The sequence below is a fragment of the Eurosta solidaginis genome, chromosome 3 (genome assembly GCF_040869045.1).
Source record: "Eurosta solidaginis isolate ZX-2024a chromosome 3, ASM4086904v1, whole genome shotgun sequence".
NCBI classification, from domain to species: domain Eukaryota; kingdom Metazoa; phylum Arthropoda; class Insecta; order Diptera; family Tephritidae; genus Eurosta; species Eurosta solidaginis.
In genome coordinates this window covers 105591875-105663963 of record NC_090321.1, presented here as the reverse complement: position 1 = coordinate 105663963, position 72089 = coordinate 105591875, and the positions used below count along the sequence as shown (strand labels likewise).

The following is a 72089-nucleotide window of genomic DNA, read 5'->3' as shown; positions in this document are numbered from 1 at the left end:
TTTCAAAAAATTAGTAATGAACAATGAATTCAAATAAAATGACCTAAGGCGTTTCAAATTATTTTCAAATTGCCCTCAAGTTGTTAAAAAAGCAAAAAAGGTGCCGATTTTTAAAAAAAAATTTATATTGCGATTGGCTGAAAGAATAAGCCAAATCAGTGATGCAAAATCCTTTAGTAGGTTCTAGGGGCATAAACACTCCTTTGAACTGATTCTTACCTCATACTTAAGTTGAGGATATATGTACGAATGAGAAGGTTTTGAAAAATCATTTGGGCTTACATTCAAAAATCTATTGTTAATTTGCGAAACTATAAAATAGCGTCTGAAATGTTAATTTAAATTTTCACACTTCATCCTTCAACACCCAAGTCTCCCGGTTTAACATAAAGTTGGCGGCCCTATCCAAAACTAGTCCCTTGGAGTGAATCACATTGATTATAGCCTATCAACCAAGTTTAAATATCACCTACACTTTACGGCTCCTTTTACAAATGAGAATACGTAGGCACATATATTTACCAAGTCAGGCTTTGTCCTTCGCAAGAACACTCATAGTGGTGAAGCAAAAGCTTTCCCAAGACAGTCGAACTAATGACTGTGTGTGCTATTACCCTAACGTAGTGGACCGTCGAACTAGTCTGAAAACTGAAGCTACGCGGTCATCCATAATGAGCTCTTATATCATAAGGCCGGAAAACAGCAGTAAACATCTTTCAACTTAAAATCGGTCGACTTTCATTCTAAAATATCGTTTTGATTTAACGAAGACTATTGAAATAAATGATGTGAACACAAACGTCTGCAAACTTTGGTCTACATTTTAAAAATTTTATCCAGGGTCCTTGTAAAATTTTAATTATGTAGATGCGCCGAGTATTTTACGATTTTCACCGATTACGCAATGACTTCCACTTAGATTGCTTATGATTTCGAAGGCGGCGTCCTTGGCCGAATGGTCGCTCCCTAATGTTTCAAGGTTTTTCTCTGGTGTAGCTTGGCAGCATAGCGCGACAAAAGCATCCGTTGGAAAGTCTTCGGTGCTACACCTAGAGCTTCTAGGAAAGTGACGTCGACGAAGGTATGAGTTCGAAGTCGCAGTCCTATAGCTGGCATATGATGTGAGGGTCAGGAGGCGTGGTAGCGACTGGTGATCGGGATTGCTATTGTTCGCACATCGGGAATTGTAGCTCTTAAGAACAGCCGAAAAACTGGAGGCGCCCTGTGCCACGAGAGTCATGAGTATTAATAGACCATTAATAGCAACCGTAAGTCGCCTTTGTGCGTGACCGCAAAGGAGCCACAAATGATTTTAAGAAATAGTGTTCGCGACGATTATTAGGAGTTAACCCTAGGCGAAACTACGCCGTCCACGCCGCCGCCACCGCCGATAAAGTGATCGGCGTAAACCTCTACTCTCGAGATATAGCCCAAAACGTGGACCCGGGTACCCCTAGAATGTTTTTATACAATATGGATATCAAATGAAAGCTGTTGATGAGTGCTATAGTACAGGGTAATTTTCATACAACTGGAAGGCTAGGGTCTCGAGATATAGGCCAAACGTGGGCCCGTGAACGCCTAGACAATGTTTTTACATTGTGGTTATCAAATTGAAGCTGTTGATGAGTGCTTTAGTACAGGGTAGTTTTCATACCTATTGGTGACTAGGGTCTCGAAATATAGGCCAAAACGTGGATCAGGGTAACACTAGGATGTGTTTTTAAATTATGGGTATCAAATTGGAGCTGTTGATGTGTGCTTTAGTACAGAGTAAGTTTTATGCCGCTGGGTGACTAGGGTCTCGAGATGTAGGCCAAAACGTGGACCAGGATACACCTAGAATATGTTTTTACATTATGGGTATCAAATTGAAGCTGTTGATGTATGGTTTAGACAGAGTAAGTTTTAAACCGCTGGGTGACTACGGTCTCGAGATATAGGCCAAAACAAGGACCCGGATACACCTAGAATGTGTTTTTATATTATGGGTATCAAATTGAAGCTGTTGATGTGTGCTATAATACAGAGTAAGTTTTACACCGCTGAGTGACTAGGGTCTCGAGATATAGGCCAAGATTTTGCATTTGCCAATTGACACGAAAAAAAATTCTTAAAAAACCATTTGGAGCCTTGAAAATGAAAAAAAAATCATAAAAAATCGATGAAATTTCGCAGGCTCGAAAATTATTTTTTTGGGTAGCTTAGTGGAACTTTTTTTCCTGGTTTAACACTATTTTCCCTGTCGAATTAACACGATGTGTAACTTTAAATTAACACTATCATTCTTTTTAAATTAACACGATGTGTCACGTTAAATTAACACTATCATTCTTGTTAGTTAACACGATTTGTCATGTTAAATGAACACTATCTTCCATGTTAAAATTGAACACATGCTTTTTGGTTTTAAAAATTTATTTAATTCATTAATTCACAGGTACAAAAATCGTTTTCTTATACTTATAATAAAAATCGCATGTAAGATAAATATATATTTACATACATGCATATTTCAAATAAGGCACAAAACTTAACTTTTATAAAAGAAAATAATATAATAAGGGGTTTCTTTACGCAAACATACATGTATGTATTAATTTTTCATGAGAGAAATCACAAAACCCAAAGTTTCAAATCTTGCACAAATTTTCTATTCGTATAACAAACATAAAAATATTTACTTTTGTGCGTGACTATATATTAAATAGAATTTTTTCCTAAATGCTTATACATATACATATATACATATTTTTTTTTATTTCGAATGGTGTGTATAAGCAGAGGAGGTGAAGATATTTTATGCGCATTTATAAATTTATAACTACATAACTGACTCGGTATGTGAATCAAAATTTAAAAGTTTATGCTCCGAACATATAAAATATAATTGTTTATATGAGCATACGGCAATATCTTCAACCTCAAATAAGGAAATAATATCTTCTTTTGTAACGAAGAAGAAACTTTTTTTGAAAACTAATCCTTTAAATGTTACTTCTGAATAAAAGTTGTAGTTTGAAATGTTATATTTTTGTTGAAGATCGGAACCGTATTTGAATCCTGTACTGCCGTGAAGTAAGAACTTTATATATATGCTTAAATCATTCTGGAAAAAAGTTTCATTTGTGAGATTATATGAGAATTTCAGAGCAGCTTTTATTGAAAGACTCCATGGAATATTTACGCGAAATGTTATTGAATTAGAGTACGTTTGAAATACTTTATGAACGGCTTCAACTTTCATGCACCATATATTTTTGAAGGTCCAAATTTTTTTATTGAAAAAAATTTTATGTACTAGGAAATGGAACTTTGGTTTTAATGGTTTTTTGAACAATGACTTATATAAATAATGGTGCTTTTCAATGAGTGACTTTAAGGTATCTAAGATACAAAAGTATTAAATAAAATGCCACACTTCTTCTTCTTCCGGTATTAGGTCACTTATTATCAATTGTAAATGATGGACAAAACACATAATTTCTCTTGCTGACATTCTATACTTTGAAGTTTTCAAGTTAATCAAAGTTATGGTGGAGAACTGTTTCCGATTTCGCTTTGTCCATATGAAAAAATTTGTAGTTAAAACACTACCCTCCTTTTCTAAATGTTGAATAACTTCTATCAGTGCACAGTGGCTTAAATGACCATGTTCTGCGGCCAAAAGTCAATTTTTTTAGTTTCGAATTTTTGGAATATTATGTTTTCTCTGAATAGGGAATAAACCTTATATTGCGAATACATACTTTTTTTGCTCTCTGGCAACTCTAGTACAAGATGTAACCAGCTGAAGTTCACCGTTATTTGAACGTCAATTTTCCGATTTTTATTGTGCGAAAATTAGTTAAGCTTAAAATTGTGCGAACGGAAAAGTTTTACAGATAAATCTGTTTTTTAAAATGGAAAATAATCGTGCAGGTGTGGGTAACAATGTGTATAAGTGCAAAAACAATACAAGCAACATATATTTAAAACTTCGCAGTAGTTATATGCTAGTTAAAATTATGTGGATTTAAAAATGTTGCTCGGATTTCGTAAAGTAGACGTTGTGGGGTCCGACTGGGTCCGATATGAAATTATTTGAGAGAAAAGTGTGTTGTTTTTCCTTTAATTTGGTGTATATATCGTTTGCAAGAGTTTGCTAATCGCTGACTTATCACACATTTTCAAAGCATATCAAGATCAAAAACGGAGATATGTTTAATGTGTGGGTGGAAAATAATAAGCCACAAAAAGCTGTTTTCGATTGGATTATGCGAAAATTCAATAGTCGACTTAACGAGGAGGAGGTGAAAGAAATAAATTTAAACATTAAGAGTTTCTGCTCACATGCAACCCAAAAATGGAAGAAAAATGGATGGAGTTTACATAATGTGATCACGTACGAAAGTCACTGGCTAGGAATGGATATTGTATTTGCATTGTCCAATGTTTCGCATAAAGGTCGACCTACAATGAGTTATTCTGAAGGAAGTAAGCGGCAAAATCGGAGATTAGCATCAGAAGTTTGCTCTCAGCAATCAGGTAACACATCTCTTCTGTTACATGCGGCATCAATTTCTACACGTGCATCGAAGGAGAATAACTTAAAATATGTTTTGACTGAGGCAGTTAAATCTCCGACGCAACGACAAAAAATCAAAAACTAATTGCTTCCAATAATGAAATTTTACCCCTCTCACCTGGAGAAGCTTTAGTATACTTGTTGGAAAATTACTTGACAAAGCAACAGTACAATAACACACGAGAACTAAACAAATCCCGAAATTGTGATATTTACCCTCCTTATTATAAAGTTACTGAGTGTAACTTACTGTGTCGGCCTGAAGGTATAATATATACTAAAACAATGGTGATGGTGCCGTTGCAAAATTTGGTAGAGCATACAGCAAAAATAATATTATGTCTGCAAAAAGATGATGCAACTACCAAACATAAAAGATGCAACGTTGATACCGTTGAAGTTGATAATACTATACCAAATACAGTTATTTGGTTGAATGGGACCCATCAGTCGATACGATTTTGCAGACCCAAAAAAGTTGAGTTTTTTAAGGAAAGTAGAGAAGTCATTTTAGCTAAGAAAGCTTATTTAAACGTGTTAACAAATACAAAATCTTCCCAGTCGTGTCCAATTTGTGGTGCGAATCCAAAACAATTCATGTCTGTTAAATACATTGATTCGGCAATATTTCAGGCAAACGAAACATCTCTGAAGTATGGTATAAGTAAGTCCCCTGCATACATGGTTTAGGTGCCGGGAATTTATTTTACAAATTTCCTACCGTATGGACTTAAAAAAATGGCAGATGAAGAAGTCAAGAGGATAAAGAAGTGTTAAAGCTAAAGAAATCTGAAATACAAGAAAAGTTCTGGAAACACATGGGCTTACGCGTCGATAAGCCGAAAGCGAACGGTAGCGGAAACACCAATGATGGCAACTCGGCCCGTCGAGCTATCTCTTATCCAGAAATACTTGCATCGATTACTTCTATCAACAAAACGTTTTTGAAAAATTTTTAAATTATTTTAATTTGTATATCTTGTGAGTTCCAAATTGATGTGGACAACTTTTTTGCTTTTGTAAGAGAACATTCGAAATTTATATGGAAAAATACGACTGGTATCCTATGTCAGCCACGTAACACAAAATTTTCGTTCACTCCGTTCAAATTATGCAATCATCTAGTGTAACACTAGGCTGTCTAGAAGAAAATGCTTCAGAAAGCCGTAACAAATGCTATAAAAGACATCGCATGTCGCATGGCAGAAAAAATAGTAGGGAGAATTATATAAAAGATATCTTTCATAGAGCTATGGATTCATCTGATCCCCTTTTATCTAGTATGCACTTGTTAAAGAGGATTTATTCAACAAAAAAAAAAAATTTTCCACCTGAAGAAGTTGCACTTTTGAAATCTCCTCCTAATGAGTTTGACGATGATAAGCCTACAACATCACGTCAGGCATTAGCAGAATTAGATGAAATATGTTCCGACGATAATGAAGATATGGACAACAATACTTGCTTCTCGATTGAACTAGAGGAAGAAGAAGAATCTTGGGATTAGATCAAGGTGGGCCTCTACCTGACACACAAAAAACAACAATTTGCTATGCTTTTAGTACTCACTCAAAAATGGAGCACCAAAAATAAACTCCACTAATACTTTTAAATATAATATCAATCTTTTTGAATAAATTGTTTTTGATTAGCCTTAAGTGTTTCATTTTATTTTACATACAACTCAATTAGCGATATCTCGAAAAATAACAGATTCATGGAAAGATTTTAAGAAGAAATATGAGTTCCAAAAACTTCTTAAATAATATACCTACTCGTAAAAAAAGGCCTGGCAGTGATAAAATCCCGCCCATTTTTTTTGACAGAGTTTTAGGGGGCGCCAGATTTGTGTGTGCAAATTTTCTATCTCCTTTGGTTGATTTTTAGCCTCAGAACATGCTCATTTAAACCATAGTGCACTGGTTCAAATGAATAAATATTGCCATATTCTTTTCGGTGGCATGATTTAAAAAACCTGCTACAAATATGTTCTCTAACGTTGATAAATGATGGCTTGGAATAGTTGGAAAATTATAGTAAATACCACACACTGATTGATTAGAAGCATTGGATCCCAATGGATTACCAACTACAAACGCATCGAAATATAAAACGTATGGAGTAACCAATTTATTTTTAAAATTTTAAATTCTTTCTTCCAGGTTTCTCCATGAATTAAATTTGCATATACATTCTGCTTTAACTCAAGAACTTTAATATTATTTAGAGCTAAATTGAAATTCTTTTTAGTTTCTAAATATTTTTAGATTTGAAATTTAATTGGCATTAAAACACCTACTACCTTGTTTGAATGTAGTCCATGATTGTTATTTACTATTATTTCTGAGATTTCTTCGTTTACTACATGTGCAGTCGGTATAAAAATATTTTCACGTTCAAGTAGTTTGAAAAAAAACGGTATTCGTTAGACATATTTTCAAAATGAGAGAAAATGTTGCGGAAACTATTTTCTGCATATATTTTATTCGGTGGTGTGATGGTAGCGTGTTCCGCCTACCACACCGTATGCCCTTGGTTCACACCCCGGGCAAAGCAACATCAAAATTTTAGAAATAAGGTTTTTCAATTCGAAGACATTTTTTCTAAGCGGGGTCGCCCCTCGGCAGTGTTTGGCAAGCGCTCCGGGTGTATTTCTGCCATGAAAAGCTCTCAGTGAAAACTCATCTGCCTTGCAGATGCCGTTCGGAGTCGGTATAAAACATGTAGGTCCCGTCCGGCCAATTTTTAGGGCAAATCAAGAGGAGCACGACGCAAATTGGCAGAGAAACTCGGCCTTAGATCTCTTCGGAGGTTATCGCGCCTTACATTTATTTATTTATTCTATTTTTATCATCTTCGCCTGCATGGCCAGCGACCGACGGGAAAGTCAAATAACCTGGGCTATAAGTTCGTTCAAGCCCTATAAGTCACCCGGCCCGGATGGCATCATTCCTGCGCAACTTCAAAAGTCTTTAGGGATTTCCTGCCGCTGGTTGGCCATCATCTACACTAACTGCCTCATGCTTAACTATATCCCGAAGTCGTGACACACGGTTAGGGTCATCTTCATTCCGAAGGCCGGCAGAAGCTCTCATGTATCACCTAAGGATTTCAGGCCAATCAGTCTGTCGTCGTTTCTTCTTAAGACGTTTGAGCGGTTGATTCACCTGTATCTAAGGGAAAGGATTCCTCGCGGGTTACTGTCGGCTTCACAGCATGCCTACTGTAAGGGCAGATCGACGAAGATAGCTCTCCATTCGATTGTAAAGCAAATAGAGGGGTCCCTGTAACACAAAGAGTTTGCTCTGGGTGCCTTTCTAGATATCGAGGGGGCTTTTAACAATGTCTTACCGGGGGCAAGCGAAAGAGCTCTGGTGGGTTTAGGAGTAGAGGCGGCTCTGGTGAATTATTAGCAAATTTCTATGCAGCATGATTTGGGAGAGGCCATAACTGAGAGGAAGGTGTGCAGGGGCACGCCACAGGGGGGTGTCCTATCTCCTCTGCTCGGGGTTGTGGTAGCTTCTTGTGAAGCTGGAAGCCAATGGTTGTAGGGTGGTTGCCTTTGCAGATGACCTCGCTATCCTAGTCAGAGGCAAGTTTCTGGACACCCTGCGCGATGTTCTGCAGGGCTGCCTGGATACTGTGGCTAGGTGGGCTGAATCATGTGGATTGGCGGTCAACTCGGGAAAACAGAATTGGTTCTTTTTACAATGAGATATAAGATACCCGACTTCAGAACTCCCTCGATTGGAGGGGTACCGTTGGTACTTTCTGACAAGGTTAACTATTTGGGGATTGTTATGGACAAGAAGCTGTCCATGAGACCCAATGTGGAAGATAGGGCCAGGAAGGCTGCGGTTGCCTTGTACTGCTGCAGGAGTGCTATCGGAAAGAGATGGGGGCTCTCGCCAGGAGTAGTACACTGGCTTTATGAGATGGTGGTCAAACCGGTTCTGCTATATGGGGTGCGGTCTGGTGAAAAGTACTGGACAAGGCGAGCACCTCCAAAATGTTAGTGTCAGTGCAACGGACCGGGCTGATTGGTATCAGTTGCGCTCTGAGAACAACACCTACCTTGTCACTGAATGTCATGCTGAAGATATTGCGGGAAAGGCAGCCGCGGCCCGGTCGTTGGTCGGGCTTCGTGATATGGGTTATGGGCTTTCTGACTTCGGACACTCTAGCCTTCTTACCAGTTTCGAATTTATCCCGGACAGGACGGACTATTGAATGCCGATAACCGCTCCCTATGCAACCTTCACCCCAGTCATTCCCCCGAGGGAGGAGTTGGGAAGAGGAATTATCTGGGACATGGGACCGGTTAACTTGTTCACGGATGGGTCGAAGTTGGAAGGAAAGGTTGGCGGGGGGTCTTTTGTCAAGTGCTAAATGTAAGCCGCAAGTTTAAGTTGGCTGATTACTGCAGTGTATTCCAAGCGGAAGTTGCTGCGATTAAGGATGCGGTGGATGGAATGCTCTCCGGTGCTACTACGGTTAGGGAATTTAACATCTACTCTGATAGCCAAGCGGCTATAAAGGCATTGAGCTCAACTACAGTGTGATCGAGGGTGGTCTGGGAGTGCCTGACCTCAACCATTGCATCGAATTATTTTACAATTAAGATTATCTGGGTCCCGGGCCATAGTGATATTCCGGGTAACTGCCAAGCGGATCTCTTAGCCCGAATCGGTACAACTGAACCGGATGAAGATGGCTGTAGGGATTTCGGGATTCCACTAGCCACCTGTGGATTGCTCCTCCATAGCTGGGCCTTGAGTCAGCTCAGCAAACGTTGGGCGGACACTACGTCTTGATGGGTAGCAAGATCTTTCTGGCCGAAGGTGGATGGCAGGAGGCCTGCTGAAATAATTGGGTTCACTAAGACTCACCTATCAATGGTCATTGGGGTTTTGACAGGGCACTGTCCATGCGGTACGTCTCAATATATTGGAAACTCCATCCTGCTGCAGCTGTATGGAGTAATCACTTTACTTGTTTAATTATGTTGTGATCGACTATAGGACTTAGCTTAGGAATATATGTCACACTGTGGTATTTCTTAGTGTCTTATGTTGCTGCGTCTGGTAATTTTTTGAGGTGGTTACTGGTTTTCATGATCGCCTGGTTGATCAATTCGCGTATTAGGTGGTTGGGGTAGTTATTATTTCTTAAAATGGAATGTATCTTCTCTTTGTTGGCGTCATGGAAATCTTGATGGCTTATGGTTAGTATTTTATTTATCAGATTCTTCGCTGTGTTGATTTTGTATTTGGTTGGTTGGGAGGAGAAAAAGTTAATTAGGCGACCAGAGGACGTTGGTTTTGAGTACCAATCTAATTTAATAATATTGTTTCCTCTGTGTATACGAACATCAAGGAAAGGAATGTTCGCGTTTTCCTAAATCTCCATGGTGAACTGGATTTTATGGTGGTATTTGTTTACCGTCTCTAGAATTATATTCACGTCACTGCGTTTTGCTATTGCGAAAACATCATCTACATATTTAATAATAAATGTCAAGTCAATATTATGTTGTTGTTTGAGCTTCGAAATGGTGTTGTCAAAAAGGTCGTCCATAACAATATCAGCGATTGTCGGTGCAAAAAAAGATACATTTCATTTTAAGAAATAATAATTACCCCAACCACCTAATACGCGAATTGATCAACCAGGCGATCATGAAAACCAGTAACCACCTCAAAAAGTTACCAGACACAGCAGCATCAGACACTAAGAAATACCACAGTGTGACATACATTAAGTTAAGGCCTATAGTCGATCACAACATAATTGAACAACAAAACATCACTCTTGCTTACAAGTCCAACAATGCATTGTCCAAATTCTACGCAAAAACAAAGACTCGAATAGACAAGCAACAACAAAACAACCTGATATACAAAATAGAATATAAAGGAAAGGAGAATGAGAACTGTGATAAGACATATATTGGGACGACAAAGCGGGCGCTAGGTGTTCGCATTGCCGAACACGCAACTGATATTAAAAAACAAAAACACAGCACGGCACTCTCACAGCACATACTCAACTGTGGCCATACAGCAGATTTCACGAACACTAAAATTATTGATAAAGAAAAAAGGGAGATGGTGAGATACACACTTGAAAGCTTACACATTATAAACAACAGACAAAAGACGATGAACAGAAAGGAGGAGAGCGACAATATCGCCGCTGCATATATGCTATGCCTGATTAAATAAATTAGTAATGACAAGACTACTACGCAGGGTGGTACCGATTTTTTACCTTTATATGTATGTTCATATTGTCCTATATTGTTGTAAGTGTAATTTAATGTTTTCATGTTAACTTCTTTGTGTTGTGACATTTCATTTCTTTATTTATTTGAAAATAAAAATAGTGTAGCCCCTGAAGAGGGTGAAATATTCAGCGAAACGTCGGGCGAAAGGTAAAATATCTCTTTATTTGTACCAGGAAATATTAGATCAGACTAGCCTACCCAAAAAATACAAGTAAAAAATATTACCATTTGTGCATGACGGCAAATCTTTCTTTTTTGAAACTTCAGTAGTTCCTATAATTAGAGCTTCACGTTGCTTTTTAACTTTTCTACGAACATTCGTTCCTTTATCGTACAGCTTCCCTGTAGGAGGTAAGGCTACTATTTGCTGCGAAATATTCATAATATCTTTCATTGTCATAGATACTGGCCTATCGGTGAAGTAATTTGAAATAATGCCGACTAAAGCTTCTCGGTGAATATCTAACAGAATAAGATTTTCTTTGTAGTATTGAAGAATGCTTTTTCCCTTAGGTGAGAAATTCAGAAGAGCTTCTAAATTTACTTGCGCGATTTCTGTGGAGCTTTGAGAATCCTGACTGGAAGTTAAGCCGCTCCTATACGAACTAAGAGGCGACAAAGTACGCGCCTGAAAAAAGACCATTAATCAAAATATTTGAGTAGAGCTCATTCCCATAATTAGCTTTTTGATTAAGACTTTGATTTTGACAGCTGATTCTTTCAAAACTTAACACTTTTCTTTATTTTGATATAGATGGATTTCGGTATTTGCTACCTTTGATTTACAACTGCTAAAAAAATAGCTAAAATAATGGGAGTGGTACCCAGAGACGCATTTTGGCTCCATGATCCTGCATCCAAAGTCGTAAACCCGACATCTCTGATAGTTATCGAGATATTTGCTTGTGTTTAACCGGATTAGGGTTATTTTATAAGTGTTCCACGCAGAAATACTAGGGATCCGGCCGCCGGTTTTGGATAGACCCGGGGTCAGGCCGTAGAGAGAAAATCCGGGCCCAGGACTAAACATTTACGGGCCCCCTATAAAATATCAACTAATACATTTGATTAACTTGAATTAATGACGTCTCATTCATGAATCATTATTGATGGATTACAAAAAAAATGTGTTTGCCACATCTACTAAATGATTTTTCGACTAAGAGCTGACAATAAAATTAACACAGAATATTTACTATTTATACAATTTTATTGTAACGTAGAAATAAAATTCTCTTTTAATAGCCACATATTGTTTCAAATAATCTTTCCTTGTTATTTGGTAACATTTTAATACATTTCTGATAATTATAAATTTTAATTATTCAATATAGAAAGTTCGGATATCAAGGTGTGGCTTTACTTGCTTTTTTCGCTGCAAAATTTTTATAATATGTAATATCAAAATTTAACTGTCTTGCCAAAGCGGATTCAACACAAAGCGTGGCAAGTCTTGAAACTCGCTCTTGAGATGAACACGATCTATGAAAGTTTTTGATTCTTGAAAGGACGCTGAAGGAACGTTTTGCACTACCTACAGTGACAGGTATAGTGCAAAAGATACGTAAAGCAACACAAATATTGGGGCAAATCGTATACAGATTTTGAACATATGTAGATGGCAGCCACCATCGTGTGATGTTAGCGTGATCCGCCTACCACACCGTATACCCTGGGTTCACACCCGGGGAAAATCAACATCAACATTTTAGAAATAAGGTTTTTTCAGTTAAAAGAAAATTTTTCTAAGCGGGGTAGCCCCTCTACAGTGTTTGGCAAGCGCTCCGTGTTTATTGCTGCCATGAAAAGCTCTCTGTAGGTCCCGTCCGGTCAATTTGTAGGGAAAATCAAGAGGAGCACGACGCAAATTGGAGAGAAGCTCGGCCTTAGATCTCTTCGGAGGTTATCGCGCCTTACATTTATTTTTATTTAATTAGATGGCATTTAGCAATTCCAATGGTGACAGACCTTTATCAAAATTTGCTTCATAAATGTGTTTCAAGTGAATTATTTCTCATTCTAAGCTTTGAGAAATGTCCGACATGTATTTTTTGACAAATTTTGCTACGCTCGCCCGAACCGTAGTTTCATCCATGTCTTCAAATTGCCACAAAAAGGAAAACGTCTCGCTCAAATTTCTCGTAGCTGCAAATCGTTCAGTAATGCCAGTGATTACGGAATCAACGATCAGAAATGTATTGTTCTTAAAATCAGACTCTGAATCATCCGTAATCATCTCATTTAAATTATCTTCAGAACGCCTTTTGGGGTTTCCCTTTCGAATGTCCGGAAACTTTGGCGAGATACTCAATTGAATAGCAACTGTTTTGCGTTCGTTTAAAATTTTTTCCCATTGGTTCCTGATCAACTTCAAATCAGCTAATAAGGCATCTAGATGTCGGACCTCAACATCTATGGAGGCGTCTCTAGCTTGGAGGACCACGTTTCTTTCATTAATGGTAGTCAGTATTTTGAGCCAAGTTGAGATCAGCGATTTTCTGGCCAGTTTTTTTGGTTACAATTCACGAAAGCCAAAAACCGTTCTTGAATTGTAAAATTTGTTGCTTTCGAATTGAAATGGATTTAGCTCAAAATGAACGTAGTCAACGTGACTAGCATCAGGAATAGCATCAACGATAATAGCAATATACTTGGCTTTCTTGCCTTGATCTAATACAGTTTCCCTCACGTGCTTTGCACAAATTTCTATAAACTCGTTCTGAATGTCTGGGGAAGGATAGTGAACTTGTAAACGTTTGTGCTGCTGTTGTGAAATCCTAACTTTCTTTTAGATGCCCAAAAAATGTCCATTGTTTCGTTCACCAAGATATCTACTTTCACCTTTGAAAGCTAGGCCCCTTTCACCCAAAAATAAAATAGTGTCCAAAATTCTATATAAAATTTCTTTCCACTTTTGAGTTTCAGTGATTAGCTGTTCATTGATAAGTGTATCAATTGTAGCCTCCTTTTGAATTAGATTTTGTAAAGATCGCAATTGAATATAACATTTAATGTGATCTTGAGTATTATGATATTGAGTATTAGCTTCTTCCATACCTGGAATTTCGAATATGCGCAGAACAAATTTTAGGTCGATTTAAAGTATTGATGCTTAACAGACGACATGTTAGGCAATAAAAAGCATTGCTACTGGCACTCCACACTAACTAGTCACGCTCCACTTTCTCTCCATTTGGCAAGATTCTGTTTAACAACGAGGTACGAAATGCCTCGTCATGACAATCACGTGGAAAAATAACAGGACACTTTTGATGACCTCGACGAATTATTTCATTGACTTCTTCAAAACGCAAAAACTCATTATTCACGGTACCGGTATCGAAGTCGTTTAAATAATCTGGACTTTGATACAGAGTTGGTGGTATTGTTGGAAGAATTTTTGAAGACGAACCTTCATCAGTGTCACCACGAAAACTTTACGATTTCGGATTCATGTAAACATACATTTTTGTTTGATGTTTTTCTTATCTCCTCAGGCCCAGGCAAAAAATCTTTATCAATATTCGTTGCTTTTAAAATCCTGTTTAAATTTTGCAACTGGAATCCTGAATTAAAAAAAAAAATGCCTTAGTACCTCTAAATCACGGGCCCCTGAGGAACACATTTTTGTTTGATGTTTTTATTGTCTCCTCAAGCCCAGGCAAAAAATCATTATCAATATTCGTTGCTTTTGAAATCCGGCTTAAAATTTGCACATGGAACAACTAAAGACTCTCCTGAGTAAAAAAAAAAGTCTTAGTACCTCTAAATCGCGGGCCCCCTGAGAAACTCCGGGCCCGGGGGAATCCCCCATTTCCCCCTCCCCCTTCGTCGGGCTTGCCGGGGTCATGTTTGGGCTTTTTCCGAATATATTGAAAAGTATCAAAGATATCGGTTTTCCGCCTCTCGGTACCACTCCCGGATTTTTAGCTATCTTTTTAGCAGTTGTAAGCTAAAGAAAACAAATGCCTAATTTCAAAGTAAAAGTCTAATTTTATAGAATCATGTAAATCATTACTTACATCGTTTTGTATCCAATGCGAAATTCTATCCCTGAACTTAATTTTCATACCAAGCATTGTATGAGGAAAAATTTCACTCAAATCTTCATCCTTAATCAAGTATAAGCTTTCTACATCAAGGCCAAAATCTAAAAATACAAACAGTATTTTGTGATAATAAGTTTTCCACTTTTCTCTGTAAAGCACTTGGGTTCAAGGTGGGAGCACGGGACAGCTGATTATAAACTTTTTTTATTTGATTTGATACATCAACTTCCGGCGCAGTACGATTTTGACATTTGTCCATCGAATTTACAAAAACAAAGTACATGGAACTTTTATTTATGTTTGTAGGTATGTCACCATGCTGCCACCTTATATCGTTCCGCCATGCTTGGGTTAAAGCAGAAACTACAACTCGACTTTCCCATTTCATTTTTTATTAAATATGGAACTTATGAAACGAAAAAGTAAACACTCACACAAAATCTCATAACTTACCCAATATTCTTTGAAAAATGTTTTCGCCAAGTTCCATTGTGCCGCAAATAACTTGGTGCAGATCTTCCCTGTTTTTTTTTTCAGCACAATCATTTTGTTCACCACTTTCATTTTGCGATGTAATTTCGCCACTAGCCTCGATATACAATACATTCGACTCCTGGCCGAAATTCGTTTTTTCGAAATCCATTTTAATAGGATCCACTTAAACCACAATAATAGCCATGTTTTTTTACACGCGTATACGTTTATGTTTGCGCGTAAAAAAACGCTTATCCTCGTTTAGATAATGCTTAGGAGACCCCTCTAGCGGCATTGGTTAAACAACTAGCTACAGCGCAGGCTGTACCGAAAAGCGGCAACCTTCTGTTGTATGGCTGTGTATAACATATTGCTGAATTGTGGACACGCACTATTTCATGAGGTGATACATAGAATTAGTGTAGAGGTGAAACATAGACACATATTTCAGTTACATCTGAGTATAATGCATATTAAAAATTAGTAGTACTAATTTTATGCGCAATAATTTCAGAGGTGTATTTAAAGTTTGCCTCTTAGTAGTCCATATAAAGTTTAAGCGTAAACGTATGCGCGTGTAAAAAAAAACACTGCTAATATTAATAATTCTTTCAGAAACAAAACAGCGCGTTTTTTATAAAATACAATAAATTTTTTTTTCTAAATAAATTTATTAGAAGCACGAAAGAAAATCTACTTCAAGGCTCGGTTTTTGAGTGCGGGCTTAAACTACAGTTAAAGTTAACTAGAGTTTTGCCTTGCCACTTTGTCAGTTTCTATAAAATTTTACTGCTCATCTTAGCTTAAGCGGCCAAAGTAGCAGGTTCAAACTCTAGTTAACTTTAACTCTAGTATTAACTCGCACTGAAAAACCGGACCAAGTCGATTTGTTGTTCGTACGATTTTAAAAAATTTAAGCGAAAATGTTTCGAAAAAGTCATGAAGACCTTGTGTCGTATAATATTCGTCTGGTCAAAGATCTCCAAAAAAATTTAAGAATAATCTTTCCTCCGAGAAAACTGTTGCCATGAAATCTTCAAAATCCATTGAAGGCTACCATCACTGGCAACTCTGCTTACGATTAAACTTCTGTTCTTGTAGGAATACATTTTTAATCTGAAGCTTTGATCAGCGAAAAAGAGGACCACACGATGAACGAAATTAACACTTGTTCATGTTGAATCAACCCGAATTTTGTTGAAGTTTTTGATATAATTCGGAAATAAATAAATTATCAAAGTAAATATTAAATTTTTTTTTTGTTTGAGAAAAAACATATATATGTATGTGTGTAATAGAGAAATTACAAATTTTTTTATTGTGTTAAAACGTCAATAATGTCAGAAAAGGTATTTTTATCATGGGAATCACGATTCAATTATTAGAGGTATTCAATGATGACGGACCTTTACACCCCCAAATTTAAAAATCCGGACGGGTTGTTTTTACGAAGTAAAGCAAACGGGGAATAATTCAGTCCCCTTCAGCGAAAATTGTAGTAGAAAAGTACCTGTAGAAGTATATCAGTAGCGATAATAAATTTGTAAATGCCAGCAGGTTTTGGGGGAAAGAATTAACTTTCTACTAAATATTTCGTGAATTGATAAAGTGTTAAGTTGGTTTGGTCATTCTTTCAGAATTTGTTTACGTCAGAATTTTGTTCAAAACTACACTATCTCAAAACTCCCTATCTAAGCACAAGTTCAAAGCATTTTGACATAAGAAGGAGTTAATGAAAAGCACTCTGAGATAAGGCGTTCTTCAACCTAATTCTGATATAAGGCTTTTTTGTGAAAAATCCTGAAATGGAAAATTAAAAAAAAAAAAATTGGAATAGGATGATTTCCAACTGGCATAAATAAATAAAACGAATCCACAAATTCTTCTGGAGACGTATGTTCCGACCATACGGAATGAATAAATTAACATGCTCAATGAGTACATGTCGTTATGAGTGCATCCATTATTTACTAATGACATTTATACGTAAATCGATTTACTAGTCGAGTTTTTGACGTTGATCAATGAATTTCAAATTGGTTTAGGTTTCATATGTTCATAGGTTTACGGAAGTGCACGATTCCTTGGTGTCCGTACTTTTCATAAAATAATATATGTCAGCCACACTAATAGGTCACGGCATAGTTAATAAATTCGCCATAAAAGTAAAAAAATATTCTAAGGAATTATGCAGTTCAGTACTTATCGGGTATTTGTAAACTGATCGCTTCCTATTTCTATATTTTTCGAAAAATCGCAAAGAAAGAACACATTTAAAGGACGTTCTTTCGATTTGGAAGCAAAAGGGCTGCAATTATCAAAAAATTTGTCAAGTGTATAAGTTCACATCTAACTATAAAAATAATTCATTGATTATAATTTTTTTTTTTGTTTCGTGGAAGGAGGAAATGCTTTATGCATTAACCGGGTTGTTAAGCTTCGGTGCTACTCTCTCTGTAGCAGCGAGCCTCTCCGAGTGTAGGACGCCCTTTCTTTTCCTTCATGGGCTACCCACTAAAACCTAACCTACCACGGCCCGCGCATTTTCCGCACCTGGGACCGCGTTTAGCACAACTTCGGGTACGGAAGCGCGCTACTGAGCTCTCTGGCTACTCTCACATTATTGGGCTAAGCAACCATCTTGTCGTTTAGCGAGGAGAATATTCCATGCATATCTGCTGACCATGTCCCATCTGTCATTTCCGCAGGTCATTTTATGGATGACACTGCCCGGGGATTGGTCGCCTAGTGTTACTTCCACTCCTCTTCGTTGCTGTGCGAAGTGATCGCATTCGAAAAAGGTGTGGCGTACGTCGTCTATGAGCCCACTGTATAAGCAAATCGGATTTTCAACCTTGCCAATCCTGTGGAGGTATTCCCGGAAGTAGCCGTGGTCCCTTAAAAACTGTATCAGGTAGAAGTCGACCTCTCCATGTGGCCGTTCTAATCATGGCTCCAGCTCGGGAATCAGTTCCCTGGTCCACTTGCCTGCAGTACTGCAGCTCCATTGCTGTTGCCAGCGTCGGATAGAATTTTTCGCGCCTGCGCGGCAGCAACATCTCTGCATACTTCTCCTCGGAGGTGTTAAATTGATTTCCTCTCCTCAGCGAGAAGATGTATCGGTATAGTTCCCGCAATAACAAGAACTGCGTTTGCGGATACCGTGCGGTAAGCTGAGGCAATTCGTAGCGCCCCTCCGCGTTGGACGGAAGTAATAGCTGCTCGGTACTTTCAGAATTTCAAAGCATCCGCGCAAAGATTATAGAATCCTGCACCGTACAAGAGTATAGAATCCGAAGCGGAAGCAAGCAGCTTTCTTATACATGGCCTTGGCCCGCCTGTGTTTGCCATTTATCGACTTAAGTATAAGTATCCTATGGTCTGTGCAGTTTTCTCGCAGGCTCCTGTAACCTACCCCCGAAGAGAAGGGGTATGTAATGTTTGTATGTGTGTGTGATTCCCCTTACATGTACGCATACACATATGAAGAGGCACGTTACCATTGGATAGAATTCTGGTAACCACACAGACAGTTGGGTGGTCACGGCGGGGGAGTCCTCTTGACCGTAGCTCTTTCGGGATGGGGTGGTTTTTGCCATGTCTCAACCAATTAAACGAAACAAAACAACGAGATCGGTAACTAACCAACTCAAAATAACCAAACAACGAACTTTAAATGCTAAAGGGGGTAAAGCAGACATCGGTTTAAGTGACTATTGGGGCGAGGTCTAAGATGATAATAAATTAATTTAAATAAATTAAAATGGTTTTCAAAAACTATTAACCAAATGAATGACGTAACATGTACGTTAGAGCGTTCAATATCCAAATAAATTCATATCGTTACAGTATAGCAGATCAATTGACAAAAGCATTATTGACGATAGGTAGTTTACTGAAAATACCAGGGCGTCATAAAACTTACTAGCTGACTTTATTTCCTTATATTTTTGGGTAAATGTTTGTTTGTTTTTCTTTCTGGAAAAAATTCATATTTATGTGCATAAGTGTGTATGTAGGTAGGTAGACTAATAGGAAGGGGGGAGTTCCATGAAAAACGGGGTTTCAAAAATGTTTCAAACTTTTATAATTTCAACGCGTATCGAAAATTTTTCATCAAAAACGTACTCTATAACAATTTATCAATATTATATACTGTTACGAGGTATATGTAAATTGACCCGGTTTGAGAAAAAGAAAACAAAGAATACAAAAAACTTACGGACGGAAAATCATATGAGCAAAAGGTAATCAATAATCATATAGCAAAATTACGTATATTTACTAGAGTGAAATGACTGGACATACCAGGACCTCATAAGCCAATAACAAGCTACACTCGGCAAAGAGTTTTTGTTGCCCTCTTTGATTTAGGTATTCATATGAAATTTTTGTTTTCCTATTTTCTTAAACTTGTACAAAAAAATTATATGCCGGTTCATAACTATATAGAAATGTATGTATATTTGCATCGGAGGGGCATTCCCCGATTATTTGGTTGATTTTACATTTAAAAAAAATAATTTGTTTTTTTTTTTTTTTTTTTTGTTTCTTTATGTTTGGTTAGGTTTGGTAGGTAAATTTACGGACTGTAACGACAAATACTACGATCAAAACTTCGAAAGAACGATAGACTGTACTTTTGCACCTGATGATTATGGTTGTCTCTTTTTTTTTCTTTTTTTTTTTAGGAATTTTTATACATTTTACATAATAAAGTAGTTTGTTTTGTTTGTATTCACGCAAACCAACCAAATAATAATGGTAAATAATTAAATCTTAAAAAAAAAATGTAAGTTATTGAACGTACATTTTTTTTTAACTTAATGTGCCCATCTCGGCTTTACATACATAGTTATGTAGACCCTTTTTAGCTACAAAACGATTTTTACGAATTTACATACGTAAGTACGCACAACAGGTGTACCGATGTATGTACATACGTTTGTACAGTAGGTAGGTAATTCTGCCCACTAATATGCCGATTTGTCTTGGTTGCAAATCAAAGCAAAAAAAAATCCAAACAATAACAAAGTCAACAAAGATATTGGTACAATATTACTTACATATTTTTTTGGTGGTGGTAGGTATGTATAAGGGTGATGCAATTCAGCGATGAAAGGCCTTTCAGCGGTTTTGATGCAGTTGGAATATCTGTTTGACAAATTTCTTGCTTTGGTTTTGTTTTTGGGCTATGATGTGACTTACACTGTAAGGGAATGCTATCGCTTACAGTGACACATAAAACCGTTCGGTAGCCGCATAATTTAGTTTGAATATTTTTGTTAACCAAAATTTATTTATTAATTTTTTTGTTCTTTAAATAATTTAATTTTTATTTATTTATTTTTATACTTTTTCCTTGTTTTTTTTTTTTTGTTTTGTGGGGAAAGACGGGGTTAGGTATGCCTACCACACATATGCACCCAAATATTTTCACATATCATTTTTTTCGATATAACACAGTTACTCTTTATATTTTGCATTCACCTTTCTTTCTATTGTTCCTTTTAGTTATGTTTAACCTTATATTAGACCTTTGTAAACTAACTTTATCTCTTTTTTTCTACAAAATCTTTTGTTTAGCACCAATTTTTACTACTTTTCCTAGCTTTTTCCATTTAATTCACTGCGCTAAACTTATTATTTTTTTGCTTATCCCTCGTTTTTTTCGTTTTTTTTTTTTGTTTTTTTGGGACTTTTTTTCACTATGACAATTTTAATTTTTGTCACACTGTGCACTAATTTGTTCTGCAAGTGGGTGGTGGATGAAAAACAGCGACGAAAATGCTGCCTATTTCATGTGCGCCTGATGGTGCTTGGATGAGGCGGAGTGGTAAAAACAAGCCCCGGGATCCTTCTAAATTCTTAATCTTCGTTTGTCGCTTTGGAATTAGTGGATGCTCGCACTGGATGCTCCTCAGCTCCAATGGGTACAAATGGTTCGTAACCAAAAAGCTTCCGCACCCTCACTTATGTGCAATGGGAAAATGACTTCCAACTGGTCAGGAGGCAATGAGTTTAGGTAGGAATTTCTGCCTATATGGTAGTCACGCCTATTGAAAAAAAGACCCTATAATTATTTCCTATCTAAGGAGATTTAAATAAAATTTCTTACCTTCTTAAGAGAAAACAAAACCCATGTGGTTTGCGCGAACTGCCTGAATATTTTTAGTGGAGCTGTCCGTGTGGTACGATGAAAAACAGGAAGGAGAGGCTAACTGTAGCCGTTCAGGCTCTCTTTTTGAAATTTTCTTAACTTCGTTTGAGAAAATGTTTAATGTCACTTAACTGCGTCTTTTCAACCATTGTAGTAAAACTAAGACAGAATCACATGAATGATTTGATTTTGCTACTTTTTGCAGTTTTTCTAGCCTACGAGATATATTTAACTAACTCTGGCGCATTTCAGCATTTCCAAGTTTCGGACAGATTTACCTTAGAAAAATCCAAGCGATTATTGTCCACGTTTCAGCCAATAGGTGACAATTTGTCGTTTTTACTAGAGGTAATCAGTTAAATGCCCTAGAGCTGCAATAAAGTTCTTAAGTCAATTTATCGCATGCGAGACATTTTATTTCAAAAGGGGATAGGTACACGCAAAAGATATATTGCAGCCCAAGCGACCATTACAAAACCCTATAACTACGAATGTCCTTAGCATGATAAGTACCTATCTCTTTACCTTGCAAGTCTTCAAGTGGATAGTAGCAGTTTCCAAGTTTTATACGAACTCTGCATTTGACAAACAGTGGACCTAGTTTGGCATTAAAATTTTGAGTGAATTTACTTTGGACAAAATTTCGGCGATAGACTTCTTGACCTTCCCTGAACGATACTGGCTTTGAGCGCAAGTTATACTGTTTTTCATTGCGTTCATAAGCTTTACCTATGTTTGCTTGAATATCTTTTCTAAGCAAGGCCAAATTATCTGATCGCGCAATCGGCACTACTGCCTCTTCTAACAGCGATAACTCCTTCAATAACTGATAATCTGATCCATGCGTTATCATGTCCAATCCGAATAATGCTCTATATGGAGAACACCCTAGGGATTGATGCAATGATGATCGTAAGGAACATGAAAAACTAGTCAGGTGTACGTCCCACTCAGTCTGATCATGATTCAGGTATGAACGAATGGCGCCTAATAGTGAACTATTCACCCACTCTGCAGCATTACTTTGAGGAGAGTACAACGCAGTACATAAATGATAAATACCAAGCTCTGTCAGGAAGGCGTTAAAGTCGTTAGACTTAAACTGTGTGCCATTATTACTGACTATAGTTTCGGGCACACCGAAACTATGAAATATATTCTTCAACAAAAAGTCTTGGATGGCCGCAGACGTAAACTTTTTAAGGGGTTGTATCCAATGATACTTGCTGAAATGGTCTAAGACGATTAGAATCCCTATATGACCGGTTTTATTGCGCGGGTACGGGCCAAGCAGGTCAATATATAACCGTTGAAACGGTCTACACGTCGCACTATGGGAACCCCTGGGTGGACGAAGGGTTACATTCGTGGCTTTGTTCTCCTTACACTTGGCGCACTGAGCTATATAAGCGCGTACATCTTTTGCTAAACCAGGCCAAAAAAGATAACACCGCAACTTCTCAATGGTATTCTGTACACCTGCATGAGATGAAGTGCAACTGTCATGGGCCTGCTTGAGAACATGGTTCCTTAGCCTTTCGGGAACCCATAATTTCCAAGAATACTTATCATCAACTTCATTACCAACTGTATGTTCTGTGCGCATATACAAAGATTTGTCTACTATTTTTATATCAGGAAACTTCTCTTTGTTTTCTTGGTATTTAACTTTAAGCTTTGCATTGGCATCGTCGTCAAAAGCATTTGATTCGTGGTCAATTACAGGTCACATATCCAATTCGGCTATTTCGTCTTCCTATAGCCGGGATAAGGCATCCGGAACAACATGCTCTTTGCCTTTCCTATGGGAAATCGAAAACCTAAATTGTTGCAACCTGAATATCCACCGTGCCAGTCTACCAGATACGTTTTGTTGGCGCATCAGCCATAAAAGACTGGAATGGTCCGTCACCACCTCAAGTTCCTGAAGTTCTAAGTAGCACCTAAACTTCTCAATGGCAAGTATTACGGCCAGACACTCGCGCTCCGTTACGCTATAATTGCGTTGGGCACGGCTCAATTTTTTGACATGAAAGCGATGGGTTTTTCTTCATTGTCGTCAGACAACTGTTCTAGGACAGCTCCGCACCCACATCGCTGGCGTCACAGTGTAAATAAACTTTTTCTCAAAATCGGGATTTGTCAAGACCGGGGCAGAGATCAATATTTGTTTCAACTGATCCATGGCTCGCTGCGCCTCGGATGTCCATTCAGACTTCTTCTTCGTCGAAAGTACTTCCGTTATGGGATAAGTAAATTCGGCGAAGTTATGGATGAATCGCCGATACCATCCGCAGACACCGAGAAATCCTCGCACCTGTTTCAGATTTCTTGGCGCAGGCCAATTCAAGATACAAGCTATCTTTTCAAGGTCTGTAAATATACCTCCACTTCCGATGATATATCCTAGATAGTTAATGCTTGTTACGCAAAATTGACTCTTAGCTACGTTGAGCATTAAATTGGCTTTACGAAACTGCTCAGCGAGGCGAACTAAAACAGACAGATGTGATGATAAATCTTCGGACAAAATACATAAATCGTCTAAATATCCGAACACAAAATGTCGGAGATCTGGCGGAATGATTGTGTCCATCAATCTACACATGGTCGACGGCGCGTTACAAAGGCCGAACGGCATTACCTTAAATTGGTATAGCGGACGACCGGGAACCGTAAAAGCTGTCAAATTTTTAGACTCGGGACTGAGCTCTATTTGCCAATATGCATTCTTTAAATCTAATTTGGTAATTATGTTTGCCTTAGGCAGTCTAGAAAAGATACCATCGATGCTAGGTAATGGCAAAGTCGAACTTTGTTAGGCTTAATAACAAGTCTCATTGGAGAACTCCACGCGCTTTCAGAAGGTTCAATCACATCAAGTTCCAGCCTACGGTCTATTTCTTCATAAAGAAGCTTTTCCACAGCTGGACTTACTGGGTAAAAACGCTGTTTAATAGGCTTCGCACTTCCTACATCGATATCCTGCTGTATCGATGTAGTGCGACCTAGCTGCTGCTTTTGTTGTGGACTCCGTCAGATGTAATGGAATCAGGGAATTGTTCGAGTGAACATATGACATTTGGAGCAAGTTCGAAGACTTTCCAAAAGTCATGGCCTAAAATGAGTTTTTGTTTGATAGATGGTATAACATATAGTCTAATTGACTTTTGTAGCGACTTATAGGTCATAATAACGTCAAGTACACCTATGATATGCTGTTTTCCCCCATCAGCGGTTGTGGCATATGACTTCAACCGTTTGAATTCAGGAAATCTCGTAAAATCTTCGGACGCAAGCGATGAGCCAATACAACTAATATTTGCACCAGTATCTAACAAACCTAGTTCTGTAAATGTAAGGAAGGAAACCTCGGCGTAGCTACGCAAATCACTTTGGTTGCTAAAGACTGTTGACACTAACAGCTGTTGGTTTCTTTTTACATTTTCGTAAAATGATTTCAGTCTTAAATGTCGTTTACAAATCTTGGGGTTAACATCACTAAATATTCGATTTCTCACTTGCAAATAATTTTGCCAACGCTCCTCGTAAGGACGAAATCGAATGGGTACATTTTCGGGAATATTTTCCACCTGTGTGGATGAGTCTCTTGTTAAAGGCTCCCTTTGTAATAAAGGCAAAGGTAAACTATTTATGCTTGCGGGGGCATCCGGCTGGGATTGGATGCACCCGTGCGTCGGTTTTCCGAAAACTTCCGAACGCATGTTGGACATTTGGGTTTGTACACATTAAGAGCACCACATCCATAACAAAAAATACGACGATCAGCTAGACAGTTTTCCCAGATATGCCCAATCTCATCACAGTTCCAACACTTTAACTTTGCTTGGCTACTGTGAATGGCTGCTAACTCAACTTCAGTTCTTTCATTGTCGGAATAAACTGACTTTGCTTCCTCCAGACTACATACTTGGCGTCGATTGAAATTTGGTTTTGGTTTACTAAGGGTGTCTATTGGACCACTAAGCTCTTGTGTCAAGTTTTCACCCATTTTGACCAAACGCCGCAAATGACCAATAGAGTGTACATCCTGGTACAACAGTTTTTGTCGGGTTTCTGGACGTAAGTTATGTTTAAGTATCTCTAATAATTCTTCTTCCTCTATTCTGACAGAATATTTGTCAATTAGGGAAGCGACGGCATCATAATACGCCGAAATGATTCATCGGGCTTTTGCTTCCTGGACCGAACCATTTCTCGACTCATAAAGACAGAACGATAATCTTTGTAATGTTGGCGAAGGGATGCACAAATGTTCGACCAAACTATTTGATTGACTTGTTTGTGGTATCGCCAATACCACTCTCGTGCTTTTCCAACGAAAAGTATATGTATGTGCTTTCACATAGAAGTAAAATCACTATCTAAATTTTCATCCGTGAGGGACTCAACGCGATAAATAAATTCTTCGACTCCTAACCCCTCAGAAGATCCATCGAATTGGAGATTCCACTTTTGCATGGTGTTTGCAACCTTTCGAGGAACTACCGCTGGCGACTGAATCGCAGGTAATAATCCTTGGGTATTACTAGGCTAGAGCTTGGCTGGGAGTTAGGGTCATTAACATTTAACGTTGACATGATACGGGTTATGGATTGTTCAATCATTCCTTGGACTACGGTGTAGTCTACCTCATTATTTCGACAAGTATTTCCAGAACGATTGGGTCTACCTCGTCTTCTATTTGGTTGTCTGGGTGGAGGAACGTGAGTATTATCAAGGCTATGACTATTATCTAATGCAGACGACTGCATTGCGCCGGCCTCGTCGTTACGTCGCTCTTGTAAATCTTGAGGTTGTGAAGTTTGAGCTTGATTCAAAGCACTCGTCAAACTTCGGGTTATGATTGTTCTATCTGAGGCTGAAGCAGAAGGTATCTTTGGAATTGCTCCTGGTGAGCAGTTTCCTACTACTACTTACTAGTCTCGCTGACTTATTTCTTTTTTGCAAATGTAGCAAACATTATTCTCATCGCACCAACTTTCAAAACACAGTTTATGAAAAAGATGTTAACAGGGTAACAAAAAACAAGGGTGAGTATTGTTTATTTCCCGGCTACAAATAGCACATTGGTTTTCTGGGGCAAGCTCTAACCGCGGGGGTTGTTTTGGACTTCTGTGTAAGGGCATTATTTCAAAATAACAAGACTATACTGTTCCTGGGTACGACATGTGTTGATAACAAAAACAAAAGGGTAGTATTATTGACCAATAATACACATTAACTTGATGACCGTGAAAATTTAAATTGGGTTATTGAATCTAAGAACGAAAGGATACTAAATGGAGGATGATCAAAAGTTGAGCAATTCTTATTGTTCGGCAAGTGGACGCAAGGCTGCATGCTCACAAGTTCCAGACAACAATTAGAACATTACAAAATTAGGATCCAAGCCATATGTAAACCTATTCGAGATTATGACAGTTGAAAGTTAAAATCAATCCATCAGCTAAGCAAGGAAAAATATATTTTAGGGACAATCAGTACTGCCGGCTTTCTCCAAATACTCAGTATTCTGTAATTGTATTAAACTGTATTGCCAAGCAATAACGTAATAGACCAATAATGCTTCCAATGCCTAAGAAGACAAGCGAGCAAAATTGTGGTGTGAGTTGCTGTAATTTATAGCGGGTGTTATTTGCTATACTAGTATACTGAATTAATGAAAGGCTAGAAAAGAATAATAAAATTCCCGGCATGGTATACCGGCTGCATCACCAGCATCGTAGTTTTATCAAACTAGACTATCCATTCCCACATCTCCACTTGCGGAAGTTAGACGAAACCCATCTAAACAACATCGGCAGGTGTGATGCGATATTAGTTTAATATGAATAATTCAATAAAAATTTACTTTAACACAACCAAAAGGCGTGCGGCAGCTAATAAAAAGCTATTTATTGATTCTACCTATGTGTGTGTATGTCTACACACGATCATAATCAAATCAACAGAGATTTGGTGTTTGCATCGTAACATTTGGGAAGGCAATGGCTGGCCTTAGCGAGCCTTAGCTTGCAACAGCTGGCATTAGCTGACCCAAAAGCTTACATTAGCTGGCCACACACGTTGGGCGCCAAAAAATGTATGTAACCTACACACGAAGAGAAGGGGTATATAATGTTTGTATGTGTGTGTGATTCCCCATACATGTACGCATACACATATGAAGAGGCACGTTACCATTGGATGGAATTCTGGTAACCACACAGGCAGTTGGGTGGTCACGGCGGGGAGTCCTCTTGACCGTAGCTCTTTCGGGATGGGGTGGGTTTTTGCCATGTCTCAACCGACATTATATAAAGTTTAATTTTAGGACTCCAAACCAGAATCTAAATACAGGAGCTACCCTCCCTTAACTCAAAAACTAGATACATATGTACTAAACGAAACAAAACAACGAGATCGGTATCTAACCAACTCAAAAGAACCAAACAACGAACTTTAAATGCTAAAGGGGAGAAAGCGGACATCTGTTTAAGTGACTATTAGGGCGAGGTCTAAGATGATAGTCGACACTCGCTGTCTTTACCCCACCTACCATGATCTTCGATGCGAATATAATCGAAGATCCCCAAAAAAAACGTGTACTACCTTTTATGTCATCAACACATTTGCCTCCAGGAACATACAAAAAAAAATTTACAGATTCATATTTTCAAATCGATAACAATTCAACGTTTATTAGACATAATAATTAATTGCCAAATTACAATCAAAAATTCAATCCTTATTGTTTGTTTCTATTTTTCCCTTCTTCTTTTATTTTTTGTTTCAACTACAACTAGGATATGTTTATAGGTAAGTGCGTAAATGTGTATGTGCATGGACTAAGATTAGCTGGGGCATTCCATAACAAGTGCTATAAAAGTAAAATAAATTTTATTTTTTTTTCTTAAGGTTTATAACTTCAATGTGGATTCAAATTTTTGACCGAAACCATAATTGAATAGAAACCGTTTCCATTCTCTAGCGTAATAAATTAATTTATTTTAACATGGTTTTCAAAAACTATTAACCAAATGAATGACGTAACATGTATGTTACGTGGCTGATGTTGTTGTTGTTGTTGTTGTAGCAATGCTCGCCCCACCTAATAGCCGCGACCGATCACAAATTGTCATCAATATCCTCTAACGGGAGTCCAAGGAAACTTGCCGTTTCAACAGGGGTGGACCATAAGGAAAGGGGTGTTAGAGGCGTTGGTTCCACATTACAATTAAAGAGATGGTTGGTGTCATGTGGGGACACATTGCAAGCAGGGCATACATTTTGTATGTCGGGGTTGATTCTGGATAGGTAAGAGTTTAACCTGTTACAGTATCCAGAACGAAGTTGAGCAAGAGTGACACGCGTTTCCCTGGGGAGTATGCGTTCCTCTTCTGCGAGTTCTGGATATTTTTCTTCAAGTACTGGATTCACCGGGCAATTCCCGACATAAAGGTCCGACGCCTGTCTATGGAGTTCACCAAGGACCTGCTTGTGTTTTTCCGCTTCATACGGCTGGGTTCTCAGGTGCCGTATTTCCTCAAAATGCTTACGGAGATGACTCCCTAGGCCCCTAGGCGGTGCTGGCTCGTCAATCAGATGTCTGTTGGGATGCCCAGGTTTCTGGGTATTCAACAGAAACTGTTTGGTCAGCATCTCATTTCTCTCCCTGATGGGGAGTATTCTCGCCTCATTATGCAGATGGTGTTCTGGGGACATAAGAAGACAGCCCGTGGCGATTCTGAGAGCAGTATTTTGGCAGGCCTGTAGTTTCTTCCAGTGGGTGGTTTTTAGGCTTGGCGACGCGTAGCACGTAATCGGCTGGCTAATTGCTTTGTATGTGGTCAAGAGCGTTTCTTTATCTTTTCCCCAGGTACTGCCAGCAAGGGATTTGAGGATTTTATTACGGCTCTGAATTCTTGGAACAATTGCGGTTGCGTGCGCACCAAAATGTAGATCCTGATCAAACGTCACACCCAAGATTTTGGGGTGTAGGACAGTCGGTAGCGTAGTGCCATCGACGTGGATGTTCAATATGGTCGACATTTGGGGCGTCCATGTTGTAAATAAGGTCGCGGAAGATTTAGTCGGTGACAATGACAGGTTTCGCGAGGCGAAAAAACTGGAGAGATCAGGGAGATAGCCGTTTATTTTATTGCATAGCTCATCGATCTTTGGGCTTGGGCCTGTGGCCATTATTGTGCAGTCATCGGCGTAGGAAACGATTGTGACTCCTTCCGGTGGTGAAGGTAGCTTAGATATGTAGAAATTAAACAAAAGCGGGGATAGGACACCACCCTGTGGCACCCCTTGTTTAATTCTGCTTTGTTTTGATGTTTCGTTTCTGAATTGCACCGATGCCTGCCGACCACCCGGGTAATTTGCGGTCCACCTTTTAAGACATGGGGGAAGGGTAGACCCTTCCAGGTCTTCCAGTAACGAGCCATGGTTGACCGTATCAAAAGCTTTTGATAGGTCTAACGCTACGAGTACTGTTCTATGGTGGGCATATTGATTCAAACCGCAATTTATCTGGGTGCTAATGACATTTAGCGCGGAGGTAGTGCTATGGAGTTTTCTGAAGCCATGCTGATGAGGGGCTAGCTGCAAATGTGCTTGGAAATGAGGGAGCAAAATGGCTTCAAGCGTCTTTGCCACAGGCGATAGGAGAGATATCGGACGATATGACTCACCTACGTTAGCTGGTTTCCCAGGCTTTAGTAGCGGGACCACCTTGGCCATTTTCCATTTCTCGGGTATGACAAAGGTGGAAAGAGACAGGTTGAAGACATGCGCTAAATATTTGAAACCCTCTTTCCCTAGGTTTTTAAGCATCGGCATGGCTATGCCGTCTGGGCCCACTGCTTTGGATGGTTTAGCGCGACCAATGGCGTCCTCAACCTCTCTAGCGGTGATGGTAATTGGTGACGCGCTGAGTTTGTGTTTATGTGCACGTCTATTGGCTCTCCGTCTATCTTTGTCGACCGTAGGATGCATTATATATTGTCGGCAGAAAGCGCTCGCGCATTTTTTCGCATCCGACAGCACCTTATCGCCAAAGGCGATGGAAACTTTGTCTTTGTGCTTAGTCGGATTCGATAGGGACTTTACGGTGGACCAAAGTTTACCTACACCGGTAGAGAGGTTACAACCTCTTAGGTGCTCTTCCCATTTCGCCCGCTTGTGTTCGTCCACAAGCGATCTGATGCGTTGGTTTATATCCCTTATTTGGGGGTCGCCTGGATCAAGCTGTCTTATAAGGTCGCGTTTCCTCGCTAAGCTCGCGGCCTCCGCCGGGAAGTGGGGCCGGATTTCGGGAATTCTCCCAGCGGGAATGAAATGTGCCGAGGCGGATTCAATGACCTTACGGAAGGCACGCTCCCCTTGGCGGACATCAGTCGGGATAGGGAGGGCAGCAAAGCTGCTGTCTGTTGCAGATTTATATTCTTCCCACTTTCCTTTTTTGAAGTTTATGAAAGTGCGTTTTTCAGTGACGATGAAGTCGGCGGTACGCTCGAACGAAATAAGTATGGGCAGGTGGTCGGATGCCAATGTTACCATCGGCTGCCAGTTGACGCAGTTTACGAGTTCTGCGCTCACGATTGAGATATCTGGCGAGCTATGACAGCTTCCTACCATACGTGTGGGGGCGTCTCCGTTAATTGTGCAGACCGTCGTTGCGTGGCTGACTGTTTGGGTGGTGAGGAGCGGCGGCAAGCAGGTATGCTTGCGGGCCCAGGCTAGCTCGTCGTTGTGGGCGGGGTATTGTACCACCGACCTCACCCGCAGCCACATGAACAAAATAGGGGTTCATATCTGCATGATGAGAAAAGGAAGGGAAACCTGAAAAAGATAGAAACATACGTGAGGGGCACAGTTAAGAGGGGGAAAAGATGAAGGCCTGTCCTGTCAGGTGGAGTCTACCCTCCCTCTGCAGTGCAACTTGCACCGCACCGTGGGCACTGTGCTGACTCCTACTTCCTTACAGTGCCCCCAAACCTGACATAAGTCTGTCCCCTGTCAATCAGTCATTTTCCCTAAACACTCACCTTCACCCAACCTTTCCGCGCACAAGCGCAGCACCAACACCAAACTTAAAACTTTAGCCCTGCATTATGAAAAGATCTAAAATTTTTCATCCAAACATAATTCTTATAATTTATTTACAAAATTTTTGGTTTACAAATTACCGACAAACTCCCTGCTACTGGTTCAGTAATTCAAAAAAAAACCTTAATCTCCGAGTTTAATATAAAATACTTTGCCAAGGATTTCCAAAAATTTACTAGAAGTAACAATAAAAAAAATTGTTCAAACTTAATGCTAATTCTTATTACTAATGAATATTAAGAATTCATGAGAGTGCAAGAGGAAGTAGATACATTTCAAATTCAATTCAATAAAAAAATACCTACAACTAATAGAAAAAGTGTCTGAACTCAAATGCAAAAAAATAATTTAAATTTTTTGGCCGCCCTAATGTAATATTATTAATAGGAGCTAATTCCAAATCCTAGAGATACGAATTCAAACAAAATAAAATAAGAGGGTGAACAAAAAAAAAATCAAGTACCCTAATCCCTGACCTACCGCAACCGCTCAAGTAAACATAAGATCAAATGTGTACAACGCAAAAGTAGGTCATCCAAGCAAAAGAATTTATATGTTTATGAAAACAAAAGGTATTGACGTTTGTGACGTTTTTCCTGCATGTACATATGTTCGTTGCAATCTGTTTTTATTTTTTTCTGATTTGCTAATTCCTGTTCTATTTTTGCAAGAGCAGGAATTTGTGCTAACACATGTACATACACTCAAATATTTGTATTAGCAAAAATATTGTGCTCAATTTTCACTCACCCGTATACTCGTACTCCAACGGCGCCGGTGAAGTTGAGTGGATGTGCTGAATTCGCTGAAATAGCAAGAGTCAAAAACATACATATGTACCTATGACCATACTCAAAATAGCCACCCTCAAACACTCAACCAAGAGCACTCGCTAGTGATCTTTGGTAATGAGTGCTTTGGTAGTATCAAATCTACCAGCGTGATGATTAAATGCGAAGGTAAAAAAAAATGAATATTCGACAAAAAAATGTCTTTAGTGCTGAAGGCACAAAATCATGTGTAAACTCGGGGTGTGATGTTGCGATTGATGTTGCCAATAATAATAAAAGTAAGTACAGGAAAAAAAATAACAAAAAAAATATGGCAGAAAAAAAATCAAAATTCGAAGATTTTGAGTTGATACTACCATAGGTAGCAGAAACCATGTGCCAAAAAAATTGTGTATATGATAGAAGATAATGATATGAAAATATCTACAAAAAATAAACGTCAAACCGAAAAGAAAAAGTAAAAAAAGGAGAAAATGAAGAAACGAAAAGAAAAAAATGATGGAGGCAAAAGTGCCACCATTAACTTATAAAATATGTGTGTGAACGTGAAACTCCGAATTTTATATTTGAACAAAAAGATGCTTAGCCCCGGAAATAGAATGCCCTCCTTTTTTCACGTTTCCTATGAACTAGTTATGCCCCTCGTGACAATATTCAGATAATACAGGTAATAGTATGTAAAAAATATACGAAGGTAATAGTATTCATCCGCTATACAGCCGGAACGCTCCTCCCTTCGCTGGTGTTTGTTGTTATTTATGTTGCCAAAGTACTGAACTAGCTCCAAAATGATTAAAGGTTGCTGCCAACTTTGTTGTGGTTGTTGCTGCCGTGTTTCTTCACAATTGTCGTTGCAGATTGGGTCGATCCGAGTTGTGTGTTCCTAAATGATTTTTGTTGTATGTGGTGTCGTGGCTGTTGTTGTTGCTGCTCAACGCCGCCGGTAAAAAATGCTGTCGGTTCTGCCAATTTTATTGTGTTTTTGCAGATGTTGTTGTCGTGAGCGCAGGCAAAACACTAAACATAATGTAGTGCTTGTGGATGCGTGGCAATTCTTGTCGCCAATTTACAAACGTTGTTGTAGTGTTGTTGGGCGGTATGTCGCCAAGTAGAAAATAATACCGGTTGTGGTTGGTGTTGCCGCCAATATAGCAAAAATGGTGTAGTTGTTGTTGAGCGTTACGCCGCCAATATAAAACCGTTGTTGTAGAGCGGTACGTCGCCAATATAAAACAGATGCTGTTGTGGTTGTTGCGGCCGTATATTGCCGATAAAAAAAACGCTGTAGTGGTTTTTGTTATAGTGTGCGCCACCAAATCAAAAATATAGTGTAGTGCGTGTGGGTACTTGCCGGGCGGTATGTAGCCAATTCAACCGGTGATGTGGTTGTTGTTGTATACGTGGTTGTAGACGTGGAGTGCCGTCGGGAGTTTGATGCCGCTAATTTGCCTTTTTAAGCCGTAAAACGAAACTCTAAATTCTCTCAGCGGCTTCTTTCCAGCAGGGAGTGCCCTATTAAGATACAAAAAAAACGTTAGTCTTGCAGCATTTCTGGCATTAAATTTATTTTATTTTTATTTTCTTTTTTTTTTGTTGTCTGCGTGATTAAATACTCGCCGACATATATATATCTGTATGAAGGCGTGCATACATGCATGCAAGTTTGCTCTTGGCTTGCTTGGAAAATTGGCTATATAGAAGCCAGCTTCCCACTGGGCATGCCAAGTTGGAGGAAGGCAAAAAAATCAAAGGGCAGTGAAAACCATCCGACTTACCTGGTTTTAGCGGTGGCGATAGCCTTTGTGGTCTAATTTATTTCTGCTGCAACGGTCAGGATCGGGGGCTAGCTGGCAAACCAGATTTGCCTGGTTCTAGCGGTCGCGAGACACTTTTCACCGCGCACTACACAATTAAAAAAAGGTACTTCGCAACAAAATTTAGTAAACAGGCTTTTTCGGTTTGAGGCGCGCACTAAAAACTTATTGAACAATTTTTTTTTTTTTTTTTTTTTGTTAACCACTTTCCACTTGCACTCACTGCCACTGATGAAATAACACTTTGGCCCGTTGGCTCATTTTGCCCCTTCTTATAGCTACCGCCGTGGTAAGGAACGTTACCCAGAAACGGAAAATTTTTACCATTACATGTCAAACTTTCTTTTCGGCTTTCCCGTATTTCCCATCTATACAATCATGCACCCATACATTCATACGCTTACCGCTCCACTCAACGAACACCTACACAGATACATTTGGTTCGTGCCTTGACCGCTCACACTGATGCATTCACACGCTCATAGCCTTGCACAAATACACATCCCCATACATAATACAGAACAAAACAAACACATAGGTGCATGGCATTCATCAATGTTGCTAAGTTATTAGCAGCATGGTGACATTTTATTTATTATAACAGCATGATGCCAACACCGCTGCAACATTGTGTTCACTATCGGTACAATGTTGTCAATGTTAATGTTATTATGTTAATATTATGTTAATGCAACATTGCGGCTAAGGCACGGACCTGGACACAAAACACCTAAACACATAGACGCATATACGCTCTGCCACTCATTTAAGCCAATATGGAGACAGACTGTCGTTACATGTACGTTAGAACGTTCAATATCCAAATAAATTCATATCATTACAGTATAGCAGATCAATTGACAAAAGCATTATTGACGATAGGTAGTTTACTGAAAATACCAGGGCGTCATAAAAATTACTAGCTGACTTTATTTCCTTATATTTTTGGGTAAATATTTGTTTGTTTTTCTTTAACTTACATCTGGAAAAAATTCATATTTATGTGCATAAGTGTGTATGTAGGTTGGTAGACTAATAGGAAGGGGGGAGTTCAATGAAAAACGGGGTTTCAAATATATTTAAAACTTTTATAATTTCAACGCGTATCGAAAATTTCTCATCAAAAACGTACTCTATAACAATTTATCAATATTATATACTGTTACGAGGTATATGTAAATTGACCCGGTTTGAGAAAAAGAAAACAAAGAATGCAAAAAACTTACGGACGGAAAATCATATGAGCAAAAGGTAATCAATAATCATATAGCAAAATTACGTCTATTTACTAGAGTGAAATGACTGGACATACCAGGGCCTCATAAGCCAACAACAAGCTACACTCGGCAAAGAGTTTTTGTTGCCCTCTTTGATTTAGGTATTCATATGAAATTTTTGTTTTCCTATTTTCTTAAACTTGTACAAAAAAATTATATGCCGGTTCATAATTATGTAGAAATGTATGTATATTTGCATCGGAGGGGCATTCCACGATCATTTGGTTGATTTTACATTTAAAAAAAATAATATGTGTTTTTTTTTTTGTTTTTCGTTTGTTTAGGTTTTGTAGCAAAATTTACGGACTGTAACGACAAATACTACGATCAAAACTTAGTTGCTTCGAAAGAACGATAGACTGTACTTTTGCACCTGATGATAATATTGTCTCTTTTTTTCTTTTTCTTTTTTTAGGAATTTTTATACATCTTACATAATAAAGTAGTTTGTTTTGTTTGTATTCACGCAAACCAACCAAATAATAATGGTAAATAATTAAATCTTAAGCTAATTTAAGCTATTGAACGTACATTTTTTTTTAACTTAATGTGCCCATCTCGGCTTTGCATACATAGTTATGTAGACCCTTTTTAGCTACAAAACGATTTTTACGAATTTACATACATAAGTGCGCACAGCAGGTGTACCGATGTATGTACAGTAGGTAGGTAATTCTGCCCACTAATATGCCGATTTGTCTTGGTTGCAAATCAAAGCAAAAAAAATCCAAACAATAACAAAGGCAACAAAGATATTGGTACAATATTATTTACATACTTTATGGTGGTGGTAGGTATGTATGTGGGTGATGCAATCTAGCGATGAAAGGCCTTTCAGCGGTGGTGATGCAGTTGGAATATCTGTTTGACAAATTTCTTATGTGACTTACACTACTTTCTATGATGTGACTTACACTGTAAGGGAATGCGATCGCTTACAGTGACACATAAAACCGTTCGGTAGCCGCAAAATTTAGTTTGAATATTTTTGTTAACCAAAATTTATTTATTAATTTTTTTGTTCTTTAAATAATTTAATTATTATTTTTTTTATTTTTAGACTTTTTCCTTCCTTTTTTTTTTTGTTTTGTGGGGAAAGACGGGGTTAGGTATGCCTACCACACATATACACCCAAATATTTTCACATATCATTTTTAACTAACTTTCAATTAATTATTAATGTTTTTTTCGATATAACACAGTTACTCTTTTTATTTTGCATCCACCTTTCTTTCTATTGTTCCTTTTATTTACTTTTAACTACTTCAAATTATGTTTAACCTTATATTAGGCCTTTGTAAACTAACTTTATCTCTTTTTTTCTACAAAATCTTCTGTTTAGCACTAATTTTTACTACTTTTCCTAGCTTTTTCCATTTAATTCACTGCGCTAAACTTATTATTTTTTTGCTTATCCCTCGTTTTTTTCGTTTTTTTTCTTTTTGGGACTTTTTTTTCACTATGACAATTTTAATTTTTGTCACACTGTGCACTAATTTGTTCTGCAAGTGGGTGGTGGATGAAAAACATCGACGAAAATGCTGCCTATTTCATGTGCGCCTGATGGTGCTTGGATGAGGCGGGGTGGTGAAAACAAGCCCCGGGATCCTTCTATATTCTTAATCTTCGTTTGTCGCTTTGGAATTAGTGGATGATCACACTGGATGCTCCTCAGCTCCAATGGGTACAAATGGTTCGTAACCAAAAAGCTTCCACACCCTCACCTATGTGCAATGGGAAAATGACTTCCAACTGGTCAGGAGGCGATGAGTGTGGGTATGAATTTCTGCCTATATGGTAGTCACGCCTATTGAAAAAAAGACCCTATAATTATTTCCTATCTAAGGAGATTTAAATAAAATTTCTTACCTTCTTAAGAGAAAACAACACCCATGTCGTTTGCGCGAACTGCCTGAATATTTTTAGTGGAGCTGTCCGTGTGGTACGATGAAAAACAGGAAGGAGAGGCTAACTGTAGCCGATAAGGCTCTTTTATACCCTCGGACTTCCTTTCTTTTGGCTTCTGTTTTTGAAATTTTCCTAACTTCGTTTGAGAAAATGTTTAATGTCACTTAAATGCGTATTTTCAACCATTGTAATAAAACTAAGACAGAATGACATGAATGATTTGATTTTGCTACTTTTTGCCATTTTTCTAGCCTACGAGACATATTTAACTAACTCTGGTGCATTTGCAAGTTTCGGACAGATTTACCTTGGAAAAATCCAAGCGATTATTGTTCACGTTTCAGCCAATAGGTGACAATTTGTCGTTTTTACTAGAGGTAATCAATTAAATGCCCTAGAGCGGCAATAAAGTTCTTAAGTCAATTTCTCGCATGCGAGACATTTTATTTCAAAAGGGGATAGGTACACGCAAAAAGACATATTGCAGCCCAAGCGGCCATTACACTCCTTGAAAGTGTTACGAGAAGGTTAGCTTGCTATCTAGCCTCACCCCAAGGGTTTTCGTGGAGCTGCGTGTTTGTACTTGTTGTTCTCCAACCATCATATTCATAATGGTGGGAATTCGTCTCTTCGTGAGGATTACGATCTCAGTTTTCTCTGTCGCTAGCTGAAGTCCATGATCACTCATCCATTTTTTTACACTGCGCATTACGTGGTTTAATTTAAGCTGCGCCAGCTCGCAGTTCCGTGTTGTAATTACGGCAGCCACGTAGTCTGCGAAAGCGACAAGAAAAGCACTTTCTGGCATGTGCAAACGAAGGAGGCTGTCATACGAAGCATTCCAGAGGTCGGGACCTAACACCGATCCCTGGGCTGCTCCGCCTGTTATCCTCACCTTTCTCTGACCTTGATTTGTTTCGTACGTGAGCCGGCGATCTTTAAGGTAGTCCCTTAATATGGCTAGTAGATAAGGAGGTACCTTGAAAGAGTGTTTCAGCGCATCGAGCATGTCGTCCCACCTGACGGAATTGAAGGCATTTTTCACGTCCAGCGTGACCAGTAAGACAACCGGCATAGCTTGGTGGCACGCGCTTTCGGCTTTCCTTACCGCATTTATAACCTCGGCTATGGCATCTATTAAGGAGTGACCTTTCCGGAGCCCATGATGCCGATGGGACAGACCACCTCCATCTTCAATGGCTGCTATCAGCCGTTGTTTAAGGAGGGTTTCCATCATTTTCCCGGCCGTCTCGAGCATGCATAATGGTCGAAAAGACGACGGGGAGTTCGGGTGTCCCTTGCCTTTCGGGATTAGCACGAGGTGAGCTGTCTTCCACCTTGTAGGAAAGATCCTGGCTTCCAGGCATTTGTTATACATATGCAGCAGCAACTCAGGACTGCTCTTAGCAGCCAGTCTTATTGCTTCAGCTGGTATCCCATCCGGTCTTGCCCTTTACAGGGCTTCATTCTATGTAGGGCCGCTTTTAGCTCACCTTCACTCAATGGCTGCACGTCGTGGTTTTCGTGGGTGACGTGGTCACCCTCTCTGCTTGTGCGAGTGAGGAACAAGGCATCTACTATACTTCGCATCTTTCCCTCATCCATCGTTTGGTTCGTTGGGCGGAATTTCCCCATTACTATTTTATACCCTTGTCCCCAAGGATCACGATCAACTTCTTTGCAAAGCTTTTTCCAGCTATCAAGTTTGCCTTGCTTTATGGCGGCACTGAGAACCTTTTTTGCTCTTTTGTATGCCTCCGCATGTTCTAGCGCGTCAGGCCTGCAGGGTCAACCTTAGTGGCGTCCCATTTTGTTTTCATACGGGGCGGTCTCCCTGTCCGACTTTGCCCTGAGTCATTAAGATGGAAGGTAATGTAGTTATGGTCACTACCCGTGAGATACTCCATCACCCTCCATCCAGCCGCATTTGACAGCAGGTTTTCCGATACTAATGTAATATCAGGGATAGAGTGTTCAAAGCCTGGTCGCCGATATGTCGGCGTCGTGCCGGTATTCAGAATGACCAATCCAAGTCGGGCAGCCATTTCTAGCACTAGCCTTCCTCTGAAGTTAGTCTGGGGCATTCCCCACTCAACAGCCCTTGCATTGAAATCTCCAGCGACGACCACGTTACCGGTTTCATCACGCAAATCGTCTTCGAGTAGTTCTAGCTTATCTTTAAACCCTTGAATTGGATCGTTTGGCAGTTGTAAGCTAAAGGAAACAAATGCCTAATTTCAAAGTCAAACTCTAATTTTATAGAACCATGTAAATCATTACTTACATCGTTTTGTCGCCAATGCGAAAGTCTATCCCTGAACTTAATTTTCATACCAAGCATTGTATGAGGAAAAATTTCACTCAAATCTTCATCCTCAATCAAGTATAAGCTTTCTACATCAAGGCCAAAATCTGAAAATACAAACAATATTCTCTGTAACGCACTTGGGTTCATGGTGGAACGATACAAGGTTGGAGCACGAGACAGCTGATTATAAACTTTTTTTATTTGATTTGATACATCGATTTTGACATTTGTCCATCGAATTTACAAAAACAAAGTACATGGAACTTTTATTTATGTTTGTAGGTATGTCATCATGCTGCCACCTTGTATCGTTCCGCCATGCTTGGGTTAAAGCAGAAACTACAACTCGACTTTCCCACTTCATTTTTTATTAAATATGGAACTTATGAAACGAAAAAGTAAACACTCACACAAAATCTCATAACTTACCCAATATTCTTTGAAAAATGTTTTCGCCAAGTTCCATTGTGCTCAAATAACTTGGTGCAGATCTTCCCTGTTCTTTTCAGCACAATCATTTTGTTCACCACTTTCATTTTGCGATATAATTTCGCGACTAGCCTCGATAAACTATACATTCGACTCCTGGTCGAAATTGGTTATTTCGAAATCCATTTTAATAGGATCCACTTAAACCACAATAATAGCCCGGTTTTTTTTTACACGCGTATACGTTTATGTTTGCGCGTAAAAAAACGCTTCGTTTAGATAATGCTTAGGAGACCTATCTAGCGGCATTGGTTAAACAACTAGTTACAGCACAGGCTGTACCGAAAAGCGGAGACACAGCCTGCTGTTGTATGTCTGTGTATAACATATATCTAAATCAGTTGCGATGAATTGTGGACACGCACTATTTTAAGAGGTGATACATAGAATTAGTGTAGAGGTGAAACATAGACACATATTTCAGTTACATCTGAGTATAATGCATATTAAAAATTAGTAGTACTAATTTAATGCGCAGCAATTTCAGAGGTGTATTTAAAGTTTGCCTCTTAGTAGTTCATATAAAGTTTAAGCGTAAACGTATACGCGTGTAAAAAAAAACACGGCTAGTATTAATAATTCTTTCAGAAACAAAACAACGCGTTTTTATAAAATACAATTAATATTTTTTTTTCTAAAAAATTTATTAGAAGCATGAAAGGAAATCTGCTTCAAGGCTCGGTTTTTGAGTGCGGGCTTAAACTACAGTTAAAGTTAACTAGAGTTTTGCCTTGCCACTTTGACAGTTTCTACAAAATTTTACTGCTCATCTTAGCTTAAGCGGCCAAAGTAGCAGGATCAAACTCTAGTTAACTTTAACTCTAGTTTTAACTCGCACTGAAAAACCGGGCCAAGTCGATTTGTTGTTCGTACGATTTTAAAAAATTTAAGCGAAAATGTTTCGAAAAAGTCATGAAGACCTTGTGTCGTATAATATTCGTCTGGTCAAAGATCTCCAAAAAAATTTAAGAACAATATTTCCTCCGAGAAAAGCTGTTGCCATGAAATCTTCCAAAATCCATTGAAGGCTACCATCACTGGCAACTCTGCTTACGATTAAACTTCTGTTCTTGTAGGAATTCATTTTTAATCTGAAGCTTTGATCTGCGAAAAAGAGGACCACACGATGAACGAAATTAACAATTGTTCATGTCGAATCAACCCGAATTTTTATGAAGTTTTATATATAATTCGGAAATAAATAAATTATCAAAGTAAATATTAAATGTTTTTTGTTTGAGAAAAAACATATATATGTATGTGTGTATAGAGAAATTAAAAATTTGTTTATTGTGTTAAAACGTCAAAAATGTCAGAAAAGGTGTTTTTATCATGGGAATCACGATTCAATTATTAGAGGTATTCAATGATAACAGAGCTTTGACACCCCCAAATTTAAAAATCTGGACGGGTTGCTTTTACGAAGTAAAGCAAACGGGGAATAATTCAATCCCCTTCAGCGAAAATTGTAGTAGAAAAGTACCTGTAGGAATATATCAGTAGTGATAATAAATTTGTAAATGCCAGCAGGTTTTGGGGGAAAGAATTAATTTTCTACTAAATATTTCGTGAATTGGTAGTGCTAATTTGGTTTAGTCATTCAGAATTTTGTTCAAAACTACACTATCTCAAAACTCCCTATCTAAGCATAAGTTCAAAGCATTTTAACATAAGAGGGAGTTAATGAAAAGCACTCTGAGATAAGGCGTTCTTCAACCTAATTCTGATATAAGGCGTTTTTGTGAAAAATCCTGAAATGGAAAATTAAAAAAAAAAAACTGGGATAGGATGATTTCCAACTGGCATAAATAAATAAAACGATTCCACAAATTCTTCTGCAGACGTATGTTCCGAACATACGAAATGAATAAATTAACATGCTCAATGAGTACATGTCGTTATGAGTACATCCATTATTTACTAATGACATTTATACGTAAATCGATTTACTAGTCGAATTTTTGACGTTGATCAATGAATTTCAAGTTGGTTTAGGTTTCATATGTTCATAGGTTTACGGAAGTGCACGATTCCTTGGTGTCCGTACTTTTCATAAAATAACCTATGTCAGCCACACTAATAGGTCACGGCATAGTTAATAAATTCGCCATAAAAGTAAAAAAATGTTCTAAGGAATTATGCAGTTTAGTACTTATCGGGTATTTGTAAACTAATTGCTTCCTATTTCTACCACTAATATTTTTCGAAAAAATCGCAAAGAAAGAACACATTTAACGGATGTTCTTTCGATTTGGAAGCAAAATGGCTGCAATTATCAAAAAAATTGTCAGGTGTATAAGTTCACATCTAACTATAAAAATAATTCATTGATTATAATTTTTTATTTTTTTTTGTTACGTGGAAGGAGGAAATGCTTTATGCACTAACCGGGCTGTTAAGGCTCGGTGCTACTCTCTTTGTAGTATCGAGCCTCTCCGAGTGTAGGACTCCCTTTCTTTTCCTTATGGGCTACCCACTAAAACCTAACCTCCCACGGCCCGCGCATTTTCCGCACCTGGGACCGCGTTTAGAATAACTTCGGGTACGGAAGCGCGCTACTGAGCTCTCTGGCTACTCTCACGTTATTGGGCTAAGCAACCATCTTGCCGTTCAGCGAGGACAATATTCCTTGCATATCTGCTGACCACGTCCCATCTGTCATTTCCGCAGGTCATTTTATGGATGACACTGCCCGGGGATAGGTCGCCTAGTGTTACTTCCACTCTTCTTCGTTTCTGTGCTAAGTGATCGCATTCGAAAAAGGTGTGGCGTACGTCGTCTATGAGCCCACAGTATACGCAATTCGGATTTTCAACCTTGCCCATCCTGTGGAGGTATTCCCGAAGTAGCCGTGGCCACTTAAAAACCGTTCTAATCATGGCTCCAGCTCGGGAATAAGTTCCCTGGTCCACTTGCCTGCAGTACTGCAGCTCCATTGCTGTTGCCAGCGTCGGATAGAATCTTTTCGCGCCTGCGCGGCAGCAACATCTCTGCAAACTTCTCCTCGGCAATTCGTAGCGCCCCTCTGCGTTTGACAGAAGTAATAGCTGCTCGGTACTTTCGGAATTTCATTGCATCCGCCCAAAATTTCTGCACCGTAAAAGAGTATAGAATCCGAAGCGGAAGCTAGCAGCTTTCTTATACATGGCCTTCGCCCGCATGTGTTTGCCAGTAATCGACTTAAGTATCCTATGGTATGTGCAGTTTTCTCGGAGTCTGCTTGAAAGTGTTCCGAGAAGGTTAGCTTGCTATCTAGCCTCACCCCTAGGTATTTCGTGGAGCTGCGTGTTTGTGCTTGTTGTTCTCCAACCATCATATTCATAATGGTGGGAAATCGTCTCTTCGTGAGGATTACGATCTCAGTTTTCGCTGAAGTCCATGGTCACTCATCCATCTATTTACACTGCGCATTACTTGGTTTAATTTAAGCTGCGCCAGCTCGCAGTTCCGTGCTGTAATTACGGCAGCCACGTCGTCTGCGAAAGCGACAAGAAAAGCACTTTCTGGCTTGTGCAAACGAAGGAGGCTGCCATACAAAGCATTCCAGAGGTCGGGACCTAACACCGATCCCTGGGCTGCTCCGCCTGTTATCCTCACCTTTCTCTGACCTTGATTTGTTTCGTACGTGAGCCGGCGATCTTTTAGGTAGTCCCTTAATATGGCTAGTAGATAAGAAGGTACCTTGAAAGAGTGTTTCAGCGCATCGAGCATGTCGTCCCACCTGACGGAATTGAAGGCATTTTTCACGTCCAGCGTGACCAGTAAGACAACCGGCCTAGCTTGGTGGCACGCGCTTTCGGCTTTCCTTACCGCATTTATAACCTCGGCTATGGCATCTATTGCCGCCACCGTGGTGTGATGGTAGCGTGCTCCGCCTACCACACCGTATGCCCTGGGTTCGCACCCCGGGCAAAGCAACATCAAAATTTTAGAAATAAGGTTTTTAAATTTGAAGAAGAAGTTTCTAAGCGGGGTCGCCCCTCGGCAGTGTTTGGCAAGCGCTCCGGGTGTATTTCTGCCATGAAAAGTTCTCAGTGAAAACTCATCTGCCTTGCAGATGCCGTTCGGAGTCGGCATAAAACATGTAGGTCCCGTCCGGCCAATTTGTAGGGAAAATCAAGAGGAGCACGACGCAAATTGGAAGAGAAGCTCGGCCTTAGATCTCTTCGGAGGTTATCGCGCCTTATATTTCTATTGTGGAGTGATCTTTCCAAAATACTTTCACTGTAGTACTCCATGGAACACCCACAGAGGATCATATGCCAAAGTACTAAAGCGGAATTGTGTCGGAAAGAATTATCGGAGTAAATTTAATTTAAAATGAAAGTAAATGAAGAGGGGCAATACAACTTTTATATTTTTCACCATTCTTATGTTAATTCATTTGCGTGAATAAAGAAACTAATATAATATGCATACGCATACGTGCATAAAGAAACTAATATAATATGTATACATAAAACCAGTGCGCTGTTGCATTTTATCAGAGTTGCCAAAATAAAATTTTATTATTAGTTATTTGCATGCAATATTTTACTTTTGGCAACTCTGTTCGATCGTCATAGCGTCGTGATCACTGTCGTTAAAAAACGAGCAATGATCGGCTGATGGTGTTCCGCAAACGCATTGCAAAGGAGTATTGTTAGAGTACTCCAACATGAAGAAAATGGAACACGTAATCCAACAATTTTTGCAGGGTAATCCGGTTTGTTAAACAATGTATATACAGTTGCGAACACGAAAAAAGCAGTGAAAATTATTAACTTATTTTATCAGTTATTTTCGTCTTTTATTTATATTCGTTAATTTAAAAAAAACTTTAATCAATTATGTAACCAAAAACATGTAAACTAACCAAAAACATGTAAACTAACTATAAACATAAATATATCTGCACTATCTATAATAAAACAAACCTTTATAAACATTTGAATTCATGGACTAAATGTGTACACTTTTCAAATATGCATATACGTGAAAATAAAATATATAAATTATTTCCACTGTACAAATGTTTCGCTGAAAACTAAAAATTAATAATTTACATCAATATCAATTAAAAATAAATCTACATGTTTTAAACGGATTCTTTTTTTATTTAATTTAACTACCTGAAAAGATTTTGAAAGGCTTGGCAAAAAATGGTCCGTTTCTGCTTCTCTTCGGACCAATATGCGACTAGTCTCTTCCTGCTACGTTAGGGGTATAAAATGTAACCACTCTCTATTTATACCCTTTCGGGTATAAACGGGTACAATTAGTCTCTTCATAGGACATGCTCGAACAAAAGGGAACAATTCATTCCATATAAAGAGATCAAAAGTGGCATTAGTCGCATGCTCCTTTGCGACTAATCCCGGATGTATCCCGGACTAATCGCATTTTTTGCAGGGTAAGAGAAAAATTTTTATTCTACATATTCTAATATAACAAAAAACTTATCTCAGCATCTTGAGATTTGGCGATGTCGATTAGAGTTTTACGGCTGGATGCACAATATCCAATAGTTTCATAATGGTTACACCATCATTTGAAATTGTGGCCTTACCACTGCAATCAGTAATATGCTTGTCCATACTGCGTGGACCCAATGTAGTGCGTACAGCGTCCACAATTGATTGCGAGGCATTGATGTTGGATATGAGTTGAGGTTTGCCTTTTTTTTTACACAAAAGCTCATATGTACACAATACAAGTTCAGGACGTTCATATTTATCGACACGCTGGTGTGGCCCAAATGTTGGAAATATTCATTTGGCACTGTTGAGAAGAAATATGGATCAATGAACATAAGTAAAAGTGAATGATTTTTTTTACCATCTGTTGTTACTTTACATAACGACGACCGGCATCTACAAATTGCATTTTAGCCTTGCAAACGATTACATCTAACTGGACCCAATTCACCAAAATTTACAATGGGTGGCTCATATTCACCCTCAACCGTGCGCGCCATTGGGGACATGGTAAGTGTAAAGGACAAAGCTGTTGTTTTTAATAAATCAGCTGTTGCAGGTATGCAATACAAAAAGGCCTGCAAACGAGAAAGATCAATGTAATTGCCAAACAAAAAATTTATTTCGAATATATATACCTAACGTAACGTTGCGAGGAGTTACCCTGACCTTCTACCACATATTTTGTGGTCACCAATGGTGGTAATAAACTGACTTATCTTGTTTGGTTGGTGGTAATAAACCCTGTTCATTAGTAATAAGAGCACCACCAGCGCTATTTTGATTTTCAATGATAATGCTTATCGGATTTGGCATCTGATCGGGATCTAAACGGCGTTGGGCTTGATCATACTGTTGCGGCTGTTAATATTTACCAGTAACAGGTGCAGGTGGTTGCTAAAGAAAATAACACAAAAATAATCATCAGCAAATTTTGAAATATATTAGTTGTATTAGCATACATTATAACCATGACGTCCGGACATGTCCGGGTATTGGGGGTTGACCCGGCTTGGGTGGTTGACTGGGCATTGGCGCCTGTCCAGGTTGTGTTGGTGGCATCATTTAAGCCATGTAACCACAAGGTGCACCTGGTTGTTGTAGAGGATAACCTGGCGGTTGAAGTTGTGGTGGATAGCACGGATGTTGTGGCATTGGCAGATAGCCAGGCTGGGGAGTTGTTGCTGCTGCTATCGTGGCATTGCATAACCCAGTTGCTGTTGTGGTATATACCTTGGGATAACTGGATGTGGTGTCATTGCCCCTCCTGGTCCAGTAGATGCAGGCGGCATGCCTGGAGGACCATGTTTCTCATGGCCACCAAATGTCTGGTGCATAGGGTGTTGAGGTGGTATTTGACCGGATTGTGACTGCATTAGACCAGACTGTCATCTCCGCCGGTGACAGTGCGCTTAAGTTCTGACTTTTGCTCCTCTTTAGTTTACTGTGCAAAAAAATATAAGTAGATAAATCACTGAAATGTATGCATGACAATATCGTAGCAACTCACCGTTGGCTTTCTGGGTACGCGCACATAAGAAAAAATTTCTCTACATCCAGTTGGATGTGCCGGCTCAGTCAATTGTAGAAGACACTTTCCGCGCATGGCTTGTATATAAGTTCTGTAAACAGAAGAGATGATCAATTTAATATTCCATATATGTATCAATATCGAAAATTCATACCATTCTACAAGTTCTTTGAACTTACCGCGAGGTAGTCCAAGGCGCAACCTTCACTTCATCATCCAACTTCAGCTGCGCGTCTTCATCGTCATCCTCTTGTGGAGCGAGTAAGAATTTTTCACCATAGCCAGCATCTTTTAAACGCTGTTCAGCCGCAATCATACTAAAGAAAGTGCAGCATTGTTCGGGTGAAACCATGGCGCGTATTTCTTCCTCGGAGAGTAAACGGAATTCGGGTTTTATAACCCACCAATTGAAATCCATGCCAGTACGTTGAAAATCTGCACATTGTTTTAAACATTTACAAATGCTGTTTTCTGAGTGAGATGAAAATGAGCGTTTAATATCATCCATGCGTATGTGATATGGATTATCACTAGTTTTCCAAAATAAACGATAAAGGAAAACCTGAAAATATTTTTTTAATTTTAATAAGCATTTTCCAGTTTTCTTATTTTTTACCTGTATAAAATCTCTTGTGCGCGTTTCGAATTTGGACCGGGCACTTCATAAAGCGGACATTCCTGCCCCACTGCAAAGACAGCATTAACATCACGTATCCAATAATTGCTACGATTGCGAATAAGAAGGAAATCGGTGTGACTAATTTGTTGTGGATAGATAGGTGCATGATACATATTATTTTCTGTCTGTATGCATTGACCAGGATGAAGTATTCCCAAAAAGGGGCTGGTGTGCGCAAATGCGACTTCACCATTTTTGAAATCCTGAGTTCCATTATCCTTTGCAGCTTTGCGTTTATAATACTTTTTTAATTTTGGAACACATGCCAACCTAGTTTTTGTTATAAAAGAAATTGGGAATTTTTTTTATTGAACTAGAAAGAAATAATGCATTGCAACTTTACTTGATTCATTAAAGGTGGATGCTCTTCACAAAATTCGCATAAAATTATATCGCCGTCTTTACGTTTAAGCGGTGGACGATGAAAGCCACGTAGTTTCATTGAACCCATATATGTCTGAATGTTTATGGAAACAAAGGGAGTATGTATATACAGAATTAAACTATATAAAAGCGAAACAACATACCGATATAAATGGTGAACGCAATTCAACTACAGTTGTCGAGTTTTGTATTAAATTGCCGCCACCCACTTTCAGACGAAATGTCGGTTCAGTCTTGGGTTGATAATAGCTGTGGAAATTACTCTTTAGTTAAACGTTTTATGATGTTTTTTGATTTGATTTTGAGTTTTTCATTCTCCATTGGTTTACTTTATATGCTAAAAATGTATGATGTTATTCATTGGGTTTCATTTTCATTACTCTGTATAAATTTGTATTTTATTTACTTACATTACGCGAACCACTTGAAGGTAACCGCCGGCTGCTATTGTTTTTGAATTCAATTTTTGCATCACTTTTGCTTTGATATCATTGCCATCCCATACAACTTCATCCTCCCAATTTAATTGTGATACTATCAAAAATGCATCGTCTGCTATAGGCTCGCCTTTTATTTCTATATCATTCGCATATATTGAACAAAAGAAATTGCTTTTGGTATTTTTTTAAAGAACTGAAATGTAATTAATTCTTTTGCTGTGGAGGAAAGGAATTGATTACTTTCGTCGAATACTTAAGGGGGAATTTAATTTAATTCGTAAGGTAATCAAAACTACCCACCTCTGATCATAAGTTTTTGATCATCTAAACAAACAAATTTGATTGTTCTTTTTGTTCCATTTTATGAAAATTTAAAATTTAATTAGCAAAGTTATTCAAAAAAGATTTTAAAAACTGATGATAAAAAGTGATTTTCAGGGTTTGATGATCGACCCATGAGAGGGTAGAAATAAATAGCATATATTCTATAATGTATTAGGGCAGCTCCTTCTACACCTCCATAATTCGCTTTGTCAAAAGCTAGAGGGCGTTTCGGTAATTCTATACGACAGCATGACACTCTTAATTCACATCCAAAAATATCGGGAGGGGTGTCAAAAGTCGCGTTTTGAAATCAGAACCGCGAATCCGAAAACGGAAAAAAAATTACGTATCTAGAGAGATATTTACAAACAAAGTGCAACTATTCAGGTGGTTGTAATGTTGTTTTGTACAGAGGAAAAAAATGCGTGTTCAAAGGGATTTTGGTGGATCGGCCAGGGTAATTTTTTATAAGCGCGACCGAAGGCCGTCAATGCAAAACATTGTTCTGCGCAAAAATACCATGGATCGCACCCCCGGTTTCGGAGGGATCCGGGGTAATATTTCGGTTGTTCGTCAATATCTTTTGAACGACTCAAAATTTTTGTTTCACGTTTTCGGGTTCGCGAACCTGTCGCCAAAACGCGTCTTTTGACATTCCTCTCGATAGTTTTGGAGGTGTCTTAAGAGTGTCATGCTGTCGTATAGAATTACCGTCGTATAGAATTACCGACGTTTCGAAGCAATGAACAGATTCTTGAATTTTTACAATCCCCGGGGCCACATTTTGAACGTGTTTTTGGTGATACGCTTTACTGAACATAAAGTAAAGAGCACTTCAAAGCAAATTACATCACAGCTTTGAGCCGAGCTTTGCAGCATAAAAGATGGATTTTATTGACGTAAATGTTTTCACATTCAAGTAGCTTATCATTATCACTTTTACCATTATCACTTTTCGTTATCCTTATTTATTGATTTATACACATCCATATCATTGTCGTTTAAGCCAAATGTATCGAAACCTCTATCATTGTGGGCCAATATAGAAATATTACGCATACGTTCTTGAGCCGCTGCAGTATGTCTCTTAGCTATTTATTGTCGATGAGCTTTACGTTGTTCTTTACGCTGTAAGATTTCGTAACCACTTTTCTACAGGCATGTCCGTTGCTGGTTTCTTGGAGTTGGTTACTTTTTTCCATTTGTGCTCGATTTCCAAGCAACGAAGCGTATTGTGTTGTTTATTCCATTTGTTGGAGACGTGCACGAAGTGCAACTATTGTTTTCTGGAAAAATATTAGAATTTGTAATATTGTACAACTACAAACATAAATACATATTGTAACGAATGTTAGCAGCACTGAGCGATGCTATCGTCTCTAAGCCGATGCTAAGCAGTGACGTTAATTCACATCCATAGATCAATCACTATAAACGAAACAATAATTGCGTCTACACATATGTACCATGTACGTATACGAGTAGCGGAGAGTCAATGCATAAACACATGCATATATCTGAGATACTCCTATAAGTATGCAATGAGAAAAACTATACAATTGTGCAATTGTAGTTACAGCTGAAAAGTTTGAGAGCTGCTGGACTAGTAGATTCTGGAAGCGCCTAGAAGATGCGAAGGTTGAAATCAAAGAGTATAAAAGGCGGCAATTGTAGAGGCGCTGGAATTCAGTTTGATTTGAGTTGTCAAGCAGTTTCGACTAAGACGCTATCTAGCGAGCAAGAGCAGTATTATTTGAATAGAGAGTTTCATTTGAGCTATCAATCAGTTTGGTTATTAAGCAAGCTATTGGTTGCACAGTTTGAGTGTTATTGTGAAGTACTTTAATAAAGGCCATTTTGCATTATTACAAATTGGAGTTATTTATTCAACAGTTTACTGATTCGAACTTAGCAGAGGATTGCAAATAAGAGGATTTGCAAGTAAACTCGTTACAATATTAAATTCACTTTCCAAACACTTACATCCAACATCGCTAAGTTATTTATATTATTTTGTACTGCAGATCCAAATTCTTCAATCTCCCCATATTGTTGTTGTTCGTAAAGTTCTCTAACGCTAGACAAAAATCGTAATTGATTTTCCAAATATTTCGAGAAGACGCCAAGTCCAAGTTCTGTGTTGTATTTTGATTGTTGGGTATTACGAATGCAAGTTGAATTTTTTCACATTTTCTGAATAATAATATATATCAGACCAACGCCTCAGGTCCTCCAAATAAACTCTTATTTACATAATTTATTTGGCAAACTTGAAATTTTCACCGCCGGCACCGTGCTCATTAAAAATGGCGGACTAGCACACATATGTACCATGTACGTATACGAGCAGCGGAGAGTCAATGCACTAACACATGCATATATCTGAGATACTCCTATAAGTATGCAATGAGAAAAACTATAAAATTGTGCAATTTTAGTTATAGCTGAGAAGTTTGAGAGCTCATGGACAATGCTAGTAGATTCTAGAAAATGCGAACGAGGAAACCAAAGAGTATAAAAGGCGACAGATGTAGAGGCGCTGTAATTCAGTTTGATTTGAGTTGTCAAGCAGTTACGACTAAGACGATATCTAGCGAGCAATAGCAGTATTATTTTGAATAGTGGAGTTTCATTTGAGCTATCAGTTTGGTTGTTAAGCTATTCGTTGCACAGTTTGAGTGTTATTGTGAAGTATTTTAATAAAGGCCATTTTTCCATTATTCAATATTGGAGTTATTTATTCAACAGTTTAGCGATACGAACCTAGCAAAAGGGCAAATAAGAGGATTTGCAAGTAAATTCGTTACAATATAATAGGTGCGAGAGAGCACGATACATAGTGGGAAAGCTAAAATTGTCAACATGCTATTTCATTTACAGAATTTTTCATTCCAAATCGTCACCCCTGTCAAAAATTCGTGTGGCTGTGTGCGTTTTTGGTCACACGATTTTTGCAGGGCAATTTTGCAGTTGTTTGGAAAAAAGGTAACGTTTTACAAGACGGTTCACCACCTAATTTTTAACAAAAGTTTTCAAATTTGGTATCAAAAGACACGCTTCGACCTACGTTTTTAGAATCCGCAAGCAAAAATTAAAAATTTCATTTGTCATTTTTTGTACACACCGATGCAGAAAGGTGTTGGACCCAACCAGGGTTATTTTTACAAATCGCTGCTGGGAAGCGAGTAATTACACCCTTTTTAAATTCATTTAAACAATCTTTATAATCAGCAATTTTGTACAATTTATAGAAAAAAAAGTTTTCAACCAAATATTACATTGAACATCTTTTTGACCCGAAGTTGGAACTCCTGGGAATCCTGTTTTAGAGTAAAATGGGGGTTTTGTAGCGCTTTGCTCTGGAGTCATATGGGTTTTAATCCACTTCGCACAAATATGCTCCTCAATATCTAAAACCTCTTTATTAACTGTAGATTTTGTCCAGTCCAACACTAAAATCATTACCACGGCATTTTTATAGCTGCCGTCAGCAAGGAGTGTAGTTTTAAAATAGGGGTACGGCCGTCCCTCGAGCAATATTCTTTCTTACTTAACCGAAAATAACTTACAAATTTGCAAAATAACTTCATTAGAAGCTCATCATTTGTCACTTAAACGTTTTCTTATTTGGTGCTTGGTAGTTCCAAGGGATTGGAGTGATGATCCGAATTATTTCCGTTTTCGCGACATGTCACTAAAATTTTCGCCGTTATAAAATAAATTTAATATTGTTTATGTTTGTTTGTTTAATGGTATGTTCGATTTATACTTATTACTAAGAATTCATGAGCTTAACACCGGCTTATAATAAATGAATATTCACTGTGTACTTTTTAATGAATATTAAATTATTATATTTTTCTAAGAGAAACTGAAAAGAAAGAAATAAACATTTACTGGTATATTGCGATGGTACCATTTCGAAAAACGCCAACGTAATCCTCATCAGGTAATTTCGTAATGTTATCAAAGGTTTCACCGAGATTCCAACCGCGAATCACACGGTGAGTGGTTAAGATAACTGCAGTTTCACCGTATCATTCGCGGTTGGAATCTCGGTGAAACCTTTGATAACATTACGAAATTGCCTGATGATGATTAAGTTGGTGGTTTTCGAAATGGCACCATCGCAATATGCCAGTAAATGTTTCTTTCTTTCTTTTCAGTTTCTCATAGAAAAACATAATAATTGAATATTAAATTATTATAAGCAGGTGTTAAGCTCATGAATTCTTAACAATATTTTTTAATTGATATCCATTTTTCTGTTAATCAAAAAAATCACTTTTGCAGATGCTTAGATTTCCGCCACAAATTGATCAGCTGTTTATTTATCTGTCAAATCATCACTTTTTTAGGTTGGCAATATCAATTCAACTTCAACTTAAATTAAGTTGTAATTCGTAATACCAAACAGGAGTTCAATCGTCTTAAAGTTGAGTTGTTGTAATTACAAACCAACTACGTTGAGTTGTAAACGGCAAAAGGGGCATAAATCTTCTTCGGTACTCGACGTCGCCAACGCGAGGAGGTCGTAAATCTTTAGAAGAACTCATCTCTTGAACACTCTAAGAGCCGCTTTATGTGATGGTGTTATCGGCCATGCTTCTGCACCATATGACAGGACGGGTATGATAAGTGACTTGTAGATCATGATTTCCTTTTGCCGAGAGAGGACTTTACCCTTCAATTGCTTGCCTAGTCCAAAGTATTCTGACTGAGCTGATGGTTTTGCTCAACGTCATTTTGCACAGCCGTATAAGTTTTAGCGGCATATAGGCGGCTCATTTCGCGGTTTTTTTCCAAGATGTGGCGCATTGTGAAAATATGGTCGATGATAGATTTACCAGAGGCCTACTCTGTATTGCGATGCAAAAGAAAAATACGCGAAATCACAAAATCGGCACTCTATATCTTGATATTTGCATTCTTATTTTGACATTCGGATTCACATTTCGCCCATTCGCAATTTTTCTCCCTTTTCGCATTGCAAGCACTCTGTATAGCGAAAGCGAATGTCAAACAGCCTGGACTTTCTCATTTTTCTTGCTACAACTAATAGGCATTCGCAGTGTTCAAATATGTACGTATTATTCGATGATTTATAAATTGATATTTCGTATTCATTGTACTTTGTTTTTTGTTTTTTAATATATATGGCAAATCCAAAGACTAAACAAACACAAAAGAAACAACTTGAAATCCCAGTGGACTTCATGGCAACACACCCAGATTTGGCCAAAGGGTTACTTAAAACGCCCAACGCAAAAACAGCAGCCAATAATTTATGGAAGAGAGTAACTTCCCAACTTTATGCAGCTGGACCACCGACGCGTGATATGACCGGCTGGAAAAAAAGTAGGTTGGGTGATATATGTGTACTTTTTAATTCTATAATGGGATTAATATAATTTATAGGTTTGGGCTGACTACAAAGTCCATTTGAAGGCCAAAATGCGTCGCAGCAAAACCAATATTGCTGGTACGGGGGGCGGTCCATCTGTTTACTCCTCGCGCACACAATTGGAACAGCAAGCTAGCGAGTTGCTATCGATGAACCAAGCTGTGTACGGGATAGATAGCACGCGGGAGTTTGAGGGCGTCAGGCTATGACGGAAGTGCCAAGCGAAGTTTTAGAAGCGGCTTTTAATGCCGACAGCGACTCAGTCGAACAGGAGAACGAGGAACCTTCCTGCAGCCGTTCGGCACTTAATCCACACAAGAAGCATCCTGTTTTTCTCGATTTATCAAGGAAAAAGTTATATGCTGTGGACACAATATCTTTTCAATTGCACTGCAAACTTCCAAAAGACAACTCGAAACGGTTTGCTGTGCTAGTCCCGCGTGACGGTCTTCGTCAATCAAGTGTTGGCATGCTCCCTGAGCAAGAAACTTTAGAGTTGTTGAAACTTTTATAATTTCATGGACTGCCGTTGCTCTCTGTGGAGTTTTCATCTCACTTTTAATGCTATTTAGCACATACAAAGAGGCTTCTTTATTAAACCGAAAATTTCTCACAAAACTAATGAATAGAACAAAAAGCAATAGTGTACGTATTTTTCAAGCAAGCCTTTAAATTACCTTTGATCGCTGATACTCATAATGTTGGTATAATCCTCCTATCAATCTTTTTTCATTTAATTCACCCCATAATGCTACATAATCCATTTCAAATTTGTTCAACAAAAAATAATTTTTTTTGTTGTTCTCTTTCTTTGACGGTTGGTCAGTGGTGGACCCAACAGAAGAGGAGATCGAGCGCTTGGCATGGACTCATGAGGCGGTAGAAGTAGGTCGAAGGCAGTTCAAAAGGTTTGCTGCGAGAAACCCTCGGTTCTGCAACAGGTATGAGGAGGAAGAAGCGTTGAATGGCAGAATGAAAAGGCAACGTTCGGCGGAAGGCGGCAAGCCTGCTTTCAAGAGGCAGAAAGGGCCCAGTCGCAGAGCCTTGAGGCAGGGCAGTCGCTCAGACAAGACAAGTAGGCCCAAAGCTGTAAGACAGATGCGCCCAAAAGCAAGGTAGCAACTACCTCGAAGGCTGCGAGCCAGAGGGAAGTTCCAACTACGGAAGTAGGAGATAAGCCAAAGGGAGATAATGCTAAGACTCCGACTTTCTCGGAAGTGCACGCCGGCTTTTCCCGAGAAGATGAGTGATTCGATGGGTGCACAAAACTGAATCATGTACCGCCCTCTTGGAGAACTGCTCGTGTAGCTTTCCTACCAAATGCAGGGGAGATCGGTCACGTGTATCCCAAAGATTATAGACCCAATAGCTAAACATCATTTCTGCTCAAAACCTTTGAGAGGCTGATAGATGTGTACATAAAGTCCAACGTGGATGAAAAGCTGCTCTCCACAACACAACAGGCGTACACCAAAGGCAAGTCAGTAGACAACGCATTGCATAGGGTGGTAATAAGCATAGAAAAAGCCCTGGAATATAAGGAATATGCTCTAGAAGTCATCTTAAGCATTGCCGGGCCTTTCTAAATGGGCGATTATTGATGGTCTTAATTACGTTAAAGTACATCCACCCTTACCCAGATGGATCGACTGCATGTTAACCTGCAGTAAGATTACATCGCAATGGGGATTATACGCGGCCACGAAATTAGTGGACAGGGGCACTCCGCAGGGAGGGGTGCTATCACCTCTGCTGTGGACGCTGGTCATTAACCAACTGCTTAGGGGATTCTACGAGGGACCAGAAAAACTTACGGTTTACGCAGATGACGTTGCATATGGTCTTGTTTACAAAGAGGTACAAGGTCCCTAATTGGACCAGGCCTAAGTTAGGAGGGGCGACCCTACGGGAGAAACCTTGCACAAAATATCTAGGAATGATCCTAGACAGTAAGCTGTCATGGAAGCTCAACGTGGAGGAGAGGGTGAGGAAGGCTTCAACGGCACTTTATGCATGTAAAAGAATGCAAAAGAACCGGCATATACGATCAGAAGGAACTCGATGACGATGCCTCAAAACTAACAACCAAAAGCAATAATTATCATTTCACTGACACAAATTTTATAGTTTTTTTCGGGATTTGGACACAATGTTGTTGTTGTTTTTGTAGCGATAAGGTTGCTCCCCGAATGCTTTGGGGAGTATTATCGATGTGATGGTCCTTTAGCCGGATACAGATCTGGTACGCTCCGGTAACACAGCACCATTAAAGTGCTAGCCCGACCATCTCGGGAACGATTTATGTGGCCACATTAAACCTTCAGGCCATCCCTCCTTGCGGGACAAACAAAAATATCGGTCAACACGAGAATAAATGAACACAGGTTAGACGCAAAAAACAACAAAAACACCACAGCTTTAGCGCAGCACCTGACGGATTGCAAGCACACAGCTGATTTCGATAATGTAAGGTTTTGGACGTGGAGAACAGAATAAGACGAAGGTTGACGTTAGAAGGGCTGCGCATACAACAAAATATATCGAAAGTTGTAAATTATCGAGAAGATGTAGACAGCATAAATTGCGCGTATGCAAGCGCCATCACATTAAATGTTTAGCTTTTGAGAGGGAATGATGTCACAGTGTTTTTATATTGTGTGGTTATTATCTACTGATGTAATGATATTATATTTAAATTTCATACAAAATTTGTGCATTAAGTAGCAAAAAGATGTAAGTCCAATATGTTCAAAACTGTGTATCGTCTTATGACTAAGCTAATTTCCAACAATTTATATGTTTTTCGTTTTTGTGTAATAAATAGAAATCCCTGAGGAAGACGCAATACAGCGTCGAAACGCGTAGGATGAAGAAGTAAACATTTGTTTTATTTTAAAGGAAAGCCGGCCAGAAAGCTCCAAAAAAGATGTCTACTAGAGTTTTACGGCTGGATTCACAATATCCAATAGTTTCATAATGGTTGCCCCATCATTTGAAATTGTGGCCTTACCACTGGAATCAACAATATGCTTGTCCATACTACGTGAACTTAATGTAGTCCGTACAGTGCCACAATTGAATGCGAGGCATTGATGTTGGATATGAGTTGAGGTTTACCATGAGAGCTATCGGTACCCAAGCCCTTTTTACACAAATACTCATGTACCCAATACAAGTTCAGGACATTCATATTTATCGACACGCTGTCCGGTATGGCCCAAATGTTGGAAATATGCAGTTGGCACTGTTGAGAAAAAATATGGATCAATGAACACAAGTAAAAGTGAACGATTTTTTTACCATCTCTTGTTACTTTACACATTAGACATTGGAAACGACGACCAGCATGTACAAGTTGCTATTGAGCCTAGCAACGATTACATCTAATTGCACCCAATTCACCAAAATTTACAATGGGTGGCTCATATTCACCCTCAACCGTGCGTGCCATTGGTGAGACGGTAAGTGTAATGGACAAAGCTGTTGTTTTTAATAAATCAGCTGTTGCAGGTATGCAATACAAAGACGACCTGCAAAGAAGAAAGATCAATGTAATTGCCAAACAAAACATTAATTTCGATTATCGATACCTAACGTAACGTGGCGAGGAGTTACCCTGATCTTCTACCACATATTTTGTGGTCACCAATGGTGGTAATAAACCCTGTTCATTAGTAATAAAAGCACCACCAGCGGTATTTTGATTTTCAATGATAAGGCTTATCGGATTTGGCATCTGATCGGGATCTAAACGGCGTTGGGCTTGATCATACTGTTGCGGCTGTTGATATTTACCAGTACCAGGTGCAGGTGGTTGCTAAAGAAAATAACACAAAAATAATCATCAGCAAATTTGTAAATTATTAGTTGTATTAGCATACATTATAACCAGGACGTCCGGACGTGTCCGGGTATTGGGGGTTGACCCGGCTTGGGTGGTTGACTGAGCAGTGGCGTCTGTCCAGGTTGTGTTGGTGGCATCATAAAAGCCATCAATAACAAGTGCCAAGAATATATCCGCGGCATACCTGCCGACCAAAATGATTCACGCAATTGTACGCCATTGTATTGGCATTAATTTGGCAAAATGCAAAAACTTTTCATCCTCCTCCCGTGACCATTCTGTCTTCTTTATGCTAGGATCAAGCCATTCGTACCATCGTGCCTTACATTGCTTGGTAGATTTGCGGTGCAGCAGTGATGCAATACGTGACCACTGGTTTTTGCTATATTTCATTACAGCTGCTTTGAGGATTTCATCCTGAAAGTTATCAATTTAGTTAATAAACGGCCAAGAGTAACCAGTCGCGTCAAATGCTTACCTCAGTGTTTCTCCACACACCACCTTTTATCATAATTCGCGGCATGGTGCTATATAATTGTGAATTCTTTCGATGAGCACGAAAATCAAATCAAAAATTTTTGTCGAAATAAACAGCAAAAATCATTGTATATTAAAGACTTTGGGAAAATTTTAGAATAGCACCCCCCGAGTTCGGGGCAAAACTTGGTATCAAATTAAAGAGGGAGTTCTCCCGATCACAAATATATATATTTTAAAGTGCGCAAAGTTATAATTTAAAAGTTATTTGTTGTTAAAGTTTGCAAATTTAGCAAATTTTTATAGCACTTTAAATTACAATTTACATATCTTTCAAAACCTTAATCCACATACATATCTATATAAATTGGCAACGATAAACTTAAATTGCATTTTTGTATATTTCACATTTCATTTTTGCATTGTTTTTACTTATTATAAATGTTTTTATTAAATCAATCGCGCTTTTGTAGCAACATGCACATATATATATCAGAGCTGGTGAAGAATGAAATCATTTGCTTTTTGAAATTAGAGTTTTTCTACAATCAGTATTTCACAATATTTTCTTCATAAGAGAATTATGCTTTCATTTTTTTAATTCTGCAGTCATGCGGAGAAAGAAGGATTTCATTCAGCATCGCATGCAATTGTAGAGAATGCTAAATCAGACTGCAGAAATGAAAATATTGAAATCAATGAGTGCACTCAGGTGATTTCACATTTTTGTTGTGTGAAGTCATGCATTCAGTACCAATCACACACTACAAAAATGCTAAAATACTCCCAAAAATGGTATGAAAACATTTTGAGTATTTTTTGTGAAAGTAAAGTTTTAAAAATTTGTTAGAACATTTTTTATGACAATCTGCTTCATGAAATAAGTTCAAGTCCCTTATTGACGTGTAATATATTAGAAAATTTCAGAATAATGAAAAAAAGGTATGATAACGGGTCGTTGAACAGCACTGTCTTTCATATCAACTTCTTCATTGGTGTGGCAGATGTGGTGATTTTGAAAATTCGGCTTATTAAAATTAACCCTTCAAGCACATATAATGAATATTTTTGAAACTATTTCGCTTTTTAAGATAACTCTTTCGAAAGAAATTTAGACAAGGATTATAAAAAATTGCAGGCTACCCAAAATGTCATTTTTGATATATAATCGTATATTAAATTTTGCATATTTGTAAAGTTAGTATGTAATACGAGGAAACTTTTTATTTTAATTTGAGCAATGAAGAAGATACATTTTTTTTGTATTTAGCTAGAGGCAGACATGCAGAAATTTGAGTCTAAAACGTTTTCCTAGCCAAGTATTCATATACGATATTGATTTGCTTATATTGATATATAGATGTTTCGCGCTGAGCTAAAAGATACAGGAATTTCGGAGACTTTGGTGGTTGCCGCTGTAGTATTATAAGTGTTTGAGTATTTTGTCAAAGGTTTCTAGAAATTATGTTAGTTTCAAATCTAGGATTCCCGCTTTTTGAATCAAGGAAACTGTTGTACATTAAAACTTGTAGCTAATAAATATTTAAAACAAGTCTACCGAAATTCCATCGTATTCTTATAAATCATTTTTAGTTCCAAAAATTGTCAGTCTTCAATATAATTACAAATCAAAAATGTGTGAGGAATATTATTCAGAAAATATACTTTTGGCGGAGATAATTTCCAGCGAAGGGATGTGTTTTATTGAATCACCAAATCCATCTCAGGATATCTAACATGTAAAAGAGGCAGAGGACGTAGTATCTATTTTGGACACTCAAGAGTAAAAATTGGAAAAGAAAAAGTTGTCTACAGTAAGTTTTCTACCCACATGTGAAGTTTGCATCATCGGTTTCAATAAATTTCTTTTTTCCCCGTGATCATTTTGATACATGAAAGTCTTTATTTATCTCGATTAGTTTATGCCATTACGATGCAGAGTGACAGATGAAACCAATAACCTTATCATCTTGGGTAGAATAAAGTAAAATAGATATATCCAAAATTTCACATCATTTGCACACCATACAACAACATATGGCACTTTTGTATAAAAACCTGTGAAAATCGGCGTGAAATCGAGCAATCTATTTAAGTGCGCTTTGGGTGTAAACTATTTACTTTACTGCAAAATTTCTAAACTGTACCTACTCGCTAAGAACCACGGGTCTTAATGATCTTGGTATTCTTTATTTACGTTGTTTTTTTCGTGCTCTTTTTTCATAAAAAATGTTTCTTGCACTTTTAATGTTTTTTATGTTATTAGTAAAAATATATATATAGGTACTTACCGTACAGGTTTCTGTGGTCTCGAAAACTATAGTTTTAGATAATTTTTTCTAGTTTCCAAATAATAGCAACATGTGCCGCCAAATGGGCTAATGAATATGACAACAAATTCTAAAAATTCACCGTATATTAGGGATGTCAATATTTTATAATTTAGGAACCCCGGGATTTTCGGGATCTTGTATTGTAATTAATACCGGGATTTAGATATTCTTTTGATTTCACAAAGTTAACCTAACTAAAATTAATTCAGAAATAAATAGGTTTCAAACTTCGTTGCATAATATTTTCAATTCAAACTAACAATCACATATTTTGAAAAAAAAGTAATATACATTGTATAATAAGACTATAATTTCTTGAAAACCATTTAATCTATTGTGATCAGATAAGTCAAAGAAATTTCATAACATCCTACTTATGTGTATGTTCTGCTTTTAATACTAAGCAACATTCAAAAACTTCAAAAAGTATTCCTTCATTCAAAAAAGTACTACTACTATAAGCTTGTATGTATTCGTATGTATATGTATGTGTGCATACTAAATTAATATTGAATTAGGTAAGCTTTAAAAAGCGATTTTCTGACGGCACTTCATGTTTCTTAAGAAATTTGGAGTCCCGAAAATGCTAGAATTTGTCTTAAAGGTGAACTCTCTGAATTTACATCGTTAGCATGCATGTTTAGGCAATTGTCAATTAAAAATAAAAAAAGTATTCAAAAAATTTTACACACCAAGCGAACCAGTAGGAAATGAGCGCATGTATGGCAAAGTTTCTCCAAGCCTATTTAATGGGGATTTCCTTTATTTCTTATTGTTACTACTTAATAATGTAAAGATCACTAAATTTGTACACAAAATGATGATTTTTCGGACAATATTTTATTAAATGAGGACGAAAACTTGCGGGAGAGCTGCGAAAATCATGTAATATTTATTCCAGAAAAGAACACAAACATGTCCAAGAGTGGGGAAAGAGTTTTACAAGTTGGTTTTATAAACTTTACTCTTAAATTGAACAATTGAAGTCTAAAGGGCCCATTACTCATACTTAGCATAGACTTGACTTGAATTGAGAACTGTCCTGTTAAATGAACATTGCATGTTACTGATTACTCAAAACTTAGCAACACTTAACTTGACTCAGAAGTCTGTTGAATTTTGATTTTCTATGTAAGTTCTAAGTGACGTTTACATTTTGAGATGCCATTTGTTTGTTTCCATTTCCTTTTGACATTTTGTCATACAAATTGACATTTAAGTCAATAAGTGGAGTATAATCGTGGCTAAGTTGCCAAGTTTAGGCAAAATCAAGTCAAGTATAAGCTAAGTATCAGTAATGGGCCTTAAGCACTTCCGCAGTATTACTTTAACAATTTTTTTTGCATACTGACACATTAATTCTGTTTAGCTAAGTAAAATAAATGCCGTATTAATATACATACATTTAATGGATGGAATTAGTGGAAAATGAATTCAATATGTTAATGAATGCAGTTAGTTACTGTTAAGAGAGGACAGAACAAATTTTTTAATACAAAGAAGCGAGTCCGAAACATCAAATAAGCTAGATTGGGAGTTGTAATTGTGACACAAACAGCGGAAGGGCTCATTTAATTCAAAATTTGATCTACAATATTTTGAGTAGCGAGGTTTAAGATGTCTTAAAGGCCGGACTTCGCTCAACAGAAATAAGTTAGAGACCGAACCATTTAGTAGTTTAATCATAAATACAATTCCAAGCATTTCCCTACGACTAGCAAGGAAATCTCTTAAGGAGAAAAGTAAGAATTGTTTTTGGACTGATTCTAGTCGATCAATATGAACCTGGTAGCTCGGGTTCCAAATTATTCCAGCGTATTCTAATGTTGTAAAAAGAGCTTTAGTAACGTACGGGTCGCTGAATTCTTTATACCATCGCTTTACAAACGCCAGAACACGTCTAGCCTTATTAACAGTTGCAGTAATATGAAGGTTGAAGTTAAGTTTACTATACGTATAAAGGTCTATAAAACTGTATACCTCTTCTGTATTGATTATAATTGGTAAAGAGTGTAGGAAGCTGGCTGAAGTAATCTACATAAATCTGCATTTTTAAGTTTAAGTGGCATATAGTTGATGGTGCATCAATTGAGCAATGTGTCCAAATCTGATTGTAAAAGGGACCTTTCTTCGCTTGACGCATAGGATAAAAAAATTTGTACATCTTCATTTGCAAGAGAAAAACTAATTATTATTATTAAATTTTTTATTTGCGCGAAATCGTAAATTTTCTTACTACCAAATTTTTGGAAAAGACACGGCGATATATATTATATGAGCAATAAAGTTTCCATTTGGGTAGGTAGTCCAATATTGTGCTTATGTCATTAATACAATTTTTTTATTTTTATATATTTTTTTGTTTATTACAATAGAAAAAACATCGACTTCCAGACACAGTGTAGCATTTTCAATAAACATTAAATATAAATAAAAAAGCCTATAGCCAGCTAACGTGATTAAAAGTACAATATAGTTACGCTATTAATAAAAAATCATGTTGTTGTCATGCAAATTTCATCTTTTTATATAAACAAATTTTTAAAAAGCCTTCAAAACGATACAGGTCATATTTTTAATTAAAAAAACTGGCCAATTTTGATACCATTAGCTGCCAAAACTTTCTAAACTTTCAAAAGTATTGCAGGGGCTCCGAGAAAACAAAAAAAAATCGTTTTTGTAAATTATAATCTGTACAAAATTACCCTTTCTCTTTGGTTTTGCTCCCGGTTATGCATTAATTTGTACCAAACGCAACGGGAAGCTTAGTCAGTGCACAGAGATATCACACCCCCAGATCTAGTGGAAATTAACTATCACATCTTGGTTTATTTTATGTTACGCACACAATGCCAAAGACTTTGTAAATCGGAAACATGGCTTTGTTAAGTGTCAGAGTATGTTTTTTGTAATCAAAGAATTATTATTTTTATTATTATTTATTTATACGGCTTTCTTAAACCTAACTTAAATCTATTTTACAATGTTTATAATTGTATTCTGGGCTATGCAATCTAGAATAGTTACATCTGTGTCCAACCGTAGAGTACTATGGATGGGAGATCATGCGAACAAAGTGTTGTGCTTGTGTAGTATGTAGGCATTTTACGCATGTTAGTAAAGCGCGAAGGCAACATCTGCACGGCGATGTACTGAGTTAATCGAGTGATGAGTTTCAGTATGTGCTTCGGCAACCTTTTTTGTATGCGTACAAGAGCTTGGAAGCCTTGGCGCTATATAGCAGAATAGTTTCGCTGCTCTTCTATCGATGCTATGGAAGCCCGCCTGTCCAGCACTAACAAGCCAACCTAATAAAACCGCACTGCGTTTTTTTAGCGCACGAAAACAACCGGCGTTTTTTGCCCTAACCCAAATAAGCATGCTTTGCGACAATGTAAAGCATGTGTGCAAACGTCAAATCTAAATGTCACGCAGAACAAAAATTGGAAATCGAGTTAAGTTTTCACGCAGCAAATTCAATTTGAGTTGCTCTCATACAAGTTGTATGTGCATGAGACATTTTTGACAGAAAATGACTTGCGTGCGTTTATATTAGGTTGGCTTGTAAATTGGTAGTGTTCTACAATAATTGTACAATTTTTGTTTAAATTTATTGGAATGACATGATTTAATATCATTTGGTAGTTCATTATAGGATTTAAGACCTTTATAATACAGATCACATTTGTCTGCTTAGTTTTATAAGCCGGCAGATTAAAATAATTTTTATTACGCGAATTTACAGAGTGCATATCTTTTACATATTCAAGTAACTTATGCATGGTGAAATAGACAGAGGTTTAAAATTATAAAATGTTAAGTCACTGATTATCAAAGTTAACCATATCAAGAAATGTGGAAATAAATATATTGCAAATGCAAGCTTATATCTGCAAGTGAAATAGTCTCGCGGTCTGAGAATATATATTTGGAGAAGATCAAAAAATGCCGGGCTTTTGAATAATACAATCACATTTTATGTGTCTTTGATATAAAGAGGAACACTGTGCACAACTATTTGACGTATACCGTTTCAGGTTTTTAAACGCATTTTTCTCCACCTTCACTGCACTATAACCCACAAAAAGCACTTCATTATATTCCTTATTTATGTGGCAATTGATTTCTTCTTAACTTTTAAAAAAATAGTGCTTATTTTTGTAGAAAATACCAAAATACAGTTTTACAATATAAAATGTCAAAACATTGAGTCAGAGTTACCGTCGCTATTGAATGCGAGAACCACATTTGGGATTTATGATTGGAAATTATTTTATTGGAAATAATATTTTATTCCAATTATGTTTTATGAATTTCCATCAGAATTGAAGCATGCAAAATTGAATTTCATTCATTTGGGGCAAAATTCCCCGAAAAAAACTTTTTAGAATCAAACATAATGTTTTAAATGAAATATGGTAGCCCGGTTATCTATAACTAGTTTGATACCTTCAAACCAATCACAGGTATGTTAGCCATTAAAATTACGAAAGTATCAACCCTGAAAACGGATATTTCACTGGAACTTGATGAAAAAGTGATTGCAGTCAACAAATTTTGCAATCACTCGTGAGTGGGAGTGCTCTCGATGCATTCACAATCAAGCTGAATGCTTTTTTTACAGTCATGCAATCACTAAGGGAATTTTTGAATGGAAAAAATTAAATCGCATTCAAACTTGGCTTATATATTTGAAATCAAACAATCATATTTGTAAAATGGATCAATCTTGATTTATAACTGTATTGATTGAATCATTTTACACCTCTGATATATATATATATATAAATAAATAAATAAAAAATATATATATTTTATTGATGACATTACAAAGCTGTGCTGCCACATATATATACGTATACACATATAAAATTTGTATAGAAATTTGCAAAGTTTAACACCAAATAACTTTTAAATTATAAGTTTGCGCACTTTAAAATATATATATTTGTGATCTGGAGAACTCTCTCTTAATTTTAAATCTTTCGGGAGATATTCCATTTAAAACTCTCAAAATTGAAAAAAATTTTCCACCACCAAATGTTTTGCTGTCTCTGCTGAATTAGGCAAGGTGCACACGAGGCTACGCGTCATAGACGCGTACAAGATATTTCATATAGCTACAATTTCTCTGCGCCTCAAGATCTGCACACGAAGCTACTTTCGAACGTCGCTACAAAAAGTAAACAATTATTGGTAAAAAATAAAAAATTAAATTTTTTCAGCTATACCCGTCCCCCAAACCAAAGGAAAGTAGGTATTAAACGTTGTTTGTATCCCCGTGCCTTTGTAAATTATGAAAGGCAATTTTAAACCACCGCGGAGTAGGGTGATTTCTAGTTTCCAACACTTTTTAGCCTTTAAACGCTTCAACAATGTCTAACCAAGCTGTTGTGGTGTTTAATACTCTTTTTCGCTTTGGTAATATACCTTTCACGCACTTTTATTAACTAAAGTAATATATTTTAACTAATTACACAAATTTTCATTTAAAAAATTTAACAAACATCTTGTTCTTCCTTTTTTTCAAGCGTACGTACATGGTACGTACGCTCAGCGACCAACATTTCTGTACGCTTAGCTACACGAAAATTTCATGCTTTGTCGCTTTCATGCAGCTAACGCTTCGTATGCAGCTCTCCATTCAAATACATGTGTTCGGCATCAAAGCGTACAAATTTCGCCTGCAGCGTCTATGACGCGTAGCCTCGTCAAAGAGGATAAATATAATAAGAGCCGTCACTCGTTATTTTTTAAGCATTTACTCGATGTAAACTGTGAGGTAGTCGCTACTTTTGTTTTATGAGGGACATTATTGAATTGCCTTCCATTTATCCATGCGGTGTTGTCACTTTATGCAAACGTGTTTTTTGGAAAGAAAATTAAATAATTAATTAAACACAGTCGGAGAAATAAACACATATACCCCGTGAAAATGTATAGAAGCCATTTATAAACATCTCGCCAAAAAAAAAAGTAGCGACTACCTTATAGTTTACATCGATTAAATGCCTAAAAAATAACGAGTGACGGCTCTTATTATATTTATCCTCTTTGGCCTCGTGTGCACCTTGCCTTAGAAATGGCGGATTTTTTTGCACGCAAATATGACGTATTTTGCTATCCCTATAAAAATAGGTGCGAGAGAGAACGATACATTGTGGGAAAGCAAAATTTGTCAGCATGCTTTTTCATTTGCACAATTTTTCATTCCAAATCGTCACCCCTGTCAAAAATTCGTGTGGCTGTGTGCGTTTTTGGTCACACGATTTTTGCAGGGTACTATACGGATCAGAAATTGAACCAGATAATATCAGGATCACAACGTTGTTGCATTTGCATGTTAAATTTCTAACCGTATCTGGTTCACGCGTCATTGGAACGTAACTTACATATATGTATATTCCTACACAAACTTATGGTTTTTGTTTACATTAAACAATATCTAAAAATGCGGCAAATTAAATAAATTTTATTAATTGTAAAAATATATTTTTCATTTGTTGCGAATTATGTAAAAGTTGCAGAAATGAATTCTGCAATTAAAGAACTTGTAAAAAAAAACGTGCAAACATTTTTAAAGTGTTGATGTAGTACCAAAAGGCTGAAATATCTATTTGCGGGTACGTCCAGATTGAGGTTTTTGCAAATGAAATATCCCACTCCGGTCTTGTCTTTTCGCTCGAACGGTCGTACGGGTCATCCTCTACTCAACGTAAATTATCGGGCCTCTTACGTTGAGTGAAAAAATTAAAATAGGCCACAAGGTTGGCTGCGGTGCTTCCCTAGGGCGTTTTGGCGGAGTTGGTAGATGCGTTGCCTCCCTGACCCGGAGTTGGGGCGGTTTCGGGTTCTCCTAACAGGAGTCAAAAACTCGTGCATATTTAATAACTGGCGTGGCGCCATTAAAGCCAATTCGCTTTAAACACATACATAATTGATCGTAACGGGTCGTGAAAAACACTTGGCAACAGGCCACTGAAAATAAATTTTCATATACACACATACTAATAAAAAATAAAAATTCTCGAAAATAAACGGAACAATTTAACGGAGTGTATATAATCGATGCTGAAAAAGCATGCTCAATTTATATACTACGCAATGTCATTGCATACATCTAACTGCAAATTTTATGGAAAAAAAAAACGGGATCGAAAATACCCTTACTATATACTTAATGTACAGTCAAGCATACATGACGAGTGAAGATAAATTTTATAAAATATAACATTAAATACAAAAAAGACAATTACGTGACCAATTTGACAAACAAGGGTGGAGGTGGCTCTTGCAACAAAGCAAACCAAGTGCAATCAATAAAGTCATTTAAATCATGCAAACATGACGAATTAATATAAATCCTATAAAATATAACATTAAATACAACAAAGACAATTACGTGACCAATTTGACAAACCAGGGTGGAGGTGGCTCCTACAACAAGCAAACCAAGTGCAATCAATAAAGTCTTTTCAATCATGCATACATGACGAATGAATATAAATCCTACAAAATATAACATTAAATACAAAAAAGACAAGTACGAGACCATTTTGACAAACCGAGGGTGGAGGTTGCTCCTATAATGTAAAGCAAACCAACGGCAATCAATCAAGTCATTTTAAGTGTTTACAACAAAAATTAGAAAGATCAAATATAAATATAAGCACTGATACTACCAGGTAGTAACAAATTAAACGGAAAACACTAAAGATACCAATCAACATACAACCAAGGAAATACATCACTACCCAAGTACAACCTGGCGCTATACGGACACATAAAGATCCGTGCCATTATCAATACTCACAAAACGAGTATTCAAAGCCACAAAAAAAAAAAACAAATGAAATATCCTGTGCCAGACAAGAGGTATAAAATAAAAAAAAGATTAGACTTGAAACTTTTAAAAATATACTTATATATAGGGTAGAGGAAGCACTTTTTGGGAAGTGGAATGCCAGTGCCGGGATGATGAATTTTTCCGAATGAGTAGGAGTGCCTTCGAAAAGCTGTGTAGTGAATTGAGCAACCTACAGAGGAAGAAATCAAATTTCGGGAATACAATTTGTTTGGAAAAAAGAGTGGCGACTGCACTATATTCACTTGGCTCCTCATCGGAGTATAGAAGTATAGCCAATTTGTTTGGAGTGGGAAGATCCACTGTTTGCACAGTACTTCTGGAGTTTTGTAAGGAAGTATGGCAGGTGTTGCAACCTAAGTACTTGAACCACCTTCCATCAAGTAGAGAAACTATTGAAAAGTGTGTTCATGGGTTCAAACAAATTGAATTCCCACAGTTTTGGGTGCCATTGGTAAGAATTCAAGGTTTGATGTTATACATAGTGTAACGAATTTACTTGCAAATCCTCTTATTTGCAATGCTCTGCGAAGTTCGAATCACTAAACTGTTGAATAAATAACTCCAATTTGTAATGATGCAAAATGGCCTTTATTAAAGTACTTCACAATAACACTCAAACTGTGCAACGAATAGCTTGCTTAATAACCAAACTGATTGATAGCTCAAATGAAACTCTACTATTCAAAATAATACTGCTATTGCTCGCTAGATATCGTCTTAATCGAAACTGCTTGACAACTCAAATCAAACTGAATTCCAACGCCTCTACAATTACCGCCTTTTATACTCTTTGATTTCAACCTTCGCATCTTCTAGGCGCTTCCAGAACCTACTAGTCCAGTAGCTCTCAAACTTCTCAGCTGTAACTACATTTGCACAATTTTATAGTTTTTCTCATTGCATACTTATAGGAGTATCTCAGATATATGCATGTATTTGTGCAATGACTCTCCGCTGCTCGTGTACGTACATGGTACATATATGTAGACGCAGTTATTGTTTCGTTTATGTAGATAAATGATGATTGAATTATTGATGTGCATTCACGTCACTTCTTAGCATCGGCTTAGAGCTGGCAGCACTCCTTAGTTTTGCTAATATTCGTAACACTGCCCTCCACCTAAGTCTGATCGTCCCGATCAGACAAATCTCTCGATCTAAACGCTGCTAGCATCGCCAAATGTACCACTCTTCTACTCCGTGGTTTCTCAATGCTTTGTATGCGGTAGATGGTATCACTGATCTTCCTCACAACCTTGTACGGGCCTTCCCAACTGCACCGAAATTTGGATGGAACACCTTTCCGCCAGCGAGGGTTGTATAACAGTACCAAATCTCCCGCCAAGAAACCTTTCGAATTATTGTTCTCATGGTACCTGTGTTTCATCGTACTACTCAATATCCTGGTTCGTTCCTTCACACTCTGTTGTTTGGCCGATGAACTACTTCGTAGAGCTTGCGCTGGACGGATTTGCTTTGCATAATCAGTATCGTTCCCACGTCTCCCCACAGTAGTGCGCTCTGGCTTGAAACTACCCTCGCATTCTTTCTCGGAAATTCGTTGCTTCGTTTTCCTGCGTCTTTTAGGTTTTGTCAATGCCAGTGTTTCTCTATCAGGTACTTTTGATTTTGATTTATTTGGCCCATTCGATCTATCAACCTTTGCCTTTGACTTTCGTGGTCTTTGTCGAGTCTTTTCCACCAGTACCCGATTACTGCTGAACCCTTCTTCCAAACTAAAGTTAAGTGGTATGTCCTGGTTCTTATAGCGCATAATTTTTCACCGCATATCGATCCTGATGTCATGGTCAACCAAGAAGTCTACTCCCAATATGACTTCATCAACGATCTCCGCCACAACGAATTTGTGTAGAGCCATGACTTTTCCAATTAATACCTCACATACCACTTCGCCTTGGACTTGATTATACTCGTCTGTGACCGTACGCAACCTTGCTCCAGGTAATGACTTTACTCTCCTGTAGACCAAATCAGATCGAATCAAAGAATGAGATGCCCCCGTATCTACAGCCAGTACACGCTCTTTACCATCCACATTCCCTCTGATGGTAAGACTGCTTGATTTCCTTCCAATCTGCGACACAGATATCACAGGACATTCAATAGCCGGGGCAAGTTTTCGTTCTTTACATCCGACACGCTCTTGGTCATTTCCACCAGCATTGCGTTTACGGCCACCCACATTGTTGGAACTATTAGGACCAAGATCGCAATGAAGTGCAATGTGACCTGGGTTGCCGCACTTAAAACATTTAATAAATCCGGCATTCTTCTGTTGAGATCCCTTCAGTGCCTCCAAAAATTGTATCTACCCACTCTGGCCTTTCTACTTCCAGACGGCGTGCTTTGAAAACTGGCTTACACAGAAGCGACGCTGTTTCCTGAATCAGAGCATGCGATACCGTTTCAGCAAATGTTAGTTTTGGATTCGCATATGTAGCCCGCTTCGATTCCACATCTCGTATGCCATTTACAAAGCTCTGAATCTTTACCCTTTCAGTGTATTCCACGGGTGCATCCGGATTCGCTAAATGTGCTAGCCTTTCAATATCCGACGCAAACTCTTGCAATGTTTCACCAGGCCTCTGGAAGCGGTTCAGCAACTCCATTTGGTATATCTGTCTCCTATGATCAGTTCCGTATCGTCTCTCTAGAGCGCCCATCAATGCTTCATAACAGTTCCGTTCGCCCTCTGGAATGGTTTGTAAAATCTCAGCTGCAGGCCCTTTCAACGCCATGAACAGTGCAGCAACTTTATCTTCCAAATTCCAATTGTTCACTATTGCAGTCTTCTCAAACTGAATCTTAAACACCTCGAAAGGAACAGAACCGTTAAATGATAGCGTTTTTACCTTTGGATTACTCGCTGAAACAGCTGGGCGATTCATTTGCAACTCCTGTATACGACCTCTCAAAGCTTCTATCTCGGCATCAATTTTGTCCTCGAGCTGCACAATTTTTGTATCCTGTGCTTCCAGCTTTGATGTTACCCTTATCTCCTGTGCCTCCAGCTGCGAGGATATGCGGGCCTCCTGTGCTTTCAAATGCTCAGCCAACTAAGATGTCATATATGTCTTTTGCTCTTC

At 38.0% G+C, this 72089-nt stretch overlaps 2 protein-coding genes across 3 annotated transcripts; both read right to left on the bottom strand.

The window, feature by feature from the left end:
* Positions 1-45158: 45158 nt before the first annotated feature.
* LOC137246574 (transcription initiation factor TFIID subunit 1-like) lies at positions 45159-48863 on the bottom strand. Of its 2 annotated transcripts, none has more exons than XR_010951566.1 (10): positions 48704-48863; positions 48437-48630; positions 48253-48366; positions 47847-48179; positions 47385-47792; positions 47210-47321; positions 46662-47143; positions 46338-46596; positions 46061-46277; positions 45159-46003 (listed from the first exon to the last, which is right to left on the bottom strand). XR_010951566.1 is itself a non-coding variant. In XM_067777655.1 (10 exons), exons 5-7 carry the CDS (start codon positions 47736-47738, stop codon positions 47141-47143), a joined length of 444 nt encoding a protein of 147 aa, XP_067633756.1. In that variant the 5' UTR covers positions 47739-47792; positions 47847-48179; positions 48253-48366; positions 48437-48630; positions 48704-48863; the 3' UTR covers positions 45159-46003; positions 46061-46277; positions 46338-46596; positions 46662-47140. The 2 variants fall into 2 exon arrangements, 1 of the variants encoding a protein (XP_067633756.1); XM_067777655.1 differs by having other exon boundaries at positions 47410-47792.
* Positions 48864-49946: 1083 nt separating this feature from the next.
* LOC137246573 (protein transport protein Sec24C-like) lies at positions 49947-58892 on the bottom strand. The gene is made up of 6 exons (XM_067777654.1): positions 58784-58892; positions 58343-58722; positions 58052-58278; positions 57762-57991; positions 57472-57705; positions 49947-50343 (listed from the first exon to the last, which is right to left on the bottom strand). Exons 3-4 carry the CDS (start codon positions 58195-58197, stop codon positions 57829-57831), a joined length of 309 nt encoding a protein of 102 aa, XP_067633755.1. The 5' UTR covers positions 58198-58278; positions 58343-58722; positions 58784-58892; the 3' UTR covers positions 49947-50343; positions 57472-57705; positions 57762-57828.
* Between the last annotated feature and the right edge of the window lie 13197 nt (positions 58893-72089).

Excerpts from the sequence above, each read along its gene's own strand:
- LOC137246573 (XM_067777654.1), bottom strand. The coding sequence starts at position 58,197 with ATGCCAAATCCGATAAGCCTTATCATTGAAAATCAAAATACCGCTGGT. Across the intron at positions 57,992-58,051 it reads TCCTCGCCACGTTACGTTAG|GTCGTCTTTGTATTGCATAC; the intron begins GTATCGATAATC and ends TCTTCTTTGCAG.
- LOC137246574 (XM_067777655.1), bottom strand. The coding sequence starts at position 47,738 with ATGGATGATATTAAACGCTCATTTTCATCTCACTCAGAAAACAGCATT. Across the intron at positions 47,322-47,409 it reads GCGCCTTGGACTACCTCGCG|AACTTATATACAAGCCATGC; the intron begins GTAAGTTCAAAG and ends TTCTGTTTACAG.